The following is a 70,988-nucleotide window of genomic DNA, read 5'->3' on the forward strand; positions in this document are numbered from 1 at the left end:
CGGTGGGCCAGCCCTGCAATGCTACCTCAGATAGCCACCTGTCCTCCAAAATAATGATCGTCCAACTATCCCCAATCTCCCACCTGATCTCCGGTATCACTCCCGAGGCGCAGGCGCAGATCTCTCTCCAAATAAAAGAAGCTCCTCGGCCAGCACGGAGGGCAAACTGGGGGGTTGGATCCTCGTACTTCGCCCTCAACAACGAGCCCCAAAAGCTCTCAGGCTCTAGAAGAAACCTGGCTGCTATCCTAGTTGCCAATAACTCCCTACGCTCAATCAGAGAATGGATACCATGCCCTCCCCTGCTGGTCGGCTGGCAAATAGTCTCCTATGCCACAAGATGAATGCCCTCTCTACCTCTCCACCGTCCCCAAACGTTTTTGCTTCATGATCATCTATTATCACTACTGTAAAAAGGTTTAGCTCCATGTGGAGGACCGAGCAGAGGGAAATGGTTAGGCAAACATGGATCAAGGAGTGAAAGTTTTGAAGAAAAATAAGTTCATAAATTTAAAATATCTAGCATTCTAGTCTTTGTAATTTCTGAACTTACATTGAAGGAGAGCTTTCTCCATCATCCTGGCTCAAAAGGATAGTCAGGATGCTAAAAGAAAGGATTAAGCACCATGCTTCAACTCCAGCATAAAAGAATGCAATCATTCTCCCCTGCGTTAAAGAATTCCGGAAAGGCCGCATTAAGGATATGGACCCTGCTAACCACTTTTTTTTTTGGCTTTATGCCTTTTAGAAGTAATTTAATGGCTTGAGAGTTTATATATATATATATATATATATATATATATCCCAATATGGTTGGCCATATAAGCCGCCATCCGAGCTGCAGCACTATAAGCTTCTCTATAAAAATATGTCGCCTCAAATAAAATTAAGGTATGCATAATTCTTCAGCAACCGTGTACCTATATGGCATCTGTTGAAGGCATATCAAAAAGCCAATGGATAACTAACTAAAAGTCTCCCTCTAAACATACATGGGATGCCCTTAGTATCTCGGTAGAGAGGCTTAAAAAACTATTAAGCTTTTTTTTTTCTGCTAGTTAAGCCCATGAAGCCTTTTAAAAGGGACGTTAAAAGAAGGATTCGGGTTGCATCTTTGGTGCGAAAGAATAATTCCCCATCTTTCGCGACATCAACTATTGGATCACGCAATAACCACTTCAAAAGCTATGCAGATATATTGGAGTGCTTTGAAATTTGTGCAAGATGAAGATCAATCATTCTTCGACACGAAAGATAGATCATGAACCCACAAAAGAATCATTGGAGACTCACCCTAAGATCCCCATCATACAGCCACTGGCCCACAATGGTCTAAATGTGGTCTATGCATGATTGAGGGAACTTTGTAAGAATTTGCATGAATAATTTCCCCAAGATTCCAAAAGGAGCCCACGTGGTGGTCACCAGCTGGTCGTTAAAAAGATAATCCCTGGGCCCAGATGAAGATGCTAGCTAAATAGTTTAAGATTCGTTTTGCTTTTTAGCTTTTTTAACACCTGAAGCCTGAAAGGCTTCAACTTCCGACCGTAAATAATATATAGATATATAAATATTTGTATGTATGCATGTATAAAATTGAACACAGGAGGCATAGATCTCCTCTGGGATCAAAAAAGTTAATTAATTTAATCCTTTTTGAAATTTTTTTGAAAGTAAATAAAAAGGTAAAAAGAAATTTATTTGGAAATGAGGGTTTTCCAAAGAAAAAAAGATAAAAAACTCTATTTGAGTGGAGATGCGGGGTATCGATCCCCGTACCTCTCGCATGCTAAGCGAGCGCTCTACCATCTGAGCTACATCCCCATACAACCCTTTAATAATATCATTTATCCTGTACCATACTGGCATCCTTGAAGAAGACTAAATCAAAGGAAACCTGCACATCCTTAATCTCTCCTGATCCACGTAGAAAAGGATTAATGGATGCCCAAAGTAAATCTCATATTTGAACAATATTGTTGGTTTCATCAGATGTTTTTATGATGAAGATGTACATTGAAAAAATATTTTTATGCAGAAGATTAGGGATTTTAGCGATCTTATTCGCATTCTTATTACTCGGAATCATTTGTCCAACACATTGCAAAGCTCACCATAAATCACATTCTAGGCAGCACAATCCCTTTAATGATTCTTGTTCATCTTTATAAAAATGTGAATTATCTATATCCAAATATTTGGAAATGCACTATCTAGAATTCAAACCCAAAATCTCTAGTTTAGAGATGTGACCATCGGGAACTAAAATAGCATTGATACTACTCATCATCAACTCTGCAACTATCTACTTGAATCGTTCTTTCTATTGTGAGTCGTTTTAAACATCTTTTACAATGACATGATAATTTTTTAACTTAAAAAAAAAATACACTAGTACCAAGCTTTGGTATCTATAGAGCTTATTATCAAATGACCAGGGGCAGGGAGGAAATAATGAGAACCAACCATCTCTCCTTCTCATAAATTACATATAAAACTAGAATGGGACTTATGTGGTGCACAAATTCAAAAGAAGTGTCTAATCAATGGGTTAATGCTAATATAAGTGAGAGAATTCATGGGTAGTTGCATAGTTTGAAATACCGTATTATTAAGTTATAACAATCTCTAACCGAGATCATTATTAATCATCACAACAGTTATTTGTCTCAAAAACAAATTCTACAATTTTAAATATATAAATAACAATTGAAATAGTGACTATTATATTGGTGTGATAATGTAAAATAACAGATAATAACAAAAAGATAGTAATATTATCTTTCCTTTTTATTAAATAAATTAATATATTTTGGGAACTGTAGAATTATTTTGGAGAAAATTTTGAGAAGAAAAGTTTGAAATTAGAAATAAATATTATTTTGTTGAAAGAAAAAACAAGTAAAAAATAATGGTTGTTATTTATATTAAATAGTCTATTATAATGAGAATAATGATACATATTTTTATATTATTTATTTCAATAACATGATGGGTAACCAAAATTGTTATAATGGCTGTCACAATGCCATTATTTAAAATGATGGGTAGTTGTGATCCCTATTTAATTAAAGGTTAGGTTGTATCATTCACGTGAAAGAAGGATTTGCCTTCCTTCGCACAAATCCACCGTTGGATTATCTAGCAATGGATTGGTGCGAAGGAAGGTGAATCATTCTTTCGCAACCCAACTCTTTAATTGGATAATTTTTAACCTTTTATTATTTTTCTAACTTATAAGTATCCTCCTTAGTCATTGTATCAATGGACATCTCTTTGTTTTTCGTAAAGAGAAAAGGTTAAGAATCTATTTGGTTGGCAGTAATGTGGCATGGAAAAGTACATTCTATCTTAGATTACCATATTTGGTATGAAAAGAGGATAAGAGAGATTGTAAAAAAAATAGTGGATCTCATACCTATTTAACTGAGAGAGAAGGTAAAACAAATACCATCAAAGGAGCGGTATTTTTTTTTCCATGCCAGATTACGGAGTGAAGATAATTTAAAATTATCATTTCTTGATGGAAGGACCCCCACTTATATTATATCAATTAAATCATATAGTTAATATATTAATTATATTAATATTTACTATATTAATTTTATTTCAATATATTATACTAATATTTATTAAATAAATAATGGAATATATTTATGATTAAATATATTCTTTATGCTAATACTATATACTTGTAATATATAATTAATATATTATAATTATATATATATTAATAATTATAATTAATATATATTTATACTAATTATTTTTATACTTATAACTAATATATTAATTTGAATATTTTAACAAATAATTTACTTATATATTATTTATGATAATTCATATAATAATAATAAACGAATAGTTATTATATTATTATATTCCTTACAATTAATGTATTTATTAATTTAACTAATATACTAAATTATTTTATTTTAATTAATATATTAAAATATTATTTATAAATAATTATATAATTAATATATTAATAATTATAAATATATTAGTTGTTATTAAAAATAAAAAAATAGTTATTAATAAATGTGATGGAGGATTTATTAATAATTATTAGTAAATATATTTATAAAATTTATAATTAATATATTTAGTAGTATAGCAAAAATATGCTAAAATTTATTAATAACAAGAAATATTTTTTCTAATATATGTATGATTAATTAGAATATTTATTAACTAATGTAAATATATATTAATATTTAAAATGACCCATTTGATGGCTTTCATGTAACTAGGCCATAAATGGCCAACAAATAGACTTAACATAAAAATATCATTACTTGAATTAATTATTCAAGGGTATTATCAAAAATTTGTTCGTATTTTCACATAAGATTATCTCCAACTAAATATAATAGTATTTTTTGGGTGCTTTTTCTAGAGTAATTTTTTCTCTAACCAAATATGCTAAAATTTATTTTCCTGAGCAATCATTTTTCTAGATAAATGATTTCTAAAAAATTGTTAGATTACTCCGTAATCTGATGTACCCTGACCAAATGTATCTTAAAGGTCGTGAATCTCGATGCATGCAGCAGCAGCAGCAGTAGCAGCAGAGAGGGAGAGAGTATGGACCCATCTTTGAAGAAGTAGAGGCTAGTTTTTCATAACCTTGACCTTGTGGATTTTCTACGAAACCTTCATCTTGTAATCACACTTCCATGCTCATGAAGTGCAGAAGGTGGTAGTTGGAGGCGGAAGAGTACCCCGAAATTAAACCTTTCGTTGGGCTTCTCTCCAACCTATTTGAACCTACCTCAATTTAAAGTTCCACAAACGACGCGATCAGTGTCTTGGTTCGGTCACCATCGCAGTGATGGGATTCACAGAGCTTGCACTCTATTAGCAACAAATTCGGCGAGGAAAAGTCGCTGCTCCACTTAATTGGCCATCGACTTTTTGGCAATGATTCCCTGCAACCAATATTATAAGAATTTTTTCACATCTTTGATACACTGCCCGTCCAAGTGACAGTCTTAAATCCTAGCATAAATCTGTTACAAACATTTATAGAGTATCCCGAGCACCATCTCAACCTTCATAACTAGCTACATCTATGGGTGGCAATTAATGACCTGCCGACTGATCTACCCACAGGCCACAACTGACATGCTTTAAATAGATCAAAGTTTGGTATAAAATTGGTCCAAGTCAAAGGGAATTGATCTATCTACTTGTTTATTAAATACATCACATAAAAATTTAACCATTTTATCCATTTGATGTGAGAATTCAGACAAACATATATTTAGTTCTATATTAATTATTAGTCGAATAGATTTTGTATATTTATACAGAATCAAAAAATTCAAATAATACTTTCCGACTAGTCATTTTGGATGAGCTCCTGAAGTGTTACAAATGATATTAGAGTAGACCCGACCTAAACCTATATGAACTAGAGGATACTGCAGCACGGATCTATTGGAGCCGACCACAAGCCAATCGTAATACTTATGATTAGATTTGAATGGATTTAAACTCTTAGCCCGACCTCCTCTTTTAAAAAAAATTGCACAACCATGAAAACTACGATCTTATTGTCACGCCCCCGCCTCCGCGGGGCATGTGAAGCACCCAGTGCCCACGTAGGAGCCACATGAGGGGGGAATACGGAGCTCCCCTGTCAGATATTGTCCGGTTCCGAGGCTTCACGCAAGTGTCCTTCACCCCTTTCCGGTTTTGTTTTCCTCCCAAAACGCGTCTGTAGGATTTGGAGATATCCGCCTCATATACCCAGGCTCTACAACGAGTCTTTCCGATATGGAACTATTGGGCCTCACACCCTTCCCACCATCGGACAAAAGTCGTCCTCAGCTGGCTCTGATACCAAATATCATGCCCCCGCCTCTGCGGGGCACGTGAGGCACCCAGTGCCCACGTAGGGGCCACATGAGGGGGGAATACGGAGCTCCCCTACCAGATATTGTCCGGTTCCGGGGCTTCACCCCTCTCCGGTTTTGTTTTCATCCCAAAACGCGTCTGCAGAATTTGAAGATATCCGCCTCATATGCCCAGGCTCTAAAACGAGTCTTTCTGATGTGGAATTATTAGGCCTCATACTTATACTGCTAATTCTTAACTATTTCTCGAAAAAGGAAGTTATTTGTCATGTAGTGGCACCTCTACATCTAATGGTAATGTTTATCGGGCATTTTACTGAAATAATTATTTAGTATATAACAGATACAATGTTATTTAAGAGATGAAAAAGAAAGTTAGTTCAAGAAAAATAGTCAAACAATTGTGCATTGTTATGTGATCAGGGGTGTGCAAAAAAAAAAGAAAAGGGGCAAACTATGAATTTGACCTAAACAAATCTCTTCGGTTCGATTTATAGATTTTTTTTTTTTAATTCGGTTTGGTGTTGGTTTGAGTATGTCTTGAGCCCAAAGTTTGAGCTCTCATGTAACAAATTCAAACCCAACTCGGCTTTTATATATATATATATATATACACACACACTCAAACCAAGCCAACCAATCAAACCTATATGTGTGTATTTATCAACTTTTTCTTAGATTTTTCTCTTATACATAATATATAATTTTTATGTTTGGATTTAGCACAACTCATTTGTCCATTTCATTGGACATTAACCCTATATAAAATAGAATTTTCATATTTACGTTTAGCCTATTCTATTTAGCCTAACTCAGTGAGCATCAATCCAATAAACCAAATTGAACTTTTTGGATCGAATTCAAGCAATTTTTGTAGGTGATTGGTTCTGGTTCAGTTTTGATTTTAAAAAATCAGTTTAAATCAGTTCGATTTCGGATACATACTTTCAAACTAACCGAGATCCTAGCATGTCAGAGTTGTCGCAGTGTGTTCTTTTGATCAAACAAGGAGCATATACATCGTAGTGTGTTCCTTATTTTTATCAAACAAGGAATATATACAACATGTTAGTCTCCCTATAATCCAAAGTTTAGTCGCATGAAGATGGGAGACAGCATAAATGACTCCCATCCAAGCAAATATATAGCTTAGCAGAATAGAATAACCAGACAATGGCACGCATCCAGGTAATAATAGGTGGCACCAATCATCTTGATGTAACCTGATAGACTGGGAACTAGAAAATCCATGTCCATGCAAAAGCCCAACTTGCACAAACATGTACTAGCTAGATTATTAGGAATAAAAGTAGACCGAATAATATCTATTCAGGTTTGTTTTAATATTCAAATCTACATGAATACCGATACAAATTTGCATATCCGACTAATATCTATATCTGTATCTATACATATCAAAGAAAAACAAATATAGATACAAATAGATAATTACTCAAATATTGATCTGAATATCCGGTTCTACCTATAATCCTATTTAACTTTATATCATACTTATGAATCTTTGGTTGACTATATTAATATGGTATTAACTTAATTTACATTTCACTCAGTAATATTCTTGATTTAATGGTTATAAAGTTTAACTATTCGACTTATATCCATATTTATATCTCTATAGGTTGCCAACCAAGAGACTAGCTTTTATTAGTAGAAAATGTTTTGGGTGGTTGGCTGCCACCGACCAACCACACCTATCTCATAGGGAAGAAGATCTGGTGGTCCAACCAGCACGCACAAAATGGCAAACAGGGACTTGTACCAGAGGACTTTGAAAGAAGACTAACCGGCGGTTCTCCACTCGCCCAACTAATAACCCTAGCAATGAGTGCCCACCCATGCCTGCATTAATTTCTGCACCAGTATTGCTGTGGACTAAGATGGATTATCTGGGAGGAGTTTGGACAGTACCTTATGCAATAGAATGATTGATTTTTTTTTTAATTACATTTTGCATAAATTTCAAAGCATTTCTAACTTATATATATATATATATACAAATTTTAAAATAATTATTGTACATTCAACAATAGATTTACAAGAAGGAAAGCAAATTCTTCTTGCATTTAAAAGATATAACCCCTCTCCCTCTAGGTGTTGCCATGGTTTCTTAAAAAAAATGACCCTCTTTAAAGTATAAAGTGTGGGGTAAAAAAAGAAAAAAGCACCGGCAATGAAAATATGGATCATTGCATAATGAAAGAGATTTAGGCCCTGTTTGGGGGAGCTTTTGGAGGGCCAGAAAGTACTTTCTGGCCCTCCAAAAGTACTTTGAGATGAAAAACTGTGTTTGGTAAATTTTTCAAAAAGCTGTTTCAGCTTTTGCGGGAAGCTGAAAACAGCTTTTGAGAGGAAGCTCCAATTTGGAGCTTTTGGGAGGAAGCTGTTTCAGCTTTTTCGGAAAGCTATATTTTTGACAAAAATGCCCATATTAAAATAACATAATTACATAGTTTATAATATTAATTATAATATTTTATACCTTTATTATTGTATTATACTATAAATATTGTATTATATTATATTACATTATAATACATTAATATGTTATTTTAAATAATTTAATATTATGTTATATTATGAGAAATTAATTTATACTAATAATTATAATATTTTATACTTTTATTATTGTATTATATTATAAATATAATATATTACATTATATCATAATACATTAATATGTTATGTTAAATAATTTAATATTATGTTATATTACCAAATATTAATTTACTCTAATAATTATATTACTATTATGCTATATTAACATAATATTATTTTATATTACAATAATATTATACTATATCGTATATTTATGTATTAATTTATGTTATGTTTATTATGTTGTGTTGTATAATACTATGCAATGTCCTTTATGGTAATTTTGTCATATAAAAGTACTTTCTCAGTTTGTTTACCAAACACAAAACAAAGTACCACAGCACTTTACGAATGTAGTTACCAAACAGCAAACAGCTTTTTATAACAGCTCTACTTCAGACAGCTCTACTTCCAACAGCTCTACTTCCAACAGCTCCCCCAAACAGGGCCTAATATTTGCAAATCTACCAAAGGTTGCAATTGTCATAAATTTTATAAGAACTTATTTAGGGCTTGCATCAAGGAAACCGGATTGAAGGAGAAAAAAATATATTAGTTTTTTTTCAAAACTATGTAGTACGAGGATATCTCCTACATAGCAATCAAGTGACATAAAATGTGTGTGATTAAGTTGACCTTTAAATTCTTCCCCTTTATTATTCCATGATCAAAGAAGTTGGACGTGTGAGTCACTTACATTAGACCCACAACAGCTAAGTTGAGCTGAGTTGGATTATACTAAATAATTGATTAAGCTTGGCTTGAGTTTGTGCTAGACTCAAATGGTCGAGCTAACTTATTGAATTTTGTTCCTCCTTTTTCATTTTCTTCTTTTAAGAGAGATGGCAGGGATGCCATCAAGGTTTGAACCTTGAACATTTCCTCTGTGAAGAAGGAAGCCAACCTTTCAATTAGCTAAAACTGGTTTTTAGATGAACCACCTAGAACAAGCTAAATTTGGGCCAAACTCAAGCCTGTACTTAATTTTGCAATATAAGTATTATTTGGATTTGGTTCATTATTGACAAAGCCAACCAACCTTAAGGCATAATTCAGAGTTAGGTCTTGTAATCTGACATTCCATTTTAACTAACCAACTTGATCTCTAACCCTGCCAAGAAGACCAAGAAGACCAATAATCCAAAATTACTTTTTAAAGTTTCAAAATAATCCATGGTACAGTCAAAAAAAAAGAAAAAATATAGAGAGAAAAGAGAGAGATATGTCCAAATAGTCCAACATGAGAGATGGGAACTTCTCATGCGACAACATCGGCGGCCAATCTACTTCTCCAAACCATGGACTCATCGATGATTCTTGGGTATTTCTCTGAGGAAGCTTCTTTGGTATTTCAAGCAGGCTCAACGTGAAAGTCTTAAAATTGCTACGTGGCAAATGGTGATGCCACCTTTGACTATTGTCGGCGTTGACACGCCAAAGGGGTTGCAGACACTGCCAATCGAGCTCTTCGACCGAATCCCCAGATCCACGAAATCCGGCCCAAAATTTCTGGAGAGAGAGAGAGCACAACCCCTCTCTTACTCCGCCGTCCAGATCCATCATAAGAGAGAGATTTGAAGTCTATATATTGTAATGACTGTGACGGAGTTTTAGAGTAGATATGGCTATTTTAGTTTAGTTGAAAGCATACCGCATTGTTAATGGCTTAGAACATGAGTGCTCAAAGCCGGATGTACTACTTTTCATTTAAATTCTCCATAGCTAGAATTAATACGCATAGCTAAGCTCTACATTAGATTCTTTTTTTCTGGATAGAACAATGTTAATTACAACAGCTGTTAATGTCATTAAACATACGTTTGAAAAATTAAGGGATAATGACGCTAAAATAATGAGCTTGCTAATTATACAGCTGAAATTTGGTTAATTTAGCTCTGAGATAGACTTTCTAAGATAAAATAATGATTGCTACAATTGACATTATTGATCATTCAATGAAAAGCCATGTAAATTAATAGTAGAATAAGAGTATTATTGGTTATATATCCCTATGCAACGTGTACAGGTCTTGTGTGACGACACTGTCAACCCCCACTATAAAAAAGGCCAGCTACACTACCCCTCCCCCCCAAACCCCAATTATGAAATTTAGAGGACGATCTTTGCGAGAAGGATGGGATCAAAAACCAAACTCCAAAATAACTCGTCAAAAATTTACACCCTTACTTCAAATTCAGAAGGGCTCACGAAAGCCTCTCTTTTGTCCAACGGTCCACGTCGGTTGCTTCTACCTCCGACCAAAAGCTCGCCTCCCCTCCCCTCACCTCCAATAAGAAAAAAACTCCCGTCTTTTGAGGAGTTTGTTCTCTCCTTTGCTCGTCTCCCCCGCCACCCCCTCTCTCTCTCTCTCTTAAAACGATCCGGCGGACTCGGAGAGGACCAAAGATCGCTGCTTTATTTCCGTCCCTTTTAGAGCGGAGGCACCTCCATTCCTCTCCCGTGCTGCCGTCTGCTTTAGTTTTCGGATTTGGGCAATCAGGCGGTGGGGATGGACGGATTGAGGTTGATTAGAGGAATCGCGGCGCCGGGGTTTGCCGTCGGGGTCGACGCCCGCGGCCACCATCACCATCCGCCGGCGAAGGTGAGCGCGGTGGCGCCGCGCGGCGCCGGCGGCGGTGGGAGCGCGGTGGAGACGACGGCGGTGCCGTCGCAGCAGTCGTACTTGTTCCCGCGGCCGCTGCGGAGGCTGTGGCCTGGAGCAGGAGGAGGAGGATTGGAGGCGGGACGCGAAGAGATTGTCGTGGAAGAGAAAACGGGTGGCGAGGAGGAGGCGGTGGCGGAGGCGGCGGCGGCTGCGGTGAACCGGCGGAGGGGGAATTGGGTGCTGAATATACTGCGGGTGCGGTCGCTGTGGGCGGAGGAGGGAGAGGGGGAAAGAATGGTAGAGGAGAGAGAGGAGGAGGAGAAGGTGATGGACGGGGATGATCCGGCGGTGGCGGCCGTGGACGAGGGGGATCGGTGCGTCGGGTGCGGCGGTGCGGATGACTCGGAGGGGTGCGTCGTTGGAGAAGGAAATGAGGAGCCGATGGTGTTCGATAGGGAGTCCTTCTCGAGGTTGCTCCGGAAGGTATCGCTGGCGGAGGTGGAGATCTATGCGAAGATGTCGTACCTCGGCAACCTCGCCTATATCATACCCAAGATGAAGGTACCAATTTGAGGATCTTGCATCAACTCATCAATAATCGTTGAGTCTTTGATACTTAATTTCTTTCACTACTCCTTGTTTTTTGAGAAAAAATCTGGTCTTTTGGACTTTTCTGGTGCTACCATGGGAAAAAGTTTGGATTTTGTCGAAAGATCTTTTGTTTTGCCTGCTTCTGTTTGATGAAATTACTGTGCCGCGGAGGTATGGGCTTTGGAATAGGTGAAACTCGAGTTTTTAAAAAAGAAATCATGGTACCCATTCAATTAGGTGATCTGTTTCAAAACCTACGCCAATAATTTTAATGTTTTCCGGCGTTTCACGGAGGCTAAAAAATCCATTAGGTGTTTTAAGATCTGGTTAAAAAAAATTGTAGATGGAAGAGGAAATTTGGAATCAAAGTAGTTGCTCGTAGAATTGTTGTTACTTTGGTTTCATTTTTTTCTTTTGTGTGGGTGTCTGATTTCTGAAATGCGTGGTTAAAGTTGTGGTATCTCAATTGCATGATTCAAATATTGTTAATGAGAAGGCGTATGACCAAAGCTCTAGTTTCGACAGGATAAGCATTTCCCACCTAAATCTTATCTGCTACACACCTTCTCTTCGTTACCATTTTGATTTGTAAATGGAAAATCTCTCAAAGGTTTGGTCTTCATGAGTTATTTTTCTCTTTCTTCAGCCTATGAATCTCCTGAAATTCCATGGATTACGATTTGTGACTTCATCATTGGAGAAAAGAGGCAAGTCTTCAGGTTCTGATAAGGATCAGATGCCATCTCCAGATGAAGAACCAAAAGAGGAGAATGATGAGGGAGAGGAGAATAGGAAACAGCAAGAAAATAGTTTGGGGATAAGCGCTTCTACTGCATACCAGATTGCAGCATCTGCTGCCTCTTATCTACAATCTCAGACAATGGGCATTCTTCCATTCAGGTCTAAAATGGCAGAGAGGGGAAAGGATTCAACTGAAGAAGGCGGAGAAGATGAAGTAGAAGATGGTATTGCAAGTTCTGAGGAGGCCTCGTTTGTGGCCACTACAAATTCAGTCACCGCCATGGTTGCTGGGAAGGAGGAGATGAAAGAAGCTGTTGCCAAAGACTTGAACTCGTCGCAGTCCTCACCTTGTGAGTGGTTTATTTGTGATGATGATAGCAGTGGTACAAGATACTTTTCTATTCAGGTGAAATTCCAGTCTTTAAGTATTCTTATATGCAGAGTATTATGCTATCTGTTCAGGCAGGCCATTCAGTGATAGTTTGAAATTGATTTTAAATATTTCAATGTGCAGGGTTCCGAGTCACTGGCTTCTTGGCAAGTAAATCTTCTATTTGAACCTATTCAGTTTGAGGTAATAATTGTATCTATCAGTCAGTACCTTTAAATGTCCTTGTATAATATTTCATTTACATAGTTTGCTCGATTTTTGTATGCCTGATCAAGTTGCCTTGCGTCAATTTTCTTTGGAAAGTTAGATCTGGACCCATTGTGTGGATGTGTTCGTCTTTGCTTTTGTGGGGGGAAGTTTTAGTCAAGCATGAGCTGTTATTGCAAAGTTATTAGCATGATGCATAGAGATTTAGTTCTGAGGATGAGTAGGCCCACTTGGAAGCTTAGGTGCCTTTATCTCATTCCCTACCCGCCGCACCTCCCCCGCCCCCCCCCCCCCCCCCAACCCCAACACACGCACACACACAAACCCAAAGAAAGTAGAAAAGAGGGGGAAAAGAACATGGATGTACAAAATCTTGATTCCTTTTTTTTTCCTTCAGCATTTTATTTGCTTCTTGGATAGCAGAAATGTGTCATAATGTTAGAAGTAATTGTGTTGTTTCATGAAGACCTGCCCTTAGGATGATAGAGATCATCAATGACATCTTGTAACTTTGACAGATTTGTATCCAATTCATTGTTAATCACTTCACTATGCGCAAAATCATTCTCCATTTGTCGCACTTCATTCATATGGGGTTTTACTTTGTTATGATCTAGGGACTGGATGTACTTGTACATAGAGGTATCTATGAGGCTGCCAAGGGGATTTATCAACAGATGTTGCCAGAAATTCAATCTCACTTAAAATCTCGTGGTAACTCTGCAACTCTCCGGTTCACTGGCCATTCTCTTGGTGGAAGCCTTGCATTGCTTGTGAATCTCATGTTATTGATACGGGGAGAAGCACCTGCCTCATCCTTACTGCCTGTTATAACATTTGGTGCACCATTCATCATGTGCGGAGGTGATTACTTGCTTCAGAAATTGGGATTGCCAAAAAGTCATGTCCAAGCCATAGCAATGCACAGAGATATCGTTCCTCGAGCCTTCTCTTGCAACTACCCAGATCATGTAGCTAAGATTCTGAAGGCCATCAATGGAAACTTCCGCAATCATCCATGTCTCAATAACAAGGTAAAATCTTTTTTCGGTGCATTATTTGAGATTGTTTTAATGTGGAACCTATATTTAATTCATTCAGTTTGCATGACCACTGGAAAGTATGCAGACATTGTACAAATGGGATATGGCTTGCTGGTTGGTCAGTCAGGGTTATGGTCTGTTACCAAACTTAGAGGATAAAAAATAAAAAATACATTGATTATTTGGCATTTGTTTAATTTCATCACACCACTACTTTGGCTGCATAGCAGTGTGGTCTGGAATCATTGACCTAAAAGCTATGGTTGTCCCTGTTAAACCTTTCTAGTTTGTTTAATTTGTGCTGTCTTTGAGATGCTGCCAATATTCTTTTGGTCTCTCAAGGGTAGGGATGAGGGAAGGATTGCTGCTGATTTAATAAGATTGCTGTTTACACCCTCTGCTTCTTTTTATTAACTTATGTAAATTTGGCAAGAGATCATCTTTTAATGTGTTCCTTACCAAACACAATGTGCTTTGGTCAATCTATTTATGAATTTCAACCTCTATAAAACAAAAATTGCAGGAAGCATTATGGTTTCCTCGTACTACTTATTTGACTTTTTTTTTAATAAAAATTATGTAAATATGACAAACTTTCTTTTCTGCAATATCTCAACAGAAGATGTTGTATGCTCCCATGGGGAAGCTTTTGATACTGCAACCTGAAGAAAAATTTTCCCCATATCACCATCTTCTTCCCCCAGGCAGTGGCCTCTACCTCTTGGGCAATTCATTAGTGGATTCAGATGATTCGGCAAGACTGTTGCAGGCTGCACAGTCTGCATTCCTCAACACGCCACACCCACTTGAAATCCTAAGTGATCGGTCTGCATATGGGTCTGAAGGGACAATTTACAGAGACCATGACATGAATTCCTACATGAGGTCAGTCCACGGAGTGATCCATCAGGAGCTCAAGCTCATCAGGAAGGCAAAGAGGGAACAACGTCGCCAAGTGTGGTGGCCTCTTGTAGCCACACAAGACCTCCATGCTAATATGACCACAGGACAGTGTGCTGGACCATCCAATTCCTCCGAACACCATTTCAGCTTTGCTGGTGTGTTCCATGGGGGAAGAGAAACACTGAAGCGATTTGGGAGGCTGCTTGCATCTCAGCATGTGCAAATGCTAGTTGTTCTCTTGTTCCCAGCGAGGCTGTTGCTTCTAGGGACGTTGTCTATTATTAATTTCAGATGACTAGAAGTTGGTTTTGTGGGTGTAATTTGTTAAAGGGGTTCATTCTTTATTTATTGGTCTGCTCAAACATTCCTTCAATTAAAGCAAGTTGGAATGGAAAAAGAAAATGAAAAAGAAAAAGATTCATTCATTGTCAACAAAATCAGTGGACATGTATCAGCAGAAATATCTTTCATTGTTTGTTTGTTTGTGACGGTAAGAGAGATCCGATTAATAAATAGCACAAGGTAGATGGTCGGGTTAGTTTTCATCGGTTTTCTTTGATGTTATATAATATTTCTGGTCTTGTTGTGACAACCAAAGGCAAGTTATTTACTATCAGTCATAGTTGCAAGGAAACTCTGTTTCTCATTCTCCTCTATGTTTCTAGAAGAATATGGTTTGCCTACGTCGCATTTGTGCATTGAATAGGCGACATGGTTACGAATTTGCCCATTTCTGTTTGAAATGTGAGACATATGAAGATGGAAATTTTAATTTGTTGCTTTTTACCTCGCAATTAGTTCTTCAGTTCTGAGAAAAACTGTGAAGTAAGCTATGGTTGGATGAAGCTTCCTGGTTCTGTAAGCCACTGAGTTTCATATGCTCCTTAATTTTCCAATCTGTGGCATGAGTAGACTCCTTGTTGGCAAGATCAGTCCTTTTTCATTGTGTTAGCAGAACCATGTGCTAAGATCTTATTGAAAGGAGTTCCATTGCAGGAAAGTTTTGTTGGGATCGCCTTATAGTAGCTCGAGGTGTAAATCAGTGCTTTGATTACCACAGGGATCTGACTGAGAGACCAATGTGAGTTTATTGTGTTTAATACGGCCTTTGGCTTATGAATTCTGAAACATTTGTTGCTATTGCCTTTCCAATATCCAGTTTAGTAGAATATCCAGTTTTTCCTGAAGAGCACATGTTTTGGTCATTATATGCCACATTGTTTCCATCAATTGCAGTGCCAATTATGTAGCCTACTAAAAAGTTTCTGCAGAAACTTGGTTCCTCATGAAAATCTTAGTACAACTTGGTCTTACCTCTAACAGACCAGTTCAACCACAAGTTGTGTTTGTTTGCCTCATTCTTCGATGCAAGTGAATCAAAACACATGCACTGAAAACATCTTTTAGGCAAGGAGATGAACATCATATTGATAATACTTTATAGTTTATATGGTGTATGACTAGGTGCAACGTGCATCCAAAAAGAAAATTGGTATTAATGAATATAATAAGGAAAACTATGCCCTAGTTTTCGAAGTACATAAAAAACATCCTTATTTCAGATTTATTGGATGCCATAAGTATAGTTATTAGATCCAGCAAAACTATTGATCACAATTTACCACAAGCATAAATTTCTTGAAAGAGCCTTTGATAATATAAATCTCAATCAAAATCTGTGTCATCTGGTGCAGTCTGACAAGTTACAGTCCTAACCTTCGGTGGACCGCTGATTCGTCCAACAAGGTAGGCATGTGAGTGGCGTGCTTGAATGTCTGAAAACAGCTTCTTGTGACTTGCATATATATAGCCACGAAGTGTAGCTTTCATGGCTTTGACAAGGTTTAGATTTTACTTAAATTGTTGCTTTATTTATTTTTGTCTATATCCTCTCTATCAGATTATAACTGGAAATAAAGAGATTGAAGAACACTCATTTTCTTGCTCGTGCCTTTGGGTCTTCACATGTTTGATTCCAATGCTGACAAGCAGGCATCAGTCTCGTGTTTGTCTTCTTTGGTTGGATCAATCTGGTAGATAGAGCTCTGCCAAAATCATGGTCCCAGATTGCGTGGCCGATACTTTGAAGACTATCCATTTGCTGTAGGCGTGTTTTGTGATTGCTACGCAAGCAAGACGTACACGTAAGAGAACTGTCGTTGATGCTTCCTTTTCTTGATAGAAATCTTTGGTACTTATCGATACTATCTGTATTCGTATGGAACATGCTAAATTCATCTCAAGGTGAACGCTCGAATACGCTAAAGCATGCATTTCTTCGTTGACAGCCAATCAAAATAACAACCATGAGCGTGGACGCTAAAAGGAAGAAAAGAAAAAAAAAAAAAACCATGTAACATGATCCTTTCGAAGAACCTCCCCTGCCACCAAGGTGGTAACTTGGTGGTAAGGGAGCTTGGACTCCACCCGAGTTGTCTAGGTTTGAAACGCGCGGGCGTCGATTAAATCAGGAGACCGTATGCCCTGGCCCGGATGGTTCTGTGTGGATATGCTTTCCTTCCATCAGTACCGAGGTGGCGTTGGGGTTACGTACTCATACGTGGATGGCCCAATGGGGTTTCCTACTGATTGGGGAGGGCACGTGGAAACTTGCGACCTGCATCGAACATTTTCTGGTGAAAGGAGGCCCAGTGGGGGCTGCTACGTGGGTGGGGTACTGCCCCTCCCCCTCCCCCCTATTTTTGACCAAAAAAAAGAACCTCCCCTCGTATGAGGATGGAGTACGAAGAGAGGTTGGATTTGCGATCAACAATGCTGATTTCAGGCTAATTGCAGTAGGGGGCAGTTGTTTTTATGACTTATGTTTCTGGAGCAGAGCTTAGAGCTGCTTGGAAAAGAAATACCCGCATGTAGGGCAACTTGGGGGAGGAGTGCATCTTATCTAGAAGGAGACTCGACGACTGTAATTGGGTAGATCTAGAGCCACATTAGGATAAGCGATAAACGCCGCTGTTGCAGGATATCTGCAATCTGTTTGAGGGACTGTGTGGCCTCTCAAGTCACCCATCCTTACCGAGAGGCGAACAAGATGACTGATTGAGTCGCATCGTATGTTGCACAACACTATGGTGGTTGGCTTCGTGATAGCTACGAGTCCGCTCCACCTTCTCTTCGTCTCTTTCTTTTTCTTTTATTTCCTTTTTTTGTAGTCATGCTAGAATAGTATGATGTATCTAGCTTACCAAAAAAAAAAAAAAACTCTCTCCAAACAAAAAAAAGTTAGGAAGAAAGATCGCAAGCACAGGGAAACATTTTGCTGATATTTAAAGTCTTGACTACAAAAGAGAATCTCAAAATCACGAACTATGTTTTGCTAATCATCACTTAGTAGCAAAATAGAGGTTGCATGTTATTTGTCTGCGAATCTTTAATGGCCTTATACCCTTCTTTCAAATTTTTATTTTGTTTTTTTACAATTTTTTTTTTTGAGGGTGAGAGTCAGTAATACCATCTATTAGGATTGCAAATACTTGGTGAGCACACTGCAAGATTCGAAACCAAACGTTCCACCTGAATGGAGAGAGTGCAACCATTAGGCTACAATTAGGCTATAGTCCTAACATGAGTAAAATAACACAAGTGACACTAAAGTTTAGAGATTTAGAGGCCAGAACAAAATTCACCATACCAAAAATACTGTATCATAGGTGCCGAACAAAACTTGGTATGAAAAAGTGTAACGATTATCAGTATGCCGAGCCAATCTCCATATCAGACGTATTGATACAGATCAGCATGGTACAAATATGAGATCTGGTATTGAAACTGCGAACCTCGAACTAAAATAAAAGAATTTAATAAGAAACACCAGAAGGAGAAGCAATCAAATTGTGTTAGAGTGAAGTTTCGACAATCGTGATGAATAAGCTTTGAGAAAAGGTGCTCGGGCTGTCCCTCTGCATAATGCATTCGATCTCAACTCAACAAAAAAAATTGTAGGTCGTAGTTTTGGATCCATTGATCACTTTCTTAATAAGCAAATAAAATTAGACATGGTACGTTGACACGGTAGCAGTGCAAAGAGAGCCATTAGACAAAAGCGAGGAAACGGGATAACATATAGTCCATGACTGCACGTATGCTTCTCAAGCATTTTCATTAAAAAATTAATGACCATTCTTTCTGTACACGTTCATGAAACTGGGTAAACATCAGCAGTCTTCATTCCTGGTAGAAAGCAGACGATATGATACACAACTTGCAAAGAGGTTCTCTCGCACAAAAACCACACAACCCACAAGCAAATGGCATGAAATTGGAGGTCTATACAAATGCAATTGCCATGGAAACCAATTCCATAAAAAATAAAAACAATGCTATGGAAGAAGGCTTTTGAAATAGGGCCTTATGCGCAAGGCTTCAGCCCAACAAGCTGCTAGATTTCAATCCCTTCACACTGTATATAAGTATATTAGAGAGAAATGTAATGATTAGGGCTGCTAACCTGGATCTGATTCGATTAGACCCAACCTATTCCGTATTTAAGGACACGGATCAAGTCCAAAATTGGATCTGATCTTAGTCCATATCTGGTATGAGTATTGTATTTTTCAACCTGATCCAACCGGACCCGACCTAGCCTAGCCTGTATACCATCTCGGCCTAATTTGGGCCAACATAAAAAAGGGACATGACCACATAAATCTTCTTTTCTTTAGCTCTAAAAATAGTTTCCAATTCATAGAATGAACTCTCATTTAAATTAATTTCTCTCTTTTCATTTCTACAGCCACCATATTTTCTCTCTTCTATTTTTTACTTAATTATATTTAAATACTCGTATTTCATTATATATTTTCATGGATTCTTATTTATAATACCTTCAAGTATGTCACTGTATATTTTGAAAATTTTATTTTGAATATCTAAGAATGATCAATTACTTGGATTGAATTATATTTTTAAACGAAAATTCAAGTTTAAGTTGGTTCTTTTTAGTTTTATTTCAATTTTTTAGTAATTTTATATTTAATCATCAGTTGTTATATTTTTTAACTATAAAAGAGTCGTTAGATGCTTGACCTCCGGCTCAATCCAATCTAAAACTAAGTATTTGATTGGGTTCCGGTCATACTTAACCAAGACTCAATTCAAATGATCTGTTAGGTCTGAAATTTAGTTGGATGCTTTCCTTGCATGATGGAAGACGAAGAATTGAACAAGAGCAGTGGGACTGTTTCTCCAGGATCCTGAGATTCTTTAATGGCAGAACTTGGAAATCATCTCTTAAAAGACGGTATCATCTCCAACAATTTTGGGGTTGTGGTATGAGCAGTCCCATCCAATCCCAGCGACTCCTCGCTTTCCTCGAATCAAAACATTCCCATAAAAGAACTGACACTCAAAATGCATCAAAATTCCCATAAAAGATCAGTAGGCCTGTGTAACTTGTCCCTTCCTATGATGTATTAAAATTCTAACCTCAAGGCAAATCATGGAGATTTCCCATCCACAGCCTGTACTACAAAAGTAGCACCCCAAGTCGAATGGAAGAATAAGAATAGTATAGTTGAGATTGTAGCCTCCACGGCGTGACGGTAATAGTATTAAACCTGAGATAATAACTCTCCCTGACCTGAGATAGCCAACATGGACGGTTTTTCTAAAGCACCGTTTCTTTTTCTGATGAGAAAAAGTTACGCCAAAACGTTAATCCACGCTGCCATGAATGTTTTAAACATTATTCCATTAATCTCCCTTAGGGACTGACAACATCTTCCTAGAAGGAAACTCAGACGGTGGTCGAGTAGATTTGGGATGAAAAGTGGCGGGACGATGGCCGCCCACTGCTCAGAGATATTTATAAGATAGCACAAGATTGTGGCTCATTTCAGGTTGCTCATATATATCAAGAGACAAACAAAGCTACAGATTAGATCGTCTTTTTCGCTGCTCACCACTCAAAAAAGATTCTTTGGACATATTTTGCAGCCACCTCTCCACCCTTATACTATTTTCTTTCTCTCGGCTCTATTGGTTGTACTCACACTAGAGCAGTTTGAGCAGCCGCTGCACCAAAGAAAAACAAAACATTCCTTTTATGTTCCGGTGAAAAATAATATTATACCGAGTAATGATTGCGATTATGTTTATTATACGTTTGAATGCCGATGGGGGATAAAAAATGCTGCTCGATGCTTCCAAAAAATGAGTGAATTTAAAAAAAAATATTTTTTATGAAATTGAATATGTATGCCTTTCAAATCTTTTATCATTATTATCCAATCAAAAAAGCCATTTATTATTCAATTATATATAACATAAGATTCTATAATACTATTGTAAAACATATTTTATGCCAGAGGATTATATTATATTATATTTATATCCTATAATATAATGTAATATAATACTATGATATTTTTTATAGTATTATATTGAATAATAAGATTATAATTGTATTTTATTTTATTATAACAATATTACATAATATTATAATGTTATGTCGTATTGAACTATGTTATATTATATTATTGTAGGTTTACAATGGAGGGGATAAGGCAGGGTTTTAAAGCTAAACTTGTACTATGATATCCAAGATATAAAATATATATATAGTATAATATGGATGCAGATGATTCCCGAAAGCTTGATAGCCTAGTCCAATATTTTATAACAATCTGATTATGGATCCAAACTAAGTTTATGATAATGTCACTGAATCGGATTCGGATTCTATATGTAAGATCCGATTTTTTATAGGGATCGAAGTTAGATTTAGCTATATTTGAATGGGAAACATGCATTATAATATTATCATTTATAATAATACTACGACAATGGAGGGGAAAAGCGAGGGGTTTAAACCAAGTAATTCCAAGCTTAAACTTGTACATGCTATTTTAGGTATAAAGAAATTGATTACATGATTTATCTTAATTTCTTTTCATCAAATTTTGATTTGCATCTTTTTTTTTCGTACATGCTATTTGGAACCCTCCCTTCTTGTTATTCTATTTCCAAAATCCCAACCGTTGTTTAGATGCTGATTATATATTTCAATCAGAGTAAACATAAAAATGAAATTTAAGTCTATTTCAAAAATAATTTTCATGCTGCAATATATCATATAGTATGGTGACAAAAGTCCTTTTCAATTTGAAACTCGTTGACTCTTGTTATCCATACACGGCGGATGCTAGGTGCGGATTGCATTCTGCTTGACGGAGACTCAGCCTTTATGATTAAGTAGATTTGAGATATGGAGCTCGATAGAGGTCTAGCCCGTTGCTCCGCGATGTTCGCAGACTATTGCACGAGAATGGTCTATCATGGGCCAGATATGTCTACAGAAAGATGAATAACGCAACTGATTAGATAGCCTCGTTCGTGGCCCATCATTTTGGAAGTTTTATCTGGAGGATCACATGTCGGTGTCCTTTTTTTTTTTTTTTTCTTGGTTCTGTTGACTGCACCCATCTAGGGCGAGTAGGGCGAGTGTGAAGTGCGGTTGTACCAAAAAAAAACAAAAAAAAACCGAAAATACTTGGCGACAGAAAACCAGCACCAAAATAGTTCCCACGTTTCACTCGTTGATAGGTCTCTACACCAATCCGTGCCAACATGGCGCCAAGCTTAACATTGTTGGGCCCCGCAGTATTACCAGTCATTCGGTCCAATGCACGGTGCCCACGTGTGACGTGATACGTGTGGTGCATTTCGGCTCCCGCCACATTATCCCGGTCGCAAAATCAAATTCTCACCGAAAATAGAAAAGAATAAAAAATAAATAATATTTTCCCTCCCAATCGAAACGCCTCTTCTTCTCCCGGAAGGAACCGCCCCGAACCCTCCCCTGTCCCTCCAAGCCAGCTTGTGAGCGAGTGAGCGAGAGAGAAAGAAAACTCGATCTCGTGTCTTCTTCCTTCTTCTTCTCCATTTCTATCTCTCTTTCCTTGGATCTCTCTTTGGATCTAGGCCTCCATTTCGAGCTCCCCATCTCTCGTCGGCCAAAATGGTTCGATCTCGAGGCGCTTCCACGTCGAGAAGCCCTGACAAGATCTTTGCCGAGGTTCGCTTCGTTCTCTTCGGATTCGATTCCGTCTCCGAAGCTCAGGTGCGTGCGTCTCTCTCATGCTTTATTTCTCTCGGAATCCTTCATCAGTGGACCCCCCCCCCCCCCCCCCCAAAAAAAGAAAAAAAAAACAGAGATGAAACGATGATTTCACCATTAATATTAGCAGAAGATCGAACCTTTAATTCTGGAATTATTTCAAGATATATATTTTTTTTTTGATGTATGTCTTTGTTTCAGTACCTATCGGAACTTGTTCGAAGGGGGGGCGTCGATGTTGGGAAGTACGATTTGAGTTGTACTCATGTGGTTGTGTCGGGCCGTGTTTATGTGAGTTTCCAGCCTTGATTCTGCCAGGTGTTTTTTTGGGCGATTTTGGTAATCAGATTTCGGATTTTAAATGTGCCGGACAGGATGATCCTGTGTGCGTTGCTGCTCGGAATGATGGGAAAATCCTTGTCACGGAGTTGTGGATCGATGATAGCGTGGATTTTGGGACACTAGCAGATCCGACCAGGGTCAGTTTGTTTCCTCTGTTGCCTGTTGTTATTCTCACTGATTCTTGTGTTGATCTAAAATTAGAGTAGATTTTAGATGCAGGACATGGTAACTGTCGTTCTACAGCTGTTACTATGTTTCAATGAGAACTGGTATAAAGGTATAAACAAGTGAAAGCAAATGTTGTAACTGAGGAAAAAATGAAACCATGAAAGTAGTATCCTAATGAAAGTTGCTACACTGTTTGGAGCTGCATTTTGTAGGTGAAATTAGACAACCGCAGAACTGTAAAATCATGCTTTTGATGTCACTATGACACCACTAACTAACTTGTGGTTTCTTGCTAATCGTAGCATTGGCGACCCCAGGAAATTCATTTTTCCGGAGTTTTATTTTTATCTGTTTTCTAGCCCATCCCTCTCAGTCATATTTCTTTTAGTGCCATTTGTTTCTTCAGTGATGCTGCTTTAATTAGATGTGGCAAAGGCACTTATTTTGTTGTCTGTGCTGCTTCAATAATTTTCGCTTAACAAAAGTACACAATGGAGCTTGAGGGTTACTCTGTGTTCTCTTTCCGTAGGTACTTAAACTAATTTGTACATGCAATAATAAAGGATGTTAAGTGAAATGGTTTCTGAATGATATCTTTTAGTTCCCACTTCAGGATTTTTTCCTTTATTTGAGCATCCTATTACTCTTTATAACCTCTAATTTGTCAATAAGATGACTTCAACCATTCACAATCTCTCCATATGCCTCAGGAAACAATGTCTTTATCATCCAATTGTCAACTTTAAATAATAGACAAGTATGTATGAATACCGTGGCATATGGATCAAGAACACAGATACATAACCCAGAACTATCAAATCATGGCTGGATAGAAACTGAGTAATCACCAATTTACATGTCTTGTAACTTAAAACTAGGGTAAATTGACATCTGCTTAGGTCTCACCACATTTTTTTAATCCTAGATGTCCTCATATTTCAGGGGCTAGATTGACCTATTTTATGACTGCTGATGACATGGAGTGGCAGTTCCTTCTCATTCTCGCTGTATTAAGAAGCGGGCAGTTACTAATAAGTCTGATATGTAGCATGAGGAAGAGATACTAGCTGTCTGATGGGACAGTCTTTCACGAGAACAGAATCTAATCCTTATTTTGCAAAAAAATGAGGCTTTTGGTTGCAGGGGGAGTCCTTTACCAAATATCATCAGTATTGTCTTAAATTATTTCAAGTTAACGACAATCAATCAAGCCTTTATTCATTTATTAATTTATTTATTTGTGCACGTACATGTTGGATGACCTTGGTCCCCAATAGTGCACTGAATTTTGAAAAAAATTGCTTGTATCTTATGCCAGTTTCCTCACATATTCTTTGCAGATTTTATATCGACCTCTAAAAGATTTGAATGGTATACCAGGCAGTGAGTCGCTGTTTATTTGCTTGACAGGATATCAAAGGCCAGAGCGCGATGATATCATGGTATGCAATATACTCTATATGTAATTCAACAATTATGAGTACACCACCATGCTTCTGACTCCATCACTGTTTGAAAAGTTAATTGAGAATGTATTCTTTAAACGCCAAACTACTCTTCTAGTTTTTTGAGATACTAACTTTGTTTTTTATACATATAAAAAGATGTTTTTTTTTTCCTTAGTAATATGACCTTGGCTCCACACCTTGTTGAGCTTCAATATCATTTGTTATTTCCACATATATACATGCTATCTCTTCAAAAAGGACGTACAAGTGCACACAAATCCTGCCGCTGTGGGGTTTGGGGATGGTTAGATGTACGCAATCTTACCTTCACATGCAGGAGGATATTTTCGTGTTTTGGACCCGTGACACCTAGTTTATAATCCGTGTTTTGGACCCATGGCACCTAGTTTACAATGAAGCAATCTTACAGTTGCACTAAGGCGCGCCCTCACTTACTATCTCTTCACATTTTTAAAATGTACCTCTCTCTCTCTCTCTCTCCCCCTCTTTGAGCAAAACTGTTAAATGAGTTTAGAGTCACCCAATCAAAATTGTAGTATAGTTGATCTCAGTTGCTAATCGAGTCATATATTCTCTTAAGCATACTTGTCCAACTAAGCTAGCCATTTAGAAATAATGACAAGTAGAAGCACCATAGATAAAAATAAGTATAAATGTTTAAAAAACCCATATAAAATCTGTATAAATTGAAATAGATTGGTTTCAGAAACTTTTGGATGTCTGTTTACAACCTTGTTCTAAAGGGCTGGTATTTTTGCTTGAAAAAAGGGGAAGGGGGGAGGAAGGGACAAGCCCACCCCCGCGTAGCAGCCCCGACCACTGGGCCCCCACCCCGCCAGGAGAATGTTCGATGCGGGTAGACCGAGTCGTGTGTTGGGCACCCCGACCTATTTTACTCATACCCTCCCCACCCGTGGGCCGGCTCAGTTATCCGACCCGACCCTCCGTGTGAGTACGTCACACCTGGCACCACCCAGGCTACCAGCCGACCAGTAGCGCTTCCAGACCCCGTGTCCAGGCGTGGGGCATCCGGTCCCCGAATTTAATCGACGCCCGTGCGTTTCGAACCTGGAACCACTTGGTTGGAAGCAAATGCCCCGTTCCAACTGGGCTACCACCTTGGTGGCAAAGGGCTGGTATTTCAGTCAACTCTTACATGCTATTTTCTTGTTGAGCTGGTTCCTTGCCTCCCCTAATTAGCCTGGGGGGCAGGGGCAGATCCAGGGGGCTCTGGCCTTCCTAAAGTTTGAAAATTTGTGTGATCTCCCGTGCACATATCACACATGGCCCCCCAACCCAAGGCCTGTCCTCCACCCCCACCCCCTAAAAAAGTTTCGGCACGTGCTTTCACTGATTTATCCTCAGGCCCATGTTCGATTGATCTAGTACTTAGATCCCTCGATTATCCTTCCCGTTCCAAATTCCAATTCAATATCTTTGTTACTAGTTATCTGTTTTAGAATCCCATATATAAGCCCAAAGAAGTGCACCCCACTCACTGATGAGTATAGATACCATTTCCAACCCAATTTCGTATTTCGGGATTTTTTTTTTTGCATGTTTGCTACAATGTTCCGCTTGAAAGTCTCCTTCGACAAGTAATGATATTATTCTAATAAAGACATCCTAATCAAATTGTTTGAAATCTAGAATATGTGTTGCAAGTAGCAACTATAACTTGGTTCCCACCATTAATCTTCTTAACCATTCGCATCCTTTATTTCTAGCTTTGCTCCACTTTAGGAGATCATCCATGGTTCTCTCTTTTGGTAGATTTTTCCGTGGTTCTGAGACATCCTCTCAGAAGTCCTACCCATAGATTGCTTCCCATGACTTGCTTCTCCCATCCTGCCTATAATTATGTATCTTGTGTTAATTAAACTAGATTTTAAGCTTATATTAGCTGAATGTTATGTTTGTTTAGTTGTTCATTGTGTCTTCCCCTTTTGTTATTTGATTCTCTTCTAACGTGTTGCTCTGCACATATTCTGTGGTGCTTATTCTTTTAACTTTCGTTACTTATATATCTATATTTTACTTTCATTTAGGTTTTAGAATTTGGCTTCTAAATTTCTTTTTCACATTTGAATATTCTTAAAACCCTTGAGCAATCTTTGCTGATTGTTAAAGCATTTAATGATAAATACAATGTGTTGGATAAATCAATATTTTTTAACAGATTTGTTTGGTGAAGCATTTAATACATACATACATACGTACATACATACATAACATACATACATACGTACGTAGATACATACATACATACATAGATACATACGTACGTACGTACGTAATATGATTACTGCAGCTTCTTTAAATAAATCTCATTTGACAACACATCTTAAATCATATTAAGCATAACACCAGTAAATGTTTTACATTTTTATAATATGTTGTACAAAACTTACATTATTTTGTATATCATGTTACATTGGCCTGCCCAAGCAAGAAATTCTGGCTCTCCCCCTGCTGGGAAGGGTAATATTTTCAGTGTTGCAAATGTAGTTTCGTGTTGGATTTCTCTTTTATGTTGAACATGATTTAAATTAATTCATTGTTGCAGTCGCTAATGTGTCTAGCAATAGAAAGCTCATAGTTGAAAGCTCAGAAATCTCTGGAAGTAGAACTGGGAAGGGTATGAAAATATGAGTTTCCGAAATCCTGAGTGGCATCCAAAGGTTTCATGCATCCATCCTTAAGAGTTCTGTCTATCATCAGCAGTTAAACAGTTAAGATCGCCCAAGCTTTTTGGGATGACAAATTATTCCATATGAAGCCATTCTATCAATGTAACTTGTCACTGCAATCTTCATTTGCCAGCTTCATTTTAAAAACCTGCAGTATTTAAGGAAAGACCATTCAACTTGAACATGAACCTTCCGTATAGGCAACCAAGTTCCATTCATCATTCTACTCTCCTTTCTTCTTCCTTCACATATGTCAACAATATTTTGGACTTGGTGTATCAACAAGAGGTTTTGTTCATTTCTAGAACCTTTTTGATGTCAATGTGTTATTGTCTTTATTAAACCTTTCTATTCACTAGTGTTTTCATCCTGTTTCCATACAAAAATATGCTGATGTGAAGCCTTAAGAATTTGTTATGTGAAAGTATTGAATGACTCTCTGAAGTTTGTCTGGCATCCATCTGCTTTTAGCATAGAGGATGAAAACATTTTAAGTTTGATATAATATTATTTGATGATGGATAGCTGTGTCAACTATTTTCTTGCTTAGGGAAAAAATCTCAGCCATATTCAAATATTGAATATTTCATCAATATTCTATTTGGCTAACACCTGACCTCCTATATTATAAACAATTTATTTTCCTTTTGCCTTTTTACTTTTCAGTACTACTGTTTGTCACAATTGCTTAGTGTTGCTTCTCTTTGGTAATTTGTGCATAGTTTAATAGTGTTTTGGTCAATCTAATATTCTACCTTTATTTATGATTGCTTATTTGTTTCTAGTTGTTATACATGGAAGTTATATTCTAAGCTAGTTATTCATTTAAATTCTGTATTTGTTAGGGAAATTCTTTTTCTTGCATTATATCACTTTCCTTTTCTTTGGTGAGCTATTGCCATAAATTAATTTGGCACTGCTTTTTTGGTTTGTAGAAAATGGTCTCCTTGATGGGTGCTAGGTTTTCCAAGCCTTTGATAGCAAACCAAGTCACTCATCTTATATGCTACAAATTTGAAGGTCTGTTATTTTTTCAAGCAACATGGTGGTAATGTTATTTATTTTCTTAATAAGCAAATCAGATTGTGGTATTGTTTAGGGGTATGTAAAATGAGAGATTACTCTGTTTTGTTATTTTGACAGAGATTTTGTTTCTTGGTTTGGTGATGTTGGATGATCATGATCCTTTAGTTTTTCAAATAAATTTGCAAATGTCATGTTCCATACGGCTTTTGCATGGTAGTGTCTGTATCATTTAGTTCATTTTGGGATCCATCATAATAATGCTAGATATTTTAGGAATTTGATATTTTCAATGTTAGGCACATGCTAAAATCCAGATATGAGGGTTAAGAATCTGCAAGATATAGGATGACCACAAACAATTCTTGAGCAAAATAAGTAGCTCCGTCGGTATCTTTTCTTATGTCATCTTTATATACGCATGTAGTCTTGCTTTTTGAGATGCAAGTGTGTGACTTGCATATTTAACCCTATTAAGAGTAATTTAGAAAATTGTCTTTGCAGGGTAAAACAAAGGATAACGCTTGTGGTAAAGCACAAAGATTAATTTTGCAGTTCTGGTGCTTGTTTTTCAAACTTCTGCACCTTGGATATATTCATAGTAGTATCATATTTTTGTGATGCTTGCATCATGACTTAATTGTATGCTTTTCATGCTAAGCATTTGGTTTATCTCTACTTACAACTTTTATTGGGGCTTGATTTCTCAAGCAAACCAAATTTGTAGCTTATTTATTGTTTATCCAATGTAATCTTGCCACTTCTCTGCATCATCATCCTCTTTAGGCTGCATCTCTTCATTGTTGGGGTCATCACTTCAAGCAATCTCTTAGACATCATGGTTGCCGTTTGAGGTTATACATCAGGCTTACTTCATCTACAATCATTGCACCTTGTTGCTTTGACTTGTGAATGACCTTGAAGTTGTACTAGATTTTGCTGGAATGGTATGATACTAGGTACATCACACAATATGAGACTGCATCCTATACTTGTCATGCCCCGAACCTGTCATCTGGATCGACCACATGACACTAGCTCACTTTTCGATTTATGAACTGGGGTGCAGAGTACCCTGCTAAAAGCATTCTTGCATAGATTGCGACTTTCCCGCGAGACCATGTCCAATCATCAGACATAATGTGATACCTCACAACTTAGAACACCTTATGGGATCGAATCGGGGTTAACGAAGTAGAACCCTTAGACTGCCCATAGAATCCCCCAAGCCAAGTAGAGGGAGAAAGAAAAAAGGAGAGAGAGAAAGTGTGGGAGAAAGGAAAGAGAAGAGAGAGAAGACTCTTCTTCCCAAAAATAGGAGAGATCTCTGCCTTCTTTGTATTAGGAGTGGCGCGGCCAAGGCGGCCGGTCCTGGGGACGGCGACTAATGGTGGACCCTCCACCATAGCATTATCGGCGACGGTGGATGGCCGGCATAGAGAAGAGCAAAGAAAGATCGTTAAAGGACAAACCCATCAAACTTGGCCTAGATCATAGCTGTCTCCCTAATCGACAGCCACACAACCTCGGCAATTCTGAGAAATGGTGAAGTCTGGCCCGAACAAGCGGTCAATATTGGTGAATGAGGAAGAAGGGGCCGAAACAAGGCTCCCCTATTTTGGATGAGATTTCGGCGAATTGCTGGCTCAAATTAAAGTGGAACGACGACCATGAGACCGTAAAAGATGGAAGAAGGAGAGCTTCGACTTTTTACCTTAGTTCGGCGACTTCTTGATGGTGATCCACGAAAAATTCAAAAAAGAAAGCTTGGAACTGGAGGCGATTGCTCGAGAGATCGTCGGTGGGATTTGTAGGAGGAGACCCTTTATAGACGAGATCCTAGGGTTTTTAGGCCAATTTTTGACTTGCCTTGGACTCCCGGAGTCCACTGGAGTTGGGAGAGAAGAAGACTCCCAACCGAAGTTTTCTTCCCCGTCTGTCACGCGCATTGCACGCTTGCTTCAACAAGCCCAGGCCTCTTCATGTCAGCCCATTAACCCTAAAAAATTGGGCTATTACAATATTGACACATTGTGTAATAGTACTATACGGTTGTTGGAATGATACGATTCTATTTGTACTGTCCTATTCTGGTGGTATTGGAAATCTTGCTTGGTATATTATTGTATGTGTGATATTCCTTTGTGGTTGCATGCCCCTTATCATCTTTCGACTCTTCTTCCGGGCTTCATTCCTATGCTGCCACTTGGACAATTCTACTGATACTTTGTCTGCTTTGGTACCTTGTTTTTATGCTTGTCCCCATCAAAGGAATTTATTGTTCCTTGCATGGTTGTCCGGTCATTCTCATGACAGGCTCTTGGTAGGTGTTACTTCTAGATGGCGTAATATCTTATTATTGCTTCTGCATAATTAAAGCTTGCACATGTTTACTATGCTTATTACTTGTACAAGTCTATCCATTGAATATATATGAGGTTCTCGATAAACACACTTGTGATGAAACATGCTCATTGGGTGTCCAGTAATTGCAGAAAATGTCTACATGGTTTGAATGAATTGATAGATTCCACAAGACATTGTGGGAGCTTCTCTATGAGATATCAGAATTTTTGAACTGCTCGTGCTGAAAAATTATATATATGTATTTGAGCGTTCTATTTTTATCAACATCACTTGTAGGACTTATAGTTGTCAATGCTTTAGATGCAAACTATAATGGAGTTCAAACACTTAAAGAGGTTATTTCTTAGTGACATCCTGTCTTTCTGTGGAGGATCTTTGATTATTTTCATAAGACTTCTATCTTTTTTTTTAGATGCTTACATACACATACGTCTGTATGCGTATTGCATTGTACTTGTCTTTTTTATGCAAACATTATCATTTTTTAACTGCTTTTTCTCATGAAAATTTTGTTAACTAAAATGCCTCTTGTCATGAACTTGACTTGTTCTAATCAATATGTATGTTCTTTCTAGGTGAGAAGTATGAATTGGCCAAAAAAGTGAATATCAAACTCGTCAATCATCGATGGCTGGAAGACTGGTACAATTAGATTCAAATTTCTGCCCTTTGGACTTAATAAAAAAACTATTGATTCAATGAGATTATTTTTAGTTCATGTTTGTCACCATCAAAAATTTAATTTATGATTTTTACCACTGATATTGTATTTGTTGCAGCTTAAAAGCATGGGAAATACTACCAATAGATGACTATACTAAAAGGTATGATGCTCTGATAAGTTTGCTTCTTTTATTTGATTTAGTTTTGTTGGGACTTCAAGATTGTGTTGTTTATCAAATGTTCAAAAATGACTAAGAATGATGTAATATATGCTTGCGAAGGTTCCACTCCGGACATCATTTAGATGACTAAAAAATTGGTTATCAACATTTCATTCATTTGACTGTTTTGTTGGTGGATCATTGTCCCCGAAAATGTGGTTAATCAATTGAATATAAGTCCATTTGTGTGATGTCAAGTTGCTCAATTTTTATGTGCATGCTTTGAAGTCCTCCATTTCCTTTTTATAGATTAATCTTCTGTTAGAATTATCCTTAGTAGATTTCACTAAGTTATCTTTTTTGTATGTATTTCAAAAGATAAACATATGCACAGATTGATGCAACTTATGTAAACACGAGGATCAGTACCAAATGAGAAACATTACTCAATAACATATGCGTATATGACCTATTTATTGAGCTTTAGTTATTATGACCTGCTTTTAACTGACAGAAAATTTTCCTTCTTTGTTTTGTGCATCTAGTTTATTGGATGTGGCAATGGTGCTGAGCTCGCTAGTAAAATAAAAATATGGCTCGATCCTAGTCATCCACATGCCAGGATCTGAAATTGGAACCTGGGTGATCTGTTGCCTTTGCCTTTCCCAAATTGAAGGGTGAATTAACCAACAGAAGAACTCATGAAGTTAACACTATTGGTAAAGCTAGTTAGGAGCATGGCTCCCTATGCTATATTCAAGACAAGTACACTTCAGCTAGTTCCATATATAGGTCTAGTTATCATGTCATGGTTTTGGTTTTGAAAGTATGACGAGAAGTCATGTATAGAAATATCTTGGTACCCACTATCTAGAAAACATTGTGCATAAAATTTTACCTTGAAATGACACTTGCAGATATTGAAAGTGTTTTTGTACAGGGTTTGTGTGCGGTCTACAATTTCTCATTTAGCCATGTTTTTTGGAACGAGCAATTCAAGAATAATTTTTAGTTGTCTATTTAATAAATTTCTATTTTTTTTTACTTCAGTTTCCGGGACTTTTCTCCATAGTGCAAGTCCATATCTTACTGTACATGACGATATGATAGATAAGCTATTTTGGTTTTTTAAGAGCCATTATCTAGGAGTGCATATAAATTTACCTTAGATTTATTTATGAATTTAAAGCAAGCATGTCCACTAAGAGCTTTCATGCCATGTGATCTTGACCTTTTGGATGCAGGTGAACGTCAATTACTTCTATATGTTATCTTTATTGTAGCTCTAGTATCAGCCATGTTGGTAGGAAATGGTTATTGATTGTTCTCAGGTCTTACCCTGGTCAACTGCAAATTATCAAGTGAAGTTGAGAATCTGTAACCATTCAGTACTTTGCATGCTTGGTAGTTTGGGTAGCTCTTTCTGTTTGAAAAGTGCCATACCCCCCACCCCCCCTCTAAGTTGGAGGAACGGGGGGAGAGAGAGAGGATAGTTCAGCAACAGGCTATCATTTCCTGTAAATCTAGATCAGGGTAGGATAATTGCTTTGCCTCCTAGTTAGTTTTTTTGGGGTCCAACTCGTATTTTGTTAGTTAACCCAGCACATTAGTTGGTTCCATGTCATTGTAACTCTTTTAACTGCTTGTTGCATCTAAATTTAGTTTAGGTACTTGTGAATAGGTAGAACAAATGCTCCCTTTCCCTTTTATCTTTATAGTGAACCCATTACATGATTTTTTCCTGCTTAATTGTTGCTTCAGTCTTCAACTGCTGCTGCATTGCCTTTTTGACTTGTTGCTTTACTGCTTTATGGCGCTATTGACAGTGTCTTGTAAATTATATGATATGAATTTTGAAAGAGCCTCTGATAGGTTTTCTTGAAACAGTGGCTGCGAATTAGAGATTTTGGAGGCTGAGGCCAGGGATTCGGAAGAAGAAACTGAGGATGATACAAGGGTCTTGGGTCAGAAGAACAATGCAGGGAACTCTAGCTTCCAAGGTGGGATGTCGGTCTCTGTGCATTCTGATATGTCCATTCCATCTATGGGAATAATCGGCATTCATAAAGATACTGGAGCGGCAAAACAACCACAGAGTGGTGATGATTTGTGCATGAACAGTAGATTGTTTACTACATGCAAGGGGACTGGTTCTGGAAAAGCTTTGGACATGTCTGACCTTAGCAACAAGGTTGGTGAGGAGTTTGGTCATCACAATGCAGGGGACATTGAGCAAGCAGGTGATGGTTATGATGGTGGGTCATCATTCATTCCATGTGATATTAACTTAAAGAAACAAGACAATAAATTGTCAACGGATAAACTGGGTTCAACGTCCAGTGCATTAGCTGAGCAATCTAGTAGTCTAAGTTACTCGAGAAGAACTCCTAAGAAGTCAGTTTTACCAGAAGAACTGTCAAATATGTCATTTTCATCTCCTCTAGGGGTCATGAAAGAAAATACACTGTCATTTCTAAGGGAAGGTACAGTGAATGATGGCCCTGCTGACATGCAAGGTCCAGCAGCCACTTCTAGTATACATGATACAGAAGCAATCAGCAATGGTTTGCCTCAAAAGAGGAAGATTTCGTTAACAAGAGTTGGTTCCAAGTCTCCAAAGTCAGAATGTCAGGGTTCAAAAAGCTCTGCACCTCAGAGTCCCTTGGCATGCATTAGAGCTGCACAGTTGGAATTTACTACTGCTATACCTCAGGACAAAAGTGATATTGTGCCGAGAATTATAAACAGCCCTGTGGAAGAGGCTAGTAATTCAAATTCTGTGGCAAACCAATCCAAGCCATCGTTAATTTACAGGAAGAAGTCTCTCAAATGCAGGCAGCCTGGCTCAGGGACCAAAATTGCCGATCCTACAAGTTCACCTTCAGATGCTAAGGAGGCAGATTTGCCAAGCTTGAGGCGAGCAATAGATGAAAATGTTGTGAGGCACTTGCCTAACTTGAAATCTACAATTACAAGCGCCAAGGTTTCTCCTGCAGATAGCAAGCTGCTTCCAGATTTGTTGCATGACAACGAGCCAAGACAGGCAGCAGACAAGCATGCCAGCTTAAGAAACTCTGTAAACCACTTTGGGTCATTGGTCATTGAAGGCAGAATTGCAGAAGAGGCTTCTTCAAAGGAGAAAATATCTGGGGTATCTTTAGGTGGTTTAGGGGAATCTGAATGTGCCACTAAATGCGATAATCTGGATAATGCAATGAATGATTTCCCAAGTGCCAAGGAATCTCCAGAATTACATAAACCAAGGCATGATGAGGCAGCACTATCTCCTAATAGGAGGGAACCGGAAACCAGAAAGTCATTTAGTACTGCTAGTTCTGACACATGTAAAGGAAACAATGTGAAAGCAACATCTGGTGCACACACCAAAAAGGCTGTCGCAAAAAGGACTATGAATAGCAGGCCTAAGCCTCCTGCAGGCAGTACTAGGAAAGACAAGGTAGTTACCAATTCAGATAAAGCTGCCACCTTGGACAAGGCTGGAGTCAGATCAGGGAAAGCGGAGAAGGTGAGTAGCAATGTGGTACTTGCGACCGCAGCCAGTGATGAGATAAATGGGGCAGCTCAGGCAGCATCCAAAGATGTGGTCATGGAGGACAGGGTGGAAGTGGCACAACATATTATTTCTGCAAGCAACAATAAGAATGTAGCCGTGGATTGGATGGAGACATCAATGGATCCAGAAAAGGAGAACAAACCAGAAGAAGATTGCAGTTTGACTTTTAAGTCAAATGGCAGTCAATGTTGTAAAATGGTTCCCCAACATGACAGAAAAATGATGCAAAAGAATAAAAATGCTGGTGGTGTTGATACCAAGAAGACACAAACAAGGAAGGATGGAAGACTTATTAGTTCAGAACCTGTGTGGTTTATTTTAAGTGGTCATCGCCTTCAGAGAAAAGAGTTTCAAACGGTAATTAGATGCCTTAGGGGAAGGGTTTGCAGGGATTCTCATCATTGGTCCTATCAAGCTACGCATTTTATTGCCCCAGATCCAGTTCGCAGAACTGAGAAGTTCTTTGCAGCTGCTGCAGCTGGAAGGTACATCCCAAACATCATTAAACGTCATAAATGTTTCTTAATTGATGTTTGTGGGCTATGATAGATCAGTTGGCATTATAGTCACTGACTTCATAGATCAGTTGGCATTATAGTCATTGACCAGTTTGAGCAAGATTTTCATCCTTGCTTAATTCCAAATCTTGTAATTTATGCTTCTCTATGCTACATGCTACATACTCCATTTTTTACCTTCTTTATGCTTGGTAGTCTGTTGGTAAACTGGTGTGAGAAAGTGGCAGTGTTTTGCATGATAATAATTTCTTCTATTTTATTGTCTATTATCACAAGGAGACCTTATGTCCTTTTACCTTCTCTTGAATTCAGGTGGATTCTAAAGATGGACTACTTGACTGCTAGTAATCAGGCCGGAAAGTTCTTGGACGAAGAACCTTTTGAATGGTATAGGAGCGGCCTCACTGGAGATGGGGCTATCAGTTTAGAAGCTCCAAGGAAATGGCGCCTTTTGAGGGAAAGAACAGGTCATGGTGCCTTCCATGGAATGCAAGTTATTGTTTATGGAGAATGCATTGCGCCCACTCTGGTAGTGTCGAATTCATCTATTTATAATCATTTCCAAGATAGATTATTTTCTACCCACTCTTTCATCAATGCCTGTCATTTATTTTTGCCACTCTCTTCTGAACCAGGACACATTGAAGCGTGTGGTGAAAGCTGGAGATGGCACCATCTTGGCAACCTCCCCTCCTTACACTCGCTTTCTGAAGTCAGGTGGTGTTGATTATGCCGTCATCAGCCCAGGTATGCCACGTGTTGACTTGTGGGTGCAAGAGTTCTTGAGGCACGAGATCCCGTGTGTTGTGGCTGATTATTTGGTGGAGTACGTATGTAAGCCTGGTTACTCTCTCGAGAGGCATGTGCTCTACAATACACATGCTTGGGCCGAGAAATCTTTTGCAAATTTGTTGAGCCGCTCTGAAGAGATCATTGCTGATGTCTCAGTGCCATCTAAAGAAGGCAATGATGATCTGAGCTGCTCAGTGTGTGGGTCACGAGATAGAGGAGAGGTGATGCTTATTTGTGGAGATGAGAGTGGTAACGTTGGATGTGGAATTGGTACTCATATTGATTGCTGTGATCCCCCACTTGAAGCAGTACCAGATGGAGACTGGTTTTGCTCCAAATGTAGCAGCAATGCCTCCAAAACCCCTTTTAAGGGTAGTAAAAAGACCTTCACGCGAACTTGAGCGAGTTTTGCGCTCCTTTCTTGCCATCCATCTTGTAAACAGTTATTCAGCGGCATATTTTGTAACACTGACCAAATGATACACTTGGTAGTCATATCATAATAAAGAAATATTAAGGAGAAGTACTTTCTGCTGTTGTTCTTGCCACTCTATCTTATGTTATGCCTTCAGTGGATTTTTTTTCTGGTATTGCTTGTGAGAATTACTTTCTGCTATTGTTCTTGCCACTCTAGCTTATGTTATGCCTTCAGTGGATTTTTTTTCTGGTATTGCTTGTGGATAGAGCCTCCAAGGTAGTCTGGGTCATACTTGAATTGCTTGGTCCAGGTTTCTTTGCATAGTCATGCGGATGATTCTTTCTCAATAAACTGAGTTTATCTAGAGTAGAAAAACTCATTTATTTATTTATGACCAAGTATCAAAATTAAATCTACGAAAGATTAGCATAAATGATGAATGACAAGAATCAATTTAAGAGTTAGCAACAGTGAGAGGAAGTTTACAGTTTTGAATTAATCAAAAGAACCTTAATGTTCAGTTCCTAAATTGTTTTTGTGATTTGTTTCTTAGTGATAATAGATGGAGCATGGAGCAAGTAAATAAAGTAACTGCACCACAGTTCCTCTGAACTTAGGCTTCTTTGTATGCTTAAGGGTCATATTTGAATGGAGCCTGGGATGTTTAACCTAACATGGTCCATATATAAGAAAATTTCTCAAAACAATATTTCTGGAAAGTAAAACTTATAAATAGAGATTATACAAAAGCAACATAATAACATGAATAAAGAAAATAAGCAAATCTAATTCCAAGCGAAAGGGCAAATTTATTTCCCGATAAACAGGTACTATAACTGTTCATCTTGTAACTATCTGCATGAAACCAAATTGACCCCACAACTATTCGTTCCATAAAATTATGAATGTCTCCTCTAAACTTCCGTTGAGACGTGGGAATAGTCCTACACCGCAAATCAAAGGATTAGATAGCTTTACGTATATTTGGACCATTCATCTATAAGCTTAAGCTTTTTGGATTGGTTTTCATTATATGTGACGTGGATTCTAATGTGTGACTAGACCAGCTAATGTTCCACGTCGTTTGTTCCTCAGGGACAATGATATCAGTGTTTGAAGGAGAACACACACAATGCCTCTCTCTCTCTCTATTTATCTATCCATCCATCTATTTATCTATCTTCTTTTCATATTGATGGCCTAATGGGCCCATGGAACCTAAACTTACTTGAGGTCCGGCATGTATAAGCTTGATCAGGGCCCGTAGAATACACATCAATGCAAATAGAATTTCCAGAGAGGGAAGCATTGAGTCATATGTAACATAAAAATTTAGAATAAATAGTTGCTATATAGAACTCGAGTTAAGTTGATGCAAGTGGAGATGTTTTGGTTTGAAAGCATTTATCTACCTCTAAGAATAAAAGTGAAAAGAAAGATGATAAGTCAACCAATAGGTTTACATTTAGATTATTGAGCAAAGGAATAGTGGATTCATGCAAAATCAGTTAACATGGTTTCCAAATTACCCCACCTCTTTACCCTAAATTTAACACGATAGGTGGAAGGTGTCGATATGATGCAAAAATCATTGAAGTGGGGCACTCACTTTCATTGGGAAAAACCCTTCCCTGGTGTTGGGGCTGGGAAGGAGCTATCAGCCCATTGATTGAGAACTAATAATATTATATATGCATAATAAAGAGCTATAATTGCAAGCTCTGTTGATTGGCATCTATCTCTCCCATAGTGGTCGCACATTCAAACTTCATAGTGGTTAGTAAGGATCTTATTTTTCAAAAAAAATCACATGCACAATAAAGGCTTCGAGCAGAATTCAATAATAAGAAACTTAGATTTGCATTAACGAGTAAATTTATAGAGCACGAAAGCAACTTAAATATTTTGTTGGTACTTGTGATTATATACAATTATATATTAAAAATTATAAACACTAACAAAAATGTTTGGAAATACGCAATTAGTGGAAAGGGGCATTCTTAAATATAATCATTAACTAAAAGATCAATATATAATTGCACATGATGTTTGTATTTAAGCTGCCTTTCATTTTATCTTTTATGGATGAATGGAATTCTTTAGATTAAAGCTTACCCTCTTCTTCTTCTTCTTTCTTTTTTTTGTCTTCATTCAAGTCTAGTAGAACTTTAGATGTAGCACTTAGATACGTGAATGCAAGTAGTTATGTAACTAAGAGGATCATTTTTGATATATAATCAAAATTTATAAACACAAAAGAAAAAAAGAAAGTACCCAATTAGTTATAAAGTGCATTTTTGCACATAAACATTAGTTGAAATAATTGTTGATGGAAAGTATAATTGCACATGGCATGTGCTCAACTTTGCCTCGCTTTTTTTGCCTTTAGAGGTGAATGCTCTTTGTATGAAAGCTTGCCCTCTTCATGTGCTTTTTCTTTTTTCCCACCTTTATTCAACTCTAGAAAATATTTCGAGCTTCCTTCTTAATTGGATGAATGTAACTTGTGTAACTTAAGGAATAGTTTTTTCGACTCATCAACTATCCAACTTTTGAAACTCACTTGTCTTACCGAAAGATATTTCAATTTGTAATCAGATGCTAATTTTACTTGGCGTATGGAAAAAAAAAAAAGAGAAACACGATAGCATATTCTTGCACAAAACCTAAACAATATAAGTTTATATTAAATCGAAATCCCAACATTTACGAGTAAATCAAAAGAATACAATAAATCACATATCCATGACTGAACTTCAAAATTTAAGTACTATTTCTAAGATTCCGAAAAAGAACAATGATCATCATATTCTTTAAACATCCATTAATTAAGCAAGTTCTAAACCTTCCGAAAAATTGTCTCATTATAGCTTGATCCTTTGATGCAAATTTGACTCTTGGCACATAAGGTCAAATAATGAACTGGCACTACTTAAACATAGATTTACAAAGCATATCATTGGTACCCAATAGATTACTTAGAATCCAAAGTTAGATTCAAAGTCAAGCATAACGGCCCACAAAAGTTAAAGCAAACACCTAACACCTCCCCTACTCTTCATCCACGTGATCAGATCCCTTCCTTTGAAGTGTCACAAATATTCCTATATTCCTGACCGTCCAATCCTGATCAAGGACAACCACACCCCAACCATAGCCAGATCTCACACGTGTGAACTCCCCTTCCCAAAAGCCTCCTTTGCGTGCATGGATGTGGAAGAGCCTTAACCTCACCCATCAAGTCAAGCCCATGTGTCCTCTGAGCCATGCACACGTGCCATCCAGCACCCCTTCCTCTAAATAAATAAAATTCCGTATCATGACACCACTTTTATACTATTTTTAGTGCTACAAAAATAATCCTATGACCCATATGCTTCACACCCTCACATGCCTCCCATCATCACCCATCCCATCATCCATCACATGACTTGACCTCTTCCTTTTGTTTTGTCCCTGTCCCCCAGAATTCTAACACCCCGAAAAATGACTAAAATACCCCTAATCATGCGCTAAAAAAGCCCTCGATCTGAGGGTATTCGAAATCTTTTCTATAAATCCCTCATTGGATTCGTACAGCCTGGTTGTCCATGTGAGTGCTCAGAGTGGCCTTGTAGTAATTTAGCCGAAGGTTCTGGGTGTTTCTAGAGTTTGGAACGCCGTAATACTTGAACGGGGTTTCCTCCCGGGGAGCCGTGCAGAGAGCCCTTTTCTTAAGCCAAAAGATGGAACAAAAAAAAAAAGAAAAAAAATAGTGATTAATTTTTGACAGCTTATTTTATTTGTTTTTAATGATGAAATAAGGGGATAGAGTTATAGGTAGATGTTCCTTTGCGTGTCCGCTTCTGGATTCCCCTCGTTTCTCACCATTCACACTCGGTTAAAGGGTTTAAGAATGTTAGTATTACTAAACAAATATAATCATTTCTTTTAAAATATTTACTTATTTTTTTATTTTTATTTCTCAAGTCAGATGCCACACCACTATTATCTGTAAAGCAGTATTTTTATATGTTTCTCTTCACAATTCCCCATGTTTGATAAAGAGACAAACTTAACCTTAGATCCAGCCTATGGACCAAAATTTTCTAAAACTTGAATAGATGAGCCTTCTTAACAAATTTTAAGGTGATGCCATCCACTCCTAAATATGTTGTGGTGATTAATTGTTGCAGAAATTACATCTAGCAGTATGCCATGGTTTTGGATATAGAAATTTTCTACTCAAAATTATGTGAGATCCAAAAATTTTTCATTCCATATGGCTGACGAAATTTGAAGATGTATATATAACAATATTTTTATGGAAAAAAAGAGTTAATCTTTTGTTGAAAATAAAAGGCATTTTCAATCTCTTTAGTCAGAAGCACCCAATTCCCAATTTACTAAAAGGTAAGTAAAAATTGCACCAAAACCATATTGACTAAGTAGTTTTTATATCCCTGAGATGCCTTACAAGAATTGGTAAATCAATTCTATGGTGCACTTATACTTGCTAATAATAAAGTTCAAATCTTTTACAATATTTACAATATATATATAAATTTGGTTGATAGCTGACAGTATAAGAAGAAAAGAAGAAGATAACAAATTGATCCGTTCCTTTAGCCTGTTATGACCAGCCATGTACTGTAGACAATTAGTTACCCTAACTTAGAATCTCATCAAGGGTGAGTTTCCATAATAAGAAGGAATTTTTGGATGGTTGAACTTGAAATTTACGAGGAGGTTTCCACGTGATTGATACAAGATGCATATGGATTTGGGGCCATGTCTTGAGCTCTCAACCTATCATCACTTCTCGCAGGGAGGTGGAATAAGATTACGGCTCTCAAAATCCTTATCCTCGTTGCAAACACCGAGGTATGGCCTCCCTCCCTGTCCCACCTGGTTCCTCACTCCCCTTGAGTAAAAGTAGATTTTTTTCTTCTTCAAAATAGCATGATAGAATATCTTAGCTAACAAAAAACTATGCTTAAAAATATTTAATAAAATTGATCGAATTCTTGTCGCATGAGCACATAGGCTAGGTGCTTGAAAAAATATGTTAAGTAACTCCAACCGATGCGATTATTTTTCTCATAACATTTACAAAGTTCGATTTTTGTAATTCTGGAGGACCAATATAGATTCAGAAACGTGATTAGCTATATGAAGAAAAACTCAATTAGCCACACCAAACTTTCAAAAATCCTAACTTGCCAATATGATATTTAATTGAGGTATTTTTATTTTTAAATCGAGTAATTTCGTATATCAAAGAATGATGACTCCGCAGAATTTTAACTTTTTAATAATTATTTTTTTAAAAAAATGTATTATCTTCTAAATAAAAGAGTAAATTCTTATAAAAAAGAAAGCGTGGGGCTCAGGGTGCGCCACTCAAGCTGGGACACCTGGTCAACAGTGTCCTAGCCGGAGGCCCCCCCGCATCGGCCAGTCCTTTGAAAAAATGGTGGCCAGCGCCTCATGATGACTACTTTCTGGTGGTGGTCAGGTGGCCATGACCAGTTTCGTATGGGTGGGTCCTTCCCCAGCCTGGACTAAATGATTCAGCCCTCGGTACACAGCAAGCGGAAAATAAGCAAAAATAAACATGACAAACAGATGATGCAATCGCATATGTTTTACACAATGCTGCTCCTTAAAAAAAAGATCGATATTGTTAGCTCCCCTAAGTCATTTTTAAGGGAGACTCTTTCCTAGTGTTTGGCAAAATCTAAAACGAATTTAATAGGATGAATCTACATCCACTGTGTCGAGACATTTTGAAAGCCGAATAGGACAGCCGATTGAGTTGCCTTCTATTCGGGTGCTTTTCGTTGAAAGGATACTGCATCTATATCATGGTTTTTATATTGCATGCTACTCTCTGGCTTTTTTGAATGTGCTTATAGTTATGTGAGTTGCTGTTATAAAGAAAAAATTTAAAAGAAATATCAAGCGGTTTCGAACGGCTGTTGTTATGTGTGGACACCTTGGCCTTGGGGGTCCAGGGCCGTGTGGAGTCGGTGAGATCCCATTTGATAACCCCAAGGACTGCTCTCAAAAACAAGGCTTGAGAGGAGAAGGAGAGGGAGAGAGGACAAAGGGTCTGGGAATTGGGATAGGATGCCATTGGCTCTGCAGCACGGTTTTTTGGGACCATTGCCATGGAGGCATGGGCGTGCGTACGGCTGAATGGTAGCTTTCGCAATTTTTTGCTGATAGGAGCACTGTAGCATGCATTGGCCCCCCGTTATCCATTGCTTCAAGGGAATTCCTGCAGCATTGGAACGTGAGAGGCTTCTGATTGGATGGGAGCTGAGTACTGTTGCTCTCCAACTGTGGTGTCAATTAATTGAGCTTGGTGGTCTTTTTCAGAGCAAAAAAAACATCTATAATGTAGCATGTCGTGTCCAATTTGAGTTAGCAGTAGACTCATGTCGCTAACACTTATTTTAGTTGTCCATATTTTACCAATTATATAGCTGGCAAATCTCCTTTGCAGCTTGGTACTCGTTACAGATTGTGGGAAATATGCTGATGGTCAGAGCTATACAATAATAAGTGATGTCATTCATGAAAGGGTAACAGTATGATGTTTTCTACCTTAATGAGGACTAGAACTTTCATAGGAGGTAATATCTTTAGTGATGTCATTCATGAGAGTCTCCATTACCTTAGTTTATACGAGAGAGCCACTAAGGTAGCAGCCCTATTCAGAATTTTTGGACCACATTATGAACTATGTTGGGCCTTCCAATATTAAATTAAAGGATGAAGTCACACCCTCTACCCTCCTAAAGTCTAACAACCAAAAGTTGATGTCATTCTTTTCAAGTCTTACAACCATGCAGTAATATGTTTACGACCATGAAAGCATTAAAATTTCTAACAAGATGGTGAGCCAGGAAGGATGGACATTCATAAAGAGCTTCACTACTGTACAAGCATGGAGAAATTATAGCAACAATAGACTTCATTGACAGAAGAAGAGAGAAACTAAGCTTAAGAAGCCAAAAGAAAAAACTAAACTGCACTGTAACAACTAGAGATTTGGACAAAATTTCCCTCCCATTTCCCCCTGTACATTACCCAGCAATTCGAATTCCATCCTCTCCCCCTCCTTCCTTCCTTCCATCCATGGCACCTTCACCCCCATCCTTCAGCAGCTCAGCGCCTCATACTTCACCGGAATCGTCCTATTGAACCCCGCTTGCGACAGCAAGCTTCCGACCACCGCCATGTCCCGGCAGAATACCCCTTGGAACGCGGACACCGGCGCCGCCTTCTCTGCACTGACACCGCACTCCTTCGACCCCAAACCCCTCTCCACCTCCACCTTCTCCGATCCTGAAAAAACCGTTGTTGCCGCCGCCGCCGCCGCTTGCTTCGCCGCTGCCGCAGCTGCGGCGGCAGCCGCCGCCGCCGCCGCCGCCTCCTTCGCCCGTTGCTTCTCGGCGGCCTCCTCATCCATCACCGCCGCCATAATGCTAGCATACCCCTTCTGCAGCATCCTGTAGAGTATCAACGCTGACATCCTGGCTTGGTCTTTGACTTCATCTAGATCCCGGTAATCGTCGGCGAACTCCAACCGGTCGACGAACCCCGCCGCCTTGTCCGGTTTGTGCTTCAATGAGAGCAATAGGTGGGCGCGCTCCAATTCCGACCGTGTGCACCCCCGCCGGACACCAATTAAAGCGTAGTAGTCCACGTTGGACCCCTCCCCCGCCGCCACCCGAGCTCGGAGCTGCTGAATTCGAGCGGTGAGAGCCCGGTGGCTGGCCGGGATGTCGCGGTAGCGGACATCGTTGTGGGGCCTCCACAAGGGGCCCGGGAGCTTGCGGTCCCGGAGAATGGAATCGTATAGGAGCTTGAGGTGGTCGAGGTCCCGGAGACAATCCGGTAGAGCCCGGACGGCCTCAAGGAGGTCGGCGCGAGCGCGGAGGGCCGGGATGGACGTCGGATCGAGGGCGAGGGCGCGGTTGCAGTCGGTGATGGCATCGGCGAGCCGGCCGGCGGCGCGGTAGGCGGCAGCGCGGCCGATGAAGCAAGCGGCGGCGAAAGCTTGGGGGACGCCGCGGCGGCTGTCGAGGATCTTAGAGAAGTGGCGGACGGCCTCGGCGGGAAGGCCGGCGTCGAGAGCGGCCAGCGCAGCGGCCCGGCGGCGGAGGAGGAGCTTAATATGAGTTAAAAGGTGGGAGGCGGACTCCGACTCGGACGGCGGAGGGGAGGGTGGCGGGGAAGGGGCGGCGGAGGTGGCGACGGAGACAGAGGAGGAAGAGGGGGCGGTGGAGAAGGTGAAGCTGTCGTCGGACCAGCAGACGCTCTCGCGGCGGAAGGCAGCGGAGGCGAGGCGGCGGCCGGTCTGGACGAGGACCATGGCGTCCTCCATGAGACCCAAGTGGCAGCAGGCCTGGCCCAAAACCAAATACCTGGAAGCAAAGTAAAAGCAGAGGTGAGCTTACCAGGTGGTGAATCATACCACCGAACCGAAAAAAAAGCCCCTGCGGTTCGGTCGGACCGTCCGGTTCAATGACAAGCCGAGTAAGGACGGCTCGCTTGCCGTGGGAAGTGGACAAAATTATGCCATTGTAGATGGGATGTGACAAAAGGTTCTGGTTTAAATGATGGAACTGCCCTTAGAGTACAATTATTGTGCAAGGTTACTTTAGTAATTTGGAAGGGTGGGTTTAGCGGCTCCTTTTGTTTTGTGGTCAGGAAATCCAGTATGGTTTGCGTTGGATTCTCCTGTGACCTGTGAAATTGTCCTGTGATCTCTCACTCGAGTTTCCAGTATTCCCACTACTACTCCATGCGTTTTTTTTTTTAATCTAAAAAAAAGTTTAGAATAAAAAAAATTAGACAGTTGGTTTTCCTGATAAGTGATGACAAGTTAGACTAATTAATATTTTTAAAGGAACTCAATGAATTGTGACAGGCTTTGATGGTGATAGAGTAGGTCGACCTAATTATTAATGGTCCAGTTAAAGCAGAAAGACGAACTTTAACCAGGATCTAGTTATAGCCCAAGTGAGAAAGGGTTAAGGGCGTGGTGAGGTTACCTCCACTGGTCTTCTTTCTCGGAGCTCTTGGAGAGGCTGGCGAGGAGCTTGCGCTTGAGGTCGGAGACGGAGAAACAGCGGAAGGAGAGGCCGCCATCGGAGCGCTCGCGGCCAGGGGCGAGGAGCTTGGCGCGTTCTCGGGAGAGGGGGTGGGAGGTGGAGCGGTCGGCGTAGGAGGAGCCGAGGGAGGAAGAGTCGTCGTCGTCGGGAGCCATCTTGTAGCTGGGGATGTACTCCTGGAGCATGTCCGCCACCTCCCGGAAGCGGCGGAGGAAAAGGAGGGACCGGGCCTTGAGCTCCAGCGCCGCCTCCAAGCGTGGGGAGAGGGCGAGGGCGGCGTCGAGGAGGGCCACGGCGGCGGAGACATCGGAGGGCTCCTGCGTCGCAATGAGGGACCGGGCGTCTCTGACGTACTTGTCGACGATCTGAGAAACAGTTCGAGAGTTGAAAAAGGTGCAAACAAAATATTAGATTTTGATTCATGCTGTCCTCGGAAGACTAAGAAAAAACTCCGAGAAGGGTGTAGGATGCAGAGGATTCCCCAATAACTGTGAGTTTTTCAAGAAATGTGGAAGAAAACTGAGGAAAGTTTGGATTTTTGCTTAAAATTCAAGCAGTTAAATGATCGAAAAGAATGAAAGAGAAACGTGGCTGGTATGATAGCGACAGTGATGCAAAAGATTTAATCTTGAAATCTGGATTTCGTTTCCTCCCACCTACACTTCAGACACAAGATAAATGCAGAAGAGTTTGGATCGCTTTTGATGACATTGAGAAATTCTAAATGCTAATAGAAGAGACTTAAAGAACCTAACGACAACGAAGCATTGCATTCTTCTCTTCTCTGAAGGAAGATTATTAAGAAACAAAGAGGAAAGAAAAGAAAAGAAATGAAAAGAACAGAGTCGTGTCGTTCTGTTCTGCTGATAGACACAGTAGTTGAAGCCAAACCAAAACAAAACAGAGACTGCTCGAAACTAAAGCAGAAATCTTTAATACAGGATCTCCTATTCACCGAAGTACCCAACCCCAACAAGAAACTCCAAACCAGGTTACCAAACACATGGAAGAAAGCAAACACCATCCCTGGAATCCAAACTCCTCAACCACCCAAAAAAAAGCCCTCAAAACAAGACCAATGGCTGATTTCTCTCAAAGAAAAAGACCAATGGCTTCAACCCGATCCCAAAACCTCCACACCCGAGCCAAAAACCCGGAGAAAAACCGAGAGAAGGCTGAAACCTTTCACCCACCTGCCTGTTTCTCAGCCACCAGTGCTTCTTCTCCGCGGACAGAGAAGGCGAGCCCGACATTGTCCCCAGCGCATCACCTTGCCCGCCCCTCTCCAATCCAAAAACACACAGCAAAGCTACCCAAAAAAACCGGGGGGGGGGGGGGAGGAGAACCCACACCTCTCTCACGATTTCAGTCCTCTCTCACTTCCAATGGGAGGCATTAATAAGGGCGAGACCAAACTCCCCCAAAAATCGAAGAGAGAAAAATGCCAGCTTTGACCCCCGCCTCTCCCTCCCTCTCCCTCTCCCTCTCCCTCTCCCGCTTTCGCTTTCATGGAAAGCTTCGATCCTTCAACTTCCTCGCTGGCAAGATGCCTCTCCCACACCCCCGCCCTCACCAAGCTAAAAAAAAAATAAAGCGAGCGAGACCGATATAAAATAAAGAGAGCCCGACGGGGCCCACGCGGTAAAAAGCTACAGTCCTCACCGGTGGTGACCGCTCTCCCTTCACGGGGTCCAACCACCGAAGGTGAAAAGAAAAGATCAAAGGAACAGGAGCGAGCGGAGTAAGTAAAGAAAAGCATCCCTTATTTAATACGGCTCCGTCTAATTTCCCAAAATGCACCCGTGGATCCACCAATCAGATCCGTTCATTTGCTGGACCCCACTTTGATGTGGGAGTATTTTGGGAATTTGGGGTGGTTGATGGAGGAAATAGTTAATGCCCGGGGTGGGGGTGTATTTATGGAAGTGTGGCCGCCGGCTTAAGCCACAAGAATCCTGCCCTTTCCTATCTTTTCCTTAAATTTTTTTAATTTTATTCCCTCTTTACCCCCGCCTTTTAATACGGCACATGTTAATAAATACACCCAGTGGGGCCCGTAACCTCAGGCCTCGCGCCGTTCCGTTCCTAACAGCAAACACGTTGTTTAGCGCGGGAGAGGTTGGAGATTCAGCTGATCGACGGCTGTGATTTGAAGGAACGTTGCTTGCCGTTTGGAGAGGGACATCGGAATTTGGGAGGGCTATTTATGAGGACGCTGTCTTCCAACTTCCCATCCCAAACGAGGGTGGGTGTGTGGGTGTGTCTCAGGTGGGGCCCGACGTCATGTCGTGCTCGCCACGTCATTAATGCTCCACGTGGATGCCAGCTGGTGGGCTGCGCTGGTTTGTCGTTGGGACCACCTCGTAGGGGACCCAGGCAAGTCTCCTGACTGGGAGTTAAGAGTGCTAATTAGCTAAAGCTATGGAGTAAGTAAGACCTAGAAGTTTGGAAGTGATCCTAGACTTCTAGCAACAGGTTGGCATTTTTACCAAAACTAATAACAAGTTGGCTAGGGTTGCTAGGTTTGGCCTTCCACCACCATCTTTAATAAGTTCAAACTTTGATGATATAAATTGAAACGTTGCATGAGCTTGTTTGTAGATGTGGAACAATTTTGAGCACCATAAATATGATTGATTTGGAATTTTTCGAATTAGAATATATCTTGAATTTGAGAGTTTCAAAACAGATAATAGATATAAATTCTTGGTTTTGAATGTTTGTTTGATTTCCCTCCGAATGAAAATGCTGGCGGACTCAAAATTTAGATCGGTAGGGTTCGAGAATATATCTCCAAATATCCACTACTTTTCTTTCTTATATTGGTGATAATTTGGTAATGGCGATGAAAGATGGATGCAATGATTCTTTGCTAGTTTTAAGCCCTCACTTGTCATGTACATGCAATTGTCAAACAAACCAGAAACAATATTGGTAGGGAACGATGGACATCTCACAAGGAGTTGGTGGCATCTCTCTTGAAATAATAGTTATGCGGGTTTGTTGATTGCCAGTATTGTTATATGTGCAAAATGAGACGTTGGTGTTTGGAAGTTGATAGAATCGATTACACAAATGAATTCAATGCAGCCTTCCTTTGATAATTGTGAATAAGAAAATGGTTTTGAGTTCAAAGAACTTGTGCTGTTCAATTATTGTTGCCATCCTCCATACTGGTTGGCTAACCAGAAGTGGAGCCTCAAGCATCATGTATGCTGTCTTTCCATGTTGGCACTCATGTGACCTCATTTAAACCTAGTTGGGCTCAACTGCTATGAAAAAAAAAATTGGCAGTTTTTGAAAGAGACAGACAAATAATTGAATAAACATAGGCAAGTGCTAATTTATCTCTGCTACATCTCGTACTGAATCAAGGAACAAATAAAATAGTTGATCTTTATCTTATGTTTTGCAGCTCAGGTGATTACGCAAATAATCCAGCTAAAATCAAATATATAGTAGTATTAGACAGAATTTTTAGAAGAGCACCACTAGCTACTACGGAATCTAGTTGTATTAGCTATTTTCTATATACTATTATTGTAATGCGTCAACAAAACCCAATAAGATATCATTTTAAATAGACAGAGGAATGAAGATGTATGATGTATCAAGCGCATGGTGCCATAAATCCAAAACCTGGCATTTCCCTCTCTGAAACAATGCTCGACCAGTGAACATGTACTCACGTACATGTTTCCAGTGTATTTTTATTATAATTGGATTCAAATCCTCGAGCGCATTCTGTGCTGTTATTTGTTTGGAACTTACCTCGAACTATATCATTGCGTTCCACTATACCCATTACATTCCAAACTGCACAGTCCACATTAGATATAATCGGTTAACCAATTAGCAACCAGAATCATCCAGTCCCAAGTCAAACCCAAGCTTTGTAAACCTAGAATTCCTGGTTCTTCTACCATCCTATGGAAAGACAAATTGATCTTGCAGTCCTATCTTATCCTTTAATTTGTTTTTCGATATTTCTCTGTGTATCCTACATCAAAGGTGTAGCATCTGTTGCACACTCAATAAGAGTTTTCTTCCTAAAATAGACATATTACCTTTCTATTTTAGTGCACGCCCTCTAAAAATCCAGAAAAAAAAAAATCCCTCTAGTGAATTGTTGGTAGTTATTAATTTCTTACGAACACAACCTATGTAGCCTAGATTGATCCTCTTCCCTCTCTTGAAAGAAGGTTGGAATTTTGCCTTTAACTAAGACAAAGATGTGACACAAGAACACTAATAAAATAGGGTTGGCAATGCTTAACCGTCTAACCTGTTTAACTTATTTCAACCTGCTGTATATCGAGCTAGATTACTTGTTTAACAAAATTAATAGTTAAGTATGGATTTGAATTTTTAATTTATTTAAAAAATATATCAAATTTGGATTGATAAATTTTTGATATACCATGCATCCAATCCGATCTGTATCTTATTTAAGCGCGCCGGTAGTGCTAGCTACCGGAGTTATATCGCATCAATGCAAGCACTATCAGCGGGCTCAATCAAATTAATGTGGGTAGTGTCAGCTCAGCCTGTGAATTATCATTATCGTAAGAATGTGTGAAATATAAGCCTTCAAGCCAATGTGTGAAACACAAGCCTTTGAGCCCAATCCGATCTCTTTACCAAAAGCCAGCTAGACTTTCTCTGCCTTTGCGTCCTCCCCAACTAATTGATGGTCTGCCACATGGTGGGCTGCTCCCCTCGACACTGCCCATGTGCAATGCCTACAAATTTGGTTGGAAAATGCTTCCGACCAGATGCCACCGAGATTGACACCTGTCCAAAACTATAAACAAATTGAGTTTCTCATACGTTTGTCGATCGTCGAATGGTATTGAAAGATCAGTCTTGTTGCAAGAATTGTAGGAATTTGTCTTAACGATTGTGCCACCAAGGGCAGCCATTTCGCTGTGCGCGTGGTCCGATTGCTTGACCTCCATATCCATGGCAGCTCAGAGGCTGGGAGGCTTTCCTCCTTGAAGCTATCAATCTCTTGAAATTGCTGCTTTAAACTTCCATTTCTTTAGAGGAAGTTATCGATCATGGCCTCTGCTTGCCATCTGAAAGTGGGGGCCTTTGCAAGGGAATGCTTTTAAGTTTTATCACAACCACGTCTGTGACTTCCCTTTCATGTGAGCAGTGGGAGGTAAAACCCATGAATAATGTGTTAGGAAAGTGGTTCTTGTTGCCATTGTTTGAGTCCAAATAGGGGTTTAATCCTGATCCCACTCCTTAATTTGACATGGTACCTACTCAATAAGATAAGAGGCTATGATCATTTGTTATGAAGGAGAAGTGTGGGCTGAGATGTCTTGTGGTGGTGCAGAACAAGGTTTTGTATGAGAGAGAAAGAGAGAGGAGAAGAGAAAAAAAGAAGAGAGAGAGAGAGGAAGGGAAGAAGAGAGAAGAAAAATATTTTTTTTTGTTTCTTATCTTACGTTTCAAATTCTTGGTGGCTTCTTCATCTAGTTCTTTTTGATAAATTTCTGGGCTATTTTTCTTCTCTTGCATTAAGCTCTATCGAGAGTTTTTTTTTTTGGATTACTTTCGCCCAGTAAACATTTATAAAAGCCTTGTACACTTGTTTATTATAGTAGATCTCTTGCTCTTCCGATGGACGTTGCTTGGATTTTGGGTCAATCATGTTAATCATGGTGGTGGATGGTTCGACCAAAATAGAAACTCCAGGATTTAATGGCACCAACTTTGCACATTAAAATTAAAGATGCACGCCATGTTGAAGGTGGAACGATATAACACTTGAAGGTAAAGAGAAGAAAATTGCTATGATGAGGGATGATGAGTTTGCTAAGAGTGTAACGACGGCTGATTTTCATTTGGTACGTGAGACGACTGTTACCGGTGCTAGAGTTCCCAGGCAGCTAGAAGATGAACTAGCTGTTATTTGAGAGATGGTAGATAAAGAGAGTTTCTATAGGGTCTCCTAATTTGCTTGGTAATAAAAGACGATGGAGATTGTCAGGAAACTGGCTCCTATTTCCACTGTTTTGAGTCCAAATAGGACTCTAGGCTTGGTCCCAATACAACAGAAGCTAAGGCTTGTGTGTTAGAACTAGAGACGAAGAAGTGCCCTTTCACTATTTGACTCGGGACCCAGAGGCTGGGAGGAGCATCTCTGATGAAAGAGAAGTGTGGGCTGAGGCATCTTGTTATGGTGAGATATAAGGTTTGGTGGGAGAGGAAAAAGAGAAAAAGAAGATGATATAGAGAGAAGAAAAATATTTCCTAGCAACCTTCGATGTAATTCTTCTTGATAAATTTCCCGGCTAGTTTTATCTTGTATTAAAAGAGTTTTCTCTGAAATTCTCTCGCTGAAGCCTTGTAAAAAGCCCTATACTCTAGTTATATTATATATATAGTAGATCTCTCGCTCCTCCTCGGTGGACGTAACTCAGATTTTGAAAGAATCATGTTAAATCTTGACGCACGGTGCAGTATTACTTCTATTTTTTTTTTTCTCTCATTTATTCAGCTATGATTGAATTGTGACAAAATATGTCCTTGATTCCGTTGGTTCGTCTTTCCAATCCCATATGCTTCTATGCGCTTGTGACAATTTTAACGCCGCATCAAGAAACAGGACCCTGCTTCGGTACATCATGAATACATTAGTTTACCACCTTTTCTACGTTAAAAAAAGTAGAGGCAGAAAAAAAAGAAGAGAAAGCGGTTCATTGCTGTATGAACCATCTGAATCTGTGTTGGCCACTCTGAAGATTGAGGAGAAAATAACCTGTGCTGCTATGTCATTTGAGCTACCTAATTACTAACCCAACTTTGCAGGGAGTGTCCTCCATTCACCACCCACGAGCTGTTTCTCCTTGAAGGAGCGTCGAGAGTTTTGTCGTAGTGGCCTGTCCTCGTCCGAGCACAGGAGCAGGCCACCTCTAACCAGAGAGACGACTCCTTGGCTTGCAAACAATTGCTGACTCGCATGGCAGGGGGCTCTGCTGCCGGGGCATTTGAGCACCTTGCCCTTTTGGCCGTGCTGGGCCCTCACCACCACTAACGGCAGCCCTCTCTCATCTGAAAGGTACGCAGAGCAGAAAGCCAGCAATAATAATAGTTTCCATTTGATGCCTTCTCCTTGGCCTTGTCTTCCAGCATCACCTAGCATGTACTGTGCATGGGCCAGTTTTGAGTTGAAAGTGCTTGCAAAGATTATCCTATTGTTTACCCGAAATATTATTTTATCAACACGTCATAATCCAGAATCTCATCCGAAAAAACCTAGTCGGAGAGTATTATGTGTGTTTCTTGATCCAATATAAGTATCCAAAATCTACTTAATGCATAATCGTTATGTTGCTGAATACATGCCTGTAGGGATCCTTACAGGGATTTTGGATGGTTATATGTGTCTAAAGAATGCAAATAATACTTTCAGCTAGTCATTTTTTGGATAAAATTCTGGGTTATGACAAGTTTATTTTAAGCTTGCTTTGATTTTTGGCAGTTCAGTCTTGGCATGGATCTAAAGCTCCTTTGTTTCTTATAATCAAGGACATCGCTACACGTTTATATTACCAAATTTTATTGTAGAAACATGGTTTGAGTTTAGTTGATTAATGTATGGTTTGAAACCTTGGATTTCTGGATCTTTTTTTAAATTCATTGTCCTCTAAAAATATCATAGCCGATACTTGCATTGAGATTGGTGGCGAGTCCTGGCTCACTGAAGGGGGATTGCTTACGCCATTCAAGTTATGCAGCCTGATGAGAAAGAAGGATTTTGTGGATTCTAACATCAGCCCATAGAAATAGGATTCTATCCATTGGTTATCGTTGCTCGTAGAAAGAACGTACGTGCATGACATGCGAGCAATATAACATTATATATCTTGGGTCCCTATAAATTGGATAGCTCAATATATTATCATATTCTTGGAAGAAAGTATGAGGGATCGAAATTGTGTTCTCAAAAAAGACCTAGAAGTGTTTTTTTCTTCTTTTTTTTTTTGCCTCCAAGCCATCTTCTGGTGATCCCATTCTCATGGCCCGCCTTGGGTTAGCTAATGCTGGGAGATGACAAGTGGACCATGGGAATTGGGGGAAGAATATTTTCTTTCTTCTGATTCCATCAAGAAAAAGACAAATGGACCATGGTGCACCTGTACTTCCTGGGCCACTTCCATGTTGTGTAAAGGTAATGAGAGCGATCTAGTGGGTGATGTCGGACCCCCCCATGGTCAGGCTAACAGCAATTACCATACCTGTGGTCGAGGACAAATTTCATTGGTGGTATCTACTGGAGTCTTGTGGTGATCTCTTGCTGGTTTCTAGGTATTACAACCAAATCTTCTTCGCAAGAGGGGCACAGAAACTCAAAAGGTTTGAGCTCGAGTTGGATCAATCCAGCCAAAAAGTGAAGATGGTTGAGGTAAAGAGCTTAGGGCGATCGTTCTTTCTCTCTCTAGGCGAGAGGGTTTCTTAAATCGAAAGGAACCCACATCTATTTTACTGATAGTTATTTTGGAGCTTATCATATAAGGTAGCTATTTAATTCGTCTAACTTATTTCAACACTTGTAATAGATCGAGCTAGATTACTATATGAATCTTGATTTTTGATCTGTTTAGCAAACACATTGAGTTCAGAATGACATATTTTTGATCCATATGTACCCATCCAACCTCTATTATTGCTGTAGAAACAATTGAAGATGTGGGGTTGCAGCTGCAGAATTGTAATTGGTGATGTTTTTGGTGTGCACAGCTTCGAGGATGGCAGAATTAGAATGCGTACACATGTTATGATGACAACGGTCAGATTATCTGGCCACCACTGTTTAATTTATCTCTTTATATTGTGTGTGTGTGTGTGTGTGTGTGTGAGAGAGAGAGAGAGAGAGAGAGAGTATGGTGCTTGCTTTTTACTGGTTTTGTGAGAATTTTTAATAAAAAATTATCTCTTCATACATTTTTCTTGCAATCTTTTTGGTGATTTTGGACCGACCAGTCTTATTGCAAACGACCGCACTACCCAACATACTATGAAAAAAATACATAGATTTTTGCAAGGATTTATCTTACATTACTGAATGTGTTCAAACAAACTAATTGATTCAATGTTGTTCTTGATTTCCTTTATTTTATTTTATATTGTTCTTGATTAATTTAATTGGAATTGGCAACTTAATGGATTGATAAAATCTCTCACAGTTATGTGTAACTTTTGCACTTTGTCTGTCAGTTCTCCTTTGACATGTCATGGAGAGCTCTCGGCAAAACTCTGAGCTCTAAGTTTAAACATTTAACTTTGGTTCTTAATTTATGTGTACGTTGGTTATATTTCATGTATACTATAAGCTGAGGACTTTACATCCAGGATTTCTACATATCATTAATGGGAAGAACATCAAAATGAGCATTTTTTTTTTGAAATCATCTTAGAGCCTAGCATGAAGCTAGAGAGAATTAAACAATGTTAAAAGATCAAAGTAATCTTAACATGTTAGGTCGATGCACATGGTTCTATCAACTTGAGTTAGGGTGAACTGCATACATACCAATCTATTGACACACATGAAACATCCACAAAAACATTATACCATCTTGACAAATTAACCATCAGTTTTAAAAGGGCTCGATAGCCATTTTCACAATCATAGATATATGTCCATTTGGTCCTAACTAGGTCCAAATTCTAAATCTATTTTTATAGTTGGCTTGGGCTTGCATTTATTAGCCCGGGTTATGTTGGAATTTCATTATTTGTTCTACTTATACTAGGATTATATTCCCAGTTTATCTTAATTTTCCATTCCAATACTGCTTGGAATAGTTTATTTTTTAGTTGCTAGTCTATTTTTATTAGGTCGGGCCTCAAATTTAATATGTATTAGCTTGTTTTTTGAGTCAGAGTGGGATAGTAATATTTTAGTCTTTTAGTAGGAGATGTTTTTGTTTTGTAGTACAAGAATGATTATGGTTTTATAAATAGGGGAAGAGAATTCATTTTAGGGAAGAAAGATTCTAGGAAAGAATTCTTTTTGTGTGGGGAGCTTGGAGGCGTTTTTGTGAGGGATCCAAACTCTAGTTTTGGTTTTTGTTTTCCTTTAAATAAATTTATTTTTTCCCTTCCAATTTTTTTCTATCTGCAAATATTTTTTGGTGCTTGGCGTTTGTTCTGTATTTTGGGCCGTCCTACGGGCTACGGGTTAGAATAGTGTTAAGTGTTAACTTCCTTGTAAGATAGGCTGGGCCTGAATCGCAGGCCTCGGTGGTTGCGGCCCAAATTCTTCTTGAGTTCGTAAATTTTTACCCTTAGAACTCTCGGTTCTCCTAAGCTTTGTAGGATTCAACTTTTGAGTCCAACCAAATCCTAAAGCAATTCTACAACCTACCCTCGTTTTTATAGTTCAGTGATTGGCTTCAACCTCCTACGACCTGCAACACCCTGTGTAGGAGAAAGAAGGAGAAGCAACAAAGTATGGCTCAATGGACCATGGTTCCGGCAGACGTGCTGCAGACCATTGCCGACTTCCTGGCCAGAGACATTAGAGACTTTATTCGATTCCGTGCCGTGTGCGAGTCATGGCGGTCGGCCACCACAGAGCTGCGCAGCATGCCATCTCTTCCTCCCCAGCTCCCATGGCTGATGCTTAGCTTCGACGAAGCCTTCACCAACACCCGATCCTTCTACCGCCTCTCCGACCGAACGATCCTCAACTTTCACTTGCCTGAAGTAGGCGGCAAAAGGATCGTCGGCTCCGCCGTTGGCTGGCTGGTTTTAGTCAGTGCTGCATCAGCAATCTGTCTCTTCGATCCTTTAACAAGGGCACAAGTTCACCTTCCCCCACTGACAACGCTTCCACAAGTACTGGAGTTCCGAGAGCAGGAGGTCGGTGCCGAGTATGTCATCGAAGAAGCACAGGAAGATCAACAAGAAGAGGAAGATGAAGAAGAGGAAGCTGGAGGGGCATATCTCTTGGGCTCGGATCATGTGAAAGACCTGTTTGTAAGCAAAGCTATCATCATACGTTCCAACGATGATTGTATCATCGTCATGAATACTCATGATCATATCTTGGTTATACAGACTGGTGTTTGCTAGACCAGGAGATGGGAAGTGGACCATGTCCGACCGGAGATTTATCTGCACCGATATTTTATGGCACCAAGGCCAGCTCTATGCTGTAGATAATGGTGGAGTAGTTGCTGTCTGCGAGCTCAGCCCTACCTTTAAGCTTACACCAATTACAGCTGAAGTCCCGATCGATTTCTTGTGGTGTTTTTTGGTGGAGTTGTGTGGGGATCTGTTGGTAGTTTTCAGGTATCCTGAGCACGGATGGGATCCTTTCCCTTGGACAGCATATCCAACAAGAGGATTTGAGGTTTTTAAGTTGGATCGATCAAGCAAGGAGGCAAGGCTAGTCGAGGTGAAGAGCTTGGGTGATCATATGCTGTTCTTGGGCACGAACAACTCGTTCTCTTTATCAACGAAGGATTTTCCTGGATGGAAAGGGAACTGCATCTATTTTACTGCTAGTTATTTTGAAATCTGTGGTTTCATAAAGCCTGAATAATATTGGCACAAGTTGCCAGATGATGACTGTATTTTTGAAGGTTGCCACACTGGTCAAGATTTTGGTGTATTCGATTTAGAGGATGGCAAAATCAAACCTTTTCCATGGCCATGCTATGCCAATAACTCTCAGTTCGTTTGGCCTCCTCCCATATGGTTTCAACCCAACCCTCTTCATTAGTGGAGAGACCCAAGCGTGCAAGAGGTTTGGAAGACCATGTTTAGCTTATGCCACCAATCATCTTCTTGATTTCTTTGTTTGTGAACTCAGTTCAAGATTTATTCTATTGGAGTGTAGATGCTTCTCCCAGAGAAATTTATGGTTCTAGAGATGAAAATAATTAGAGAAAAGCTCCTTTGGTGCTAGAGATGAAAAAAATAAAGGAAAAGCTTCTAATGATGTTGATAATGCACCTCTGTGGAATTTATTTTTATTTTGACAATTTAACTACAGAGTATTTGTCAATATTTTCTATAATTTTTTTTGATGAAATAATTTTTTTGTTATATGTTCAATTTATGATTTCATGAATGATGAATGTATACCATTTTTTGCACATAATTTCCAGCCACCTGCTCAACCTTACCTTTTGCATGGTTTCGGCATAAAACAAGGTTTGTTCAATCTGTAATAGTATATAATTCAATGGATCAAAAACCCACCTTCAATACCTGCTGATCTGCAACCATTGCTAAGGGTTTCTCGCACTTCCATTTGTCCATTCTTCCTCAACTATCTTGTGAATGCTGAAAACTCGGGTTGTGTTTTTTTTTCTCTCGGATTTTGAGGGTTCTCCCTCTCATATTAACAAAAACAAACAAAAAAAAGAATAATCTACTAATGTCAGTTAAACATCATCAACATGATATAAAATATGCATCATGGTGCACCTTCCCTAAGAACCATTTCCACCTTTTAATATGTCTCTCATAATCGATCTTGATTTCTAACAATAAAAGGAAGGCTTAAGAAGATTTAATATCACCAAGCAATTAAAAAGAAAAAAAGTAAAAAAATGCATCAAACATAAGAACATGATAAAACAAAAGGATTCGATCAATTTTTATCTAATATGCATTCATACACCAGTAACACCACTGATACAATTAGTAAATAGTTGAGAAAGACAATATAAAACAAGCACCAAAGAAGGAATAAGATTGGTAAGAGGAAGAACACTTGACCGTCATTCAATTCAATCTTGATTTCATGCATCTTTGATACAGTAAAACCATTTTAAAGTAGATTGAACCTCTGATCTAAAGGAAAATCTTACTTTTAAGACGGAAGGCTGAAGTAGCGCATCTGGCGTTGATATCATATTAAATTCGTTAATAGTCTCGTATGAAGATGCGAGAGCTCCATGCAGTCTTCTTGCTGCCTTTTATCACGAAAGAATAACTAATTTTTAGCTCCAAGTACCGTTCCTGTCATACTTTAACTTCTCTTTGTCCAAAAATCTTTCTTTAAGAAGTTTATTCAGCAAGAAGTTACCCATACGCGCGACAAGTGACAAATACATTCTTTCAGAGGGTCATGCATAAACTAATTAACCAAAGCTTGATGGCTCTCATATCTTTGGTCATTTTTGATAGTTGATCTATAATTGATCAACTTTCTTTGGATTCAAATAGGCACATATATTGAAGTATCATGTAGGCATGCACATCTTGATCCATGATATACGAATTGCACTTCATTAGACCAAGGATTGCCAATGAGTCAGACAATTAGCCGATCCGGTCCTGACCTCATCTGGTCCAATGGGCACATAGGAAACCATCCAACATGAAATGCATTCGGTTCCTTGACCCAGTCTGGCCTAGATGACTTGATTTGTTTGGTATTTTGTCATAGATGCAATCCAATTGGTCAATAGCTTGGATTGAAGTCAGGTGAGCTGAGAAAAGGAAATCTACTGTCATACAATATCCATATTCAAATAGGAATAGTAAACTTAAGTGAATCTAGTTTATAATGCAAAATTTTTAGATTTTTTCTAATATTTTCGTGAGAAAAGTTTTATATAAGTTGGAATTGATTCGAGTTAAAGTATAGAAATGTCAATTTGGTCTCCTCTAGACCACTACTTTGTTCTATATCCGAATTTGAATTTCTGGACTCTATTTGTTTTACGCCATTTCGGTATTGGACTCCGTATCGGTACCATCTTGTTACTATATCGGTATACTTGGTATGGACGCCCTCCCTCTGTACCACATTAATTACTGATACCGAACCGATACGGTACAATTCGTACTATCCAATTCGCTATAGTATAGTATGTCTTGGTTGAAAGTACATCAGCTTTAATCTTAGCCATTGAGCAACTCGACTCGGCTTGGAGACCGCCAGCTTCTGTTCGACATAATGCTCCCCTCCAGGATGGAACGTTGTGCCAAAGATGAACATACGGTCCATTGATCCATCTGCTTTGCTTGGAATTGTGCTGGAATTTGCACTAAAGAAGACATTGAAGATGTTAGGGAGTTGCAACCGTGGAATTATAATTTAGATGGGCGCTTTGGTGATGATTCTCGGGTGTACAAGATGGCACAATCAGAAACTTCCATGGATGATGGATGCTATGGTGATGTTTCTCGGTTCGTCTGTTGATGAGCAGGAACATGATGCATGCTTTTTTGAGACGTCCGAGTTTAGGTTACATTGTTGAACGTCGTTCCTGATTTCCTTGTTCCTCGTTCATTTTTTCTTGTTCTAAATTTACTCAGTTGGAGTCAAATTCTTATAAGTAGTTTAAGGAGAGGTAAAATCTATCACAATTATATATATATACCCTTTGCAGTTTGCATATCATTTCATTTTTAATAGTCACAGTTGATCGGTTTGCACGACTAAGGCCCTGTTTGGAAGAGCTATTGGAAGTAGAGCTCTTATAAAAAACTGTTTGCCGTTTGGTAAGTATATTCGTAAAGTGCTGTGGTACTTTGTTTTATGTTTGGTAAACAAACTGCGAAAGTACTTTTGTATGACAAAATTATCATAAAGGACATTGCATAGTATTATACAACAGAACATAATAAAACATAACATATATTAATACATAAATATATAATATAATATAATATTTTCGTAATATAAAATAATATTATTATAATATAGCATAATAGTAATATAATTATTAGAGTAAATTAATATTTGGTAATATAACATAATATTAAATTATTTAACATAACATATTAATGTATTATGATATAATGTAATATATATTATATTTATAGTATAATACAATAATAAAGGTATAAAATATTATAATTATTAGTATAAATTAATTTCTCATAATATAACATAATATTAAATTATTTAAAATGACATATTAATGTATTATAATGTAATGTAATATAATATAATATTTATAGTATAATATAATAATAAAGGTATAAAATATTATAATTATTAGCATAAACAATTAATAATGTTGAAATATATTTATTTATTATCTTATTTATTCATTCATTCATTCATTTATATAAATATTTATTTATTTATTTTTTCTTTTTTATTTTTTAAATTTTCTTTTCTTCTCTTTTTTTCTTTTCTTTTCTCTTTTTTTTCCTTTTCTTTTTCTTTTCTTTTTTTCTTCTCTTCTTCTCCTTCCTTCCTCTCCCTGTTCTCCTTTCTTCTCCTCCCGCGCGGCCGGCGGCGCCGAAGGGGGCCAGGCCGCCGCGGCCGCGGGAGGGGGCCGGGCCGGGGCCAGCGGCGGCCGCGGGAGGGGGCCAGGTCGTGGCCGGCGGCGGCTGCACTGGCCCCCGGGAAAGTGCTCTTCTCCCGCAAGGCCGACAGCGCCGGGCCGGGCCGTGGCGGACGCGGGAGGGGGGCGGGTCGTGACTGCCGGCGGCCGCAAGAAGGGGGAGGGCGCCCCCTTCTTCTTCTTGTTCTTCGGCCCCTCCCCACCGTGGGACCTCCTTCTTCTTCGGCACTGCCTCTTTCCGTGACGGGGACATCGTCGCCGGCGGCGGCCGCGGGAAGGTGAAGACCATCCGTCTTCCTCTTCTTCGGCACCTCCCCACCATGGGGGCGGGGGAGAGGGAGGGGGTGCGATGGCGGGGCAGAGGGAGAGGGTGCGGCGGCGGGGGAGAGGGAGAGGGAGTGGGGTTGGGTGGGAGAGGAAGAGACGGTGCGAGAGAGGTTTTTGGGAGGATTTTTTTTTAAAAAAAATGAGGGTATTTTGGTCAAAAATACAGCTTTCTGAAAAAGCTGAAAACAGCATTTTCGGAAAGATCCAAATTGGAGCTTCTCCTCCAAAAGCTGTTTTCAGCTTCCCGCAAAAGCTGAAACAAATTTTCAGAAAATTTACCAAACACCATTTTTTAGCTAAAAGTACTTTTGGAGGGCCAGAAAGTGCTTTTTGGCTCTTCAAAAGCTTCCCCAAACAGAGCCTAAATATCCAGACATGATGAGAGGACTTTACATTTGCTATCAGAGAAATTTTTTTAAAATAAATTAAAAAAATTTTTAAAATTTATATTCATTACGCTCATATATAATAATTTCTAAAACCTACATTCACATCCAATTAAATTAACTATTAAATGAAACTTTACCTCATAGGTTTAGGGCTGTCAAACGGGCCGAGCTGCTCGGGCTCGGCTCGGGCCCGGCTCGGTAAAAGCCCGGCTCGAGCTCGGCTCGTTAGTCAAACGAGCCCGAGCCCAAAATGAGGCCCGTTTAAATCTGAGCCCGAGCCCGAGCTCGAGCCCGAGCAGCTCGCGAGCCCAAACGAGCCCAAAAGAGAGCTCCAAAATCGAATTGGATTGGTTTGGGTTGGGACTTAGCCCGTTAATCCAAACCCAATCCGTTAATCCTTCCCTCCCACCTGACTAGCTGACCACCTCCTCTTTTTTTTTCTTTTTTTCTTCTCCTTTCTTCTGGGTTTCTCCAAAAGCTTCCGGTGCCCTCCCCTCCCCTCTTCCGGGTATCCCTCCCCTCCTCCCCTCTGGGTGTCCCTCCCCTCCCCTCTCGCCTTTCTCCTCCGCCGCCGATGACTCGCTGCCTCCCTCCGCCGCCGATGCCGAGCTCGGTTCCGTTTCTCCCCTCTCTCTTTTCCCCTCTTTGCCGACTCCTCCACCGGCGATCGTCGCTTTCGCGAGCTCTCCAGATCCGAGCTCCCTCCGCCGCCCTTCGTTCGTCTCAGAAGAAGAAGGCACCGGTCGTTAGGGCTGTTAACGACCGCGAGCTCTCCAGATCCGAGCTCCCTCCGCCGCCCTTCGTTCGTCTCAGAAGAAGGCACCGGCCGACGAGGTGCGTCTTCTCTTTTTTTATTTCTTTCTTCTGAGTCGCCTTCGTTCGTCTCTCCCTCTCCCTCTCTCCAGATCCGAGCTCCCTCCGCCGCCCTTCGTTCGTCTCAGAAGAAGGCACCGGTCGTTAGGGCTGTTAACGACCGCGAGCTCTCCAGATCCGAGCTCCCTCCGCCGCCCTTCGTTCGTCTCAGAAGAAGAAGGTGAGTCATTCTTCTTCTTTTTTTTAATTTCTTTCTATCCTTCTTCTCTTCTTCTTCTTCTCTTTCCTTCCTTCATTCATCTCCGACGAACCGCCGGAACTGAGCTCGGCTGGCGGCTGCTCGTTCTTCTCTCCGACGGTCGACGGAGACAGGGACGGGGATGGCTGGATGGGGCTGGGGATGGGGCGGGCTCGGGCTCGCCGCTCGGGCTCGGGCTCGGGCTCGGGCAAACGAGCTTCACGAGCCCGAGCCCGAGCTATGCCGCCCGAGCCCGAGCCCGAGCCCGAGCCCGAGCCCGAGCCCAATCCTGGGCTCGGTACCGAGCCCGAGCCCGAGCCCGAGCCGGGAAGTTGGTGAAACGAGCCGAGCCGAGCCTGCGGAGGCTCGGGCTCGGCTCGGCTCGTTAACAGCCCTACATAGGTTGAGCAAGAAAGAAAATATATATTTTCTATATCCTCAGCAGATTATTATATCCATAAAGTTATTTTGATCATTTTTAAAAAAAATTAGTGTATTATTTAGATCTTATTAAGATTAATAATTTGATTAATGTTTTATTAATTTATAGATAAATATGTTGGGTAAAAATAAATCTCAACATAGATTTTTTTAAATTATTAATATAACTATAATTTATTACTAATTTTAGAAGAATTTTGGTAATTTATTTTTTTTCACCTTCTTTTAAGTATTGTATCTAACACCTGGCATCCCACTTCGCACACTCACCGATGTAACGCCTATCATAATTAATAAATTACACATCGGACGAAGATCTTTCTGCCCCCCTGACGTAAGGAGAGTCCAGTCCAAGAGGAAGCTTAAGATAGCATCGCAGGCCCATGCCAGTACACCGCAGCTATTGAGATTCGTGTTTGATTCTAATCGTCCCGACCCTCTAACTACATCACAGACCATGCAGGCGTCTCAAAGTCCAGCATGCCTTCCATGTCCAACAGTGGAAGCAAAACCGCGAACAAAATCATTGGTTGGAGGTTTACACATGGAATAACAGAAGGCTCCAAACTAGGGCTCAAATCGGCTTAGATTATGTCGGATCGTATCTGTTTCCATATTTAATTTAAATCAGATTTGGATCCTATTGTTTTGGTCTGATCGGATCTGAATACGGATTCAGATAGATAATTCAAAAATATTTTGGATACGGATATGGATGCGGATATACCTGATTTTTCCATATTTGAATCCGAATCCGAATATCTGTATGATAAGGATAATGAAAAAAAAGAAGTTTAAGTTAAATAAAAAAAACCTAAAAATTGGATGACCGTCACTTAAGACAGTAACCGAATACGAATACCGATTCGAATAAAATTTTTCGAATCATCCGGCATGCATGAAAAGCTCAAACCTCTCATTCATCCATTTTATCTCGCTTTCCTTTTCATTGTTTTCAAGCAATTAGAATTTCGAAGGTTCCATCCATTTCCTAGTTTCTACTTGACGACAGCCGTGAGATACCTTGAAGGCGTCATATATCATGTCTACTTTGGTGACGAGCACCCTTGAGCAGTATATCCCTTATAAAATTATTAGTTTTAATTATTAATAAATATTTATTAAAATTATATTTTTAATTGAATCTTTTCTTAATGATCATATCTTTATTGCTAGTTTTTATCATTGAATTTTGTTAAAATTTGATTAATATCCAAAAAAAAGTATCCGATTTATATCCGTATTCCGATAAGAAAATATAGATATGTTTAATATCCAATTCGTATCCGTTTATAACAAATATCTATATGCTTAATATCTGATTCGTATTAGTATCCGTTTAGAATAAATATGGTTATTAATTTTGATATATCCGTATCCATATTCGTTGAAAAATATGGATATATCAAATATCCAATCGGTATCCGATTCGTTTTCAGCCCTATCTCAAACTATACATGGGGCAGCATACCACACAATCATGGTCATCGCACAGATGGCCATGATTAGGATCCCGGCTCATAATACTTTCAGTCAATAGGATTAAAAGTGAAAATGACAAACAAAGAAAGAAAAGCTGTCCATGGTACTGAAAAATTTTCTCGCAATAGTTCACACTTAAGATTGCTGCCACTTATTTTCACCAAACTTTTTTTGATAAAAGATTGGATTTAATACTCACATCATCTCCTTTGTGTGTCCTATTTATCATGCGCTCGTCTCGATAATTGGCCTATAGAAAGCAGACAAGATGATTGGCATGATGCACGATCATATTCGTGCATGCGGTGTAGGATATAATTTGCCACCTAAAAGGGGAAAATCCCTCACACAGAGCTCATCTATTGATGAGATGTACTTTTATGTGAATTACTAGGTTCCCTTGGAGTTCTATGTTTTTTTAAGGGGAGATTGGAAATTGTATTTATGTAGATAATGGCCAGCACCTGTTAGCTCTTGTTGGCACCAAGAGAGATCCTGGGTTCAATCCTGCATGGTGACTAACAAACACCACAATAATAATAATAAAAAAGATCATTCAGATAATTAATGAAAGTTCCCGGAATCCTTCTATATGAAGAGTTCTTGCAGGCTGGAAATAAAATCCTGATGAGCCTCCAACTGTGATATATGCTAGCTGTCAAAAGATAATACTACAATGGGATTGTTATAATCATATTAGTCCTACTAAGCTCATTTTCCTCTCATAAAAATGTCAAATAATGAGAGGTCCAGTGAAATCAGCTAGCTGCATACAATTCAAATATTGCTTACCATTAGAAAAGTAGCCATTCTGCTGATCCAAGAAACTTCCTTTACTAAGGTGCAGGTTTCTTTGAAGAAGGGACAGCTGTTTAGAATCAGTCCAAGGACTGCAGCAATGGAGAAATCCATGACTCAAATGACTACATATATACATCACACTTTGCACCAAGTCCATGCCTTCTCATTTCAGATAGATTTCAGAAAAGTCTTACACACAGCATTCTCTTAAATCTTAAATCGACCTTCTATGCCTGCAAGATCAGTTGGGCAAAAACAAATATTGTTTGAGAATGAAATTAGCCAGATATATTTGTACTAGAATCCAAGGAAGTAACAAAAAGGAGCCATGCTGCTAAATGGAAGCTTACCCTGTTCTCCCCATCAAAGGTGCACATAGGCTTTCGAGGGGGGAGTTGATGATGAGGTGTTCGCTGCAGGGATCACCATTTAATTTAAAATATATAGAGAAATAGAAAATAAAAATGCTTGCATTACGATTGAATTTGGTTCTAATAAAACCTTGCTGTATAATTAATACTATATATTGGAATATCTGTACATAGAAGAAGGAATGATATCTATGTACCTTCAACTTGGGCTTCAGTGATTCAATGGCAGTTCCTGTTTTCAGATTTGCTCCTTGCTAAAACATAAATGTTAAAAAAAGGAAAAAGAAGTTATACTTTCGAGTTAACTGAAATTTCTTTAGATGTTTTATGAATAAAGATGGTGCGGCCAGTCCATAGATCACCTATCACAGATCAGGCCCAAGCCTTCAAGCTTATTTAAGCCAGTATAACTGTGCTCAAGAGCGTACACTATCCATCATGAACAAAGTCTGACCCACTGTTTGATTGGCCAGGACTAGATCATTTTATGAACAGATTGGGTATGCCCTTGTCACCAAGCGCAGCAACAAATAGGCTATGGTTGGCCACACCACTTCCCATGTCTCCATTGAGATGACTTTTTCCATCTCATATTAGATTTTCCATCATATGTAGGGCTAATGCTGGAAGTATTCTGTGCTTACCTTGCCAAGGGCCCAGTCAGCAGAATCAAAGTAGGCTCTCTCATGGTCCTGCAACCAATTATAATATAAAAACAGGGGCACAGATCAATAATTTAGATGAAAAAAAAGGAAATGCAAAAAAGTAGTCTTGCACCATTTAGGATTTCAGAGTTGGTTTCTTTGTAAACCAGGTTTTCTAAGTTCAGGTACCCAATTGGCTTCTCCTAATGCTGATTGATACCTCTGAATGCGTCATGATAATAGTCTTCATGGAGCAGTCTATAAATGGCTTGATAAATGGCAGGCCAGTGTGAAGTGTCTGTTCCGAGCCTATTTGATTTAGCCCAATGGCAAATGTCTTATTATTAAATTATTGTAAGAAGCCTAAGTTATATAATTTTGTTTAAGAGAGCTTTGGACAACTGGAAATGTCTAGTAACGAACAGGCTTAAAGATATAATAAGAGGTTTCTTCTATAAGGCCCATGATGGACTTGCAAAATTATTAAGCCATCCAAGTCTTGGATTTTGGATTGTTCAAGATTTAAGAACAAGACCAGAGACAAACCTTGTGTCATTCAAACCCCTATTCATGGTATGAATTGTACTTTGAAACTAACGGAACTCACCTTTGCTATCAAGGGTTTCTTTTTAGGCGCAATTCCTCCATACTTTTTCTCCAGTGATACCTGGGATAAAGAAAATATTTTAACACTTAGAAGCAACTAATAACCAATCAAAAATGAAAACATAGACCTCCGTTACCTCTATCCTTCAGTTTCCGAATTTGCATATTAAGTTTTAAAAAAAGAATTGAAATCAGGCTACATAAAAAACAAGCAGATAGGTAACCAACATTATAAAGTTTTACATGAAATGTCGTTTGGTTTGCTTCCCAACATTTTAATACAAAGGTAATTGTCTCCTCAACTCCTTTTCTCAAAAAAGTAAAACTGTCCCCCCAAAAAAGATATGAAGATAAAACCGATCATATATAAATATTATCTCTCTCTTTTCTTTTTCTTTTCCCTTTGTTGGAAAGAAAGATGAGAAATGCCCATCCGAATCATTTCTTTAGGATAATGAAATGAACAGTTAAGTATCTTAAAAGATGATATATTGATGGTGCTCCACTAATGATGATTTGACAGGGAAGAGCCATATGATAACCCTCATAATGGACCCTCATTTTTGATTAGGATGTGTCACCTACAAATGGAAGAAAAACTATTGAAATATAGGTGAAATAGTGTTGTTTCTGCTCTTAGAAACTTGAAATAGGTACACTGGAAGTAGGTAAAAACTTCTAACAATGATTCAGTCACCAAAAATTTCCATAGTTCTAATCTAGAATTCAAATATTATAATACAGCACAACTAAAGGCTATATATGAAGCAAAATGAAATCAAGAAAGCAGGTCATATGGTTATTCTACAAGAGCAATGATACATCAACACGTGCATGCCTGTGCATCACATACTTCCCATTATTGTAGGGCCTCACATGACTATTGGTGTGAGACAAAACAACAAACAGCAACTAGGCATTCTCCACCAATACTTGCGTAGAGCTAACATTTCTCAAGTATAGAAGATTGGCAAGATGGAGGGAGTGGAAAATTTAGAAGGAAATTTATCTCAATTATTCAAAATTTATTCTCCCTTAATGTAAGGATGGAATCTTGATTTTTTGACAACATATAGCATTATCCAAAGGTGCTAAAAGTCTTCGTAGAGATATTGTCAAGGATTCTTGTGGTGGACAAATGTTTTAAAAGTTGAAGCTACTTTGGAATTCTCACAGAGCCTCCATCAGTCTTTCATTATAATTGCTAAGCCTACTTGTGCTCACAACTGGTTTACCATGAGAAATTTCTTTGGACAAAGACCATGATAAATACACAAGGTTCGGATGGCACCAAATCCCCCTACCTGAAGTTTCAGGCACTTGGTAATGCGGGGACCGCCTTTCAAGGAATGGCATGAACCTTCACAATCATTAATTTAGCCGGTCGCAAGGCATTTCATGATGGCAACCTAATGAAAGAACACAAAACCACCAAAGAACTAATATTCAAATCATCCAATTATAGCGCAGACGCGAAATTCTCCCGTTTCTTAATTATTCTTCTCTGGAGGAAAAGCTACCCACGGAATAAACAATGGAATCACTGATCCCTCCTTTCCCAGAATGGCATGCGCCTATGCGTGAATTCTAAGCCAAGAGCCATCTTTTTTTTTTTTGAGGAAATAAGAGGCACACCAAGCAAGTTTTTTTTTATTCTTCTAAGTGTAGATTTCTTTCTATGAATCCTCCTATGGTGGAATTATTTAGTTGAGTAATTCTTCATTTATTACTGGTTTCTCCAATTATTTGCCACATATTATTGTAAATTCTATTTCATTAAACAGTTAGCATCTTATCTTTCAAAATCTGAAGAAAGTTTTATCAAAAAATTTTTTTGAAGAAACAATAATATATCCTTCTTACATATCAAACCATTTGATTGAAAATTTGAATTAATAAAACATAAAGAAAAGAACAGTTGTGATTGCAAACATAAAAAATTTAAAACCAGAATATCATTTGAACTGTAAGCTATGTCATAGAACCAGTACCTTCTTCTTTTTTTTTGAGAGAGAGAGAGAGAGAGAGAGATATGTCATAGAACCAACAATATGGAAGTTCATAACCATTGGAAAATCATTCAAGAGTCACAAAAAAAAAATCAAGCTTACCTCTTCCCCTTGGGATGCCATGTCCTCTCCATTGCAGCCTGCCATCTCTAATCCTCCTCTCTCTACACAAAAAAAGGGAAACATGTCCATCTATTAGAAATATAAAAACCCATTATAAAGGAAAACTGGTACAAATTTGAGATAGTTCTTTCTGAGACAAAGATAAATTTGAGACAGTTTTGAATTATTGGAATTGAGTATGAATTATGAAGAATTTATGGGAGGATGAGGGAGGTGAGAGAACCTTGAGACTATAGAGACAGGTTGGGACTTAGAGAGGGTGAGAAGAGATGGAAAAGGGAAGGAGAATGGAGAAAACATAATATAGTGGCGTGGGGAGGAAAGAAAGGCAAGAAGGGCGCGTTCAGTGTGGTGTGATAAACGAGAATATAATTAAGAGGGTCATGAGAAGGAAGGGGGCGAGAGAGAGACGGGAAGGAAACAAAACAGTGAATGGTTTAAGTTATTGGTGCCGGTTAGCCCATGTCAAACGAGCCTAACGTTCACACGTGCGAGTAATACGTGCAGCCGACACTCTCCTCCATCCTGTCCTTTTGTTTTTTTTTGCCCTGGATTTTGGTGCTCCGGTCGATACCTTTCTCCATCTAGATTCTCTATTCTCTTGTTGGGATTTTTTTTTTTTAATGTTATCCTTTGCGTATTCGATGTTCTTGTATATCTTCTTCGTGCGTGCGTTACCTTTTCATCTTAGACATTTCTTCTGCTATATTGGATAAGATGTCCTCATAATGTGGATATAGATCCTAATGTTGTCTTAAATGAAAGATATGTGTGATGGTATTATTATCTTTATAATTTTGGATTTTATAAAAAAATAATAGTTGCATGGTGACAATTACTTAGGGCAATAGTTTCTTTCTTTCTTTTTTTTGAAAATAATAATAGAAGCACCGTCATGGAATTACCCGGTGCAATAATCAAATTTAAAACCACCTTCCTTCAACTTGGAAAAAAATTCGGAAAAAACCACGTTCAAATGTTAGAACACCGAAATACAATCTGATATTCTAATCAAAAAAAAAAATTATCGACTTTATGCTATAATTGTTCCAAATCATTTGGATCGGTTTAAAATATCATTAATATTTTTGATATGACAGCGAAAAAGAGCGAAGATCGGAGATTTAGTTAATAATGTTGTA

The 70,988-nt window shown here is 39.0% G+C and overlaps 5 protein-coding genes and 1 non-coding gene across 7 annotated transcripts; 3 read left to right on the forward strand and 3 right to left on the reverse strand.

The window, feature by feature from the left end:
- Positions 1–1,751: 1,751 nt before the first annotated feature.
- Positions 1,752–1,824, reverse strand: TRNAA-AGC. Its single transcript has one exon. It is a non-coding gene; the product is annotated as a tRNA-Ala (tRNA).
- An 8,776-nt stretch (positions 1,825–10,600) lies between these two features.
- On the forward strand, positions 10,601–15,501 carry LOC103700951 (phospholipase A1 PLIP2, chloroplastic). Its single transcript, XM_008782852.4, has 5 exons — positions 10,601–11,643; positions 12,320–12,820; positions 12,929–12,988; positions 13,630–14,046; positions 14,675–15,501. The coding sequence occupies exons 1-5, from the start codon at positions 10,987–10,989 to the stop codon at positions 15,251–15,253; spliced, it is 2,214 nt and encodes a 737-aa protein (XP_008781074.1). The 5' UTR covers positions 10,601–10,986; the 3' UTR covers positions 15,254–15,501.
- A 7,218-nt stretch (positions 15,502–22,719) lies between these two features.
- On the forward strand, positions 22,720–37,350 carry LOC103701128 (BRCT domain-containing protein At4g02110). The gene is made up of 10 exons (XM_026802182.2): positions 22,720–23,035; positions 23,234–23,323; positions 23,407–23,511; positions 24,883–24,984; positions 28,637–28,721; positions 31,667–31,733; positions 31,871–31,915; positions 33,803–35,974; positions 36,320–36,536; positions 36,643–37,350. Exons 1-10 carry the CDS (start codon positions 22,934–22,936, stop codon positions 37,198–37,200), a joined length of 3,543 nt encoding a protein of 1,180 aa, XP_026657983.2. The 5' UTR covers positions 22,720–22,933; the 3' UTR covers positions 37,201–37,350.
- A 6,737-nt stretch (positions 37,351–44,087) lies between these two features.
- Positions 44,088–47,872, reverse strand: LOC103700952. The gene is made up of 3 exons (XM_008782854.4): positions 47,518–47,872; positions 46,265–46,689; positions 44,088–45,634 (listed from the first exon to the last, which is right to left on the reverse strand). The coding sequence occupies exons 1-3, from the start codon at positions 47,575–47,577 to the stop codon at positions 44,365–44,367; spliced, it is 1,755 nt and encodes a 584-aa protein (XP_008781076.2). The 5' UTR covers positions 47,578–47,872; the 3' UTR covers positions 44,088–44,364.
- Positions 47,873–56,794: 8,922 nt separating this feature from the next.
- Positions 56,795–57,944, forward strand: LOC103701129 (F-box protein SKIP23-like). The gene is made up of 2 exons (XM_017841317.2): positions 56,795–57,318; positions 57,404–57,944. The coding sequence occupies exons 1-2, from the start codon at positions 56,795–56,797 to the stop codon at positions 57,888–57,890; spliced, it is 1,011 nt and encodes a 336-aa protein (XP_017696806.2). The 3' UTR covers positions 57,891–57,944.
- A 7,912-nt stretch (positions 57,945–65,856) lies between these two features.
- Positions 65,857–70,260, reverse strand: LOC103700953. Of its 2 annotated transcripts, none has more exons than XM_039124516.1 (7): positions 70,070–70,260; positions 69,826–69,915; positions 67,716–67,775; positions 67,109–67,156; positions 66,662–66,718; positions 66,444–66,506; positions 65,857–66,326 (listed from the first exon to the last, which is right to left on the reverse strand). In XM_039124516.1, exons 2-7 carry the CDS (start codon positions 69,913–69,915, stop codon positions 66,321–66,323), a joined length of 324 nt encoding a protein of 107 aa, XP_038980444.1. In that variant the 5' UTR covers positions 70,070–70,260; the 3' UTR covers positions 65,857–66,320. The 2 variants fall into 2 exon arrangements, with proteins under 2 accessions (XP_038980444.1, XP_008781077.1); XM_008782855.4 differs by having other exon boundaries at positions 69,826–69,887; positions 70,070–70,258.
- Between the last annotated feature and the right edge of the window lie 728 nt (positions 70,261–70,988).

The sequence above is a fragment of the Phoenix dactylifera genome, chromosome 3 (genome assembly GCF_009389715.1).
Source record: "Phoenix dactylifera cultivar Barhee BC4 chromosome 3, palm_55x_up_171113_PBpolish2nd_filt_p, whole genome shotgun sequence".
Taxonomy (NCBI): Eukaryota; Viridiplantae; Streptophyta; class Magnoliopsida; order Arecales; family Arecaceae; genus Phoenix; species Phoenix dactylifera.

What these genes read in the sequence shown, in the direction of transcription:
- LOC103700951 (XM_008782852.4), top strand. Translation starts at nt 10,987, where the DNA reads ATGGACGGATTGAGGTTGATTAGAGGAATCGCGGCGCCGGGGTTTGCC. An exon ending in ATATCATACCCAAGATGAAG is followed by an intron (nt 11,644 to 12,319) that starts GTACCAATTTGA and finishes CTCTTTCTTCAG; the next exon opens with CCTATGAATCTCCTGAAATT. An exon ending in ATCCATGTCTCAATAACAAG is followed by an intron (nt 14,047 to 14,674) that starts GTAAAATCTTTT and finishes ATATCTCAACAG; the next exon opens with AAGATGTTGTATGCTCCCAT.
- LOC103701128 (XM_026802182.2), top strand. Translation starts at nt 22,934, where the DNA reads ATGGTTCGATCTCGAGGCGCTTCCACGTCGAGAAGCCCTGACAAGATC. An exon ending in ATAGATGACTATACTAAAAG is followed by an intron (nt 31,916 to 33,802) that starts GTATGATGCTCT and finishes TTCTTGAAACAG; the next exon opens with TGGCTGCGAATTAGAGATTT. An exon ending in AATGCATTGCGCCCACTCTG is followed by an intron (nt 36,537 to 36,642) that starts GTAGTGTCGAAT and finishes CTTCTGAACCAG; the next exon opens with GACACATTGAAGCGTGTGGT.
- LOC103700952 (XM_008782854.4), bottom strand. Translation starts at nt 47,577, where the DNA reads ATGTCGGGCTCGCCTTCTCTGTCCGCGGAGAAGAAGCACTGGTGGCTG. An exon ending in GGTGGCTGAGAAACAGGCAG is followed by an intron (nt 46,690 to 47,517) that starts GTGGGTGAAAGG and finishes ACTGTTTCTCAG; the next exon opens with ATCGTCGACAAGTACGTCAG. An exon ending in GAGAAAGAAGACCAGTGGAG is followed by an intron (nt 45,635 to 46,264) that starts GTAACCTCACCA and finishes CTTTGCTTCCAG; the next exon opens with GTATTTGGTTTTGGGCCAGG.
- LOC103701129 (XM_017841317.2), top strand. Translation starts at nt 56,795, where the DNA reads ATGGCTCAATGGACCATGGTTCCGGCAGACGTGCTGCAGACCATTGCC. An exon ending in TCGGATCATGTGAAAGACCT is followed by an intron (nt 57,319 to 57,403) that starts GTTTGTAAGCAA and finishes TTGGTTATACAG; the next exon opens with ACTGGTGTTTGCTAGACCAG.
- LOC103700953 (XM_039124516.1), bottom strand. Translation starts at nt 69,915, where the DNA reads ATGGACATGTTTCCCTTTTTTTGTGTAGAGAGAGGAGGATTAGAGATG. An exon ending in TGGCATCCCAAGGGGAAGAG is followed by an intron (nt 67,776 to 69,825) that starts GTAAGCTTGATT and finishes TCTTTATCCCAG; the next exon opens with GTATCACTGGAGAAAAAGTA. An exon ending in AGAAACCCTTGATAGCAAAG is followed by an intron (nt 67,157 to 67,715) that starts GTGAGTTCCGTT and finishes AATTGGTTGCAG; the next exon opens with GACCATGAGAGAGCCTACTT.